Source organism: Beta vulgaris, chromosome 8, assembly GCF_026745355.1.
Source record: "Beta vulgaris subsp. vulgaris cultivar EL10 chromosome 8, EL10.2, whole genome shotgun sequence".
NCBI lineage: Eukaryota > Viridiplantae > Streptophyta > Magnoliopsida > Caryophyllales > Amaranthaceae > Beta > Beta vulgaris.
This window is the reverse complement of record NC_079209.1, coordinates 13,227,936-13,300,024: the sequence shown is the minus strand read 5'-3', so window position 1 is coordinate 13,300,024 and position 72,089 is coordinate 13,227,936. Positions and strand designations below refer to the sequence as shown.

At 35.9% G+C, this 72,089-nt stretch overlaps 1 protein-coding gene across 5 annotated transcripts; it reads right to left on the bottom strand.

Moving 5' to 3' along the window:
• Nucleotides 1-20,568: 20,568 nt before the first annotated feature.
• Nucleotides 20,569-36,341, bottom strand: LOC104883019 (receptor-like serine/threonine-protein kinase SD1-8). Of its 5 annotated transcripts, none has more exons than XM_010667458.4 (7): nucleotides 34,738-36,336; nucleotides 24,826-24,984; nucleotides 24,536-24,741; nucleotides 21,876-22,086; nucleotides 21,537-21,774; nucleotides 21,289-21,439; nucleotides 20,569-21,138 (listed from the first exon to the last, which is right to left on the bottom strand). In XM_010667458.4, the coding sequence occupies exons 1-7, from the start codon at nucleotides 36,050-36,052 to the stop codon at nucleotides 20,824-20,826; spliced, it is 2,595 nt and encodes an 864-aa protein (XP_010665760.2). In that variant the 5' UTR covers nucleotides 36,053-36,336; the 3' UTR covers nucleotides 20,569-20,823. The 5 variants fall into 5 exon arrangements, 4 of the variants coding, with proteins under 4 accessions (XP_010665760.2, XP_010665759.2, XP_057247065.1 ...); XM_010667457.4 differs by having other exon boundaries at nucleotides 24,826-24,993; nucleotides 34,738-36,334; XM_057391082.1 differs by lacking the exon at nucleotides 34,738-36,336 and adding an exon at nucleotides 25,091-25,108.
• Between the last annotated feature and the right edge of the window lie 35,748 nt (nucleotides 36,342-72,089).

The window sequence follows — 72,089 nt, the reverse complement described above, 5'->3', positions numbered from 1 at the left end:
GGAAAGGATTTTGATGTTGATTCGTTGTTGCTCACGAACAAATATGATCTTCTTGAATAAGGGCCTTCGGGCTTGATCTCGTCCAAGATTGATCTTATTTCTTTCTTCCGGTAGAGAATTTGATGTAGCTTGACTGGGAGAGAGATTACTTGACAGGTTTAGGTTGTGCTTGCTTTCTGCTTTTCTCCTTGATGGCTCTGCTATCTGATTTCTTCTCCTCCTTTGTAAGTGAATAGAAGAGCTCTATTTATAGAGTTAGGAGAACCCTAGGGTTTCCACTTATCCTGCCTCTTGGGCCTTATGGACATAACTCTATTAAGAGTCCACCTTTTATTTGATGAGCCATGACCCAATAATAGATGATTAATTAAAATAGGCCTAATATAGTGATAAGCCCAAATTAATTAAATTTGATGATCACCCATTCATAAAAGTCAGCATTTGACTTTAAGATTTTAATGGGCCAATTAAATGTGTGACGTGGCATATAATAAAATATTTATGCCTACAAATTGCCCCATCGAGACTGTATCACATGCACGATATTTGAGTATTTAAGCGTGATTGAGTCTCGAACACTTACTCCTAATTAATAGAAAATAGGCTACTTCCTTACGTTAAATTTTGATAACCAAATCTCCTACATTTTGGAACAACCCATTAATTTACTCAACCAATAAGAATAACTTGACTTTTTCTTTCTCTGTTAGCTAATCTCTAGAATCTCCTATCAGAATATCTTCATAACAAACTGAATTTTTTTTTTTTTCTTTATCTTATCCTTTCGAGGGTTCCATCATAGCCTTATATCTTCTCTATATATATATATAGTAGGTATGAAGGGATTTTATTTCATCTCAATGGAGGTATTCAGGCGAGCCACACCAGGACGTGAAGCCACGGTACGACAAAGGAGCTATACAACTCTCCGGTAATCACGAAGCCATGAAGGAGGAGAAGATAACAAAAGAGCTCAAACGAACCACGTTTGACGCCTCTAGATGGCGAAGGAAGAACCATCAAGCGTTTTGATGTTTTACCGCCGCGGAGCCATGGAGAATCCACTTATCTCTTCCTTTATTTTCTTTGTTCTCCATTTTTGTTTTTGTTTTGCGCAGGTTTGTAATCTCCTGGCATGATGACTAACCTACCTAACCCTTGAAGCCGAGCCATATGCCCATGCCTCGACACATTGACGGAGCAATTTTCGTAGTTATCCACTCCACCATTGGAGCCCAAGCCACGACGCCTTTCGCCGAAGACTGACGTGGTGGACCCGAAGCAAGGAGAAAGAAGACCTGAGCTAACGTCAGACCACTCAACCCAGATTGCCGCCATACTTGCACTGCCATAATCGGATTGCCCCCTTAATCAAGCAACTTGAAGATCACGATGCCGAGCCACGGAATTGAATCAACGTCATGCCATTGTCTTTTGATGCCATGAAGGAGTGTACGCCATGCTTGTACATTGTTGTTGTGACGTGAAACCGATGCCATACTCAAGCCTGAAGTATCCCGCTAGGAAGAAGGTGGAGTCGAAAATGACGACGCAATACTCATGCAGCACTAACATATATTGCTTATGGAGTTGTGATGATGTTCTCCTTGTTGTTGTGCCATCATTTGTTTTGCCTCTTTGAATACTCATTGGTTTGATTTACAATTCACTTCTTGGTGGAGGAGCATGTTGTTGTAGTATACTTTGATGAAGAAGATCATGTGCATGGTGAATAAGTGGTGGGTCTTAATGCTGCACTTTTCATTTTTGTTGAACCCTAGTTTTGATAATGACAAAGAAACAAAGGAACAAACTAAGTAGTGAACTAATGAATTATTTAAGTGTATGGTGTCTAAGGTATCAATGCAAGGAACTGGGAGAATACGAAGTCAATGAAGAAGTCAAGAGAGGATTTCAAAGGCTAAGTAAAGAAGTTTCTATGTTGATACTGGAGCAAGCATTGGATCAAGAATAATAGAAGCTAGGCGTTTTATTTTCTAGTTCCAATGTAAAGGAACAAAGAAAGAATGGTAAGGAACTGTGGCAGAATATTTGAGAATGAAGCGTTTGTTTTCTGTAAGGAACAAACTCAGTGGCACTTAGCAAATATGTTAAAGGAACTGAACTAATATAAGGAACTAGACTTAGGCGTGTACTTAGTATAACGATTAAAAGATAATGGAGTAAGTCATGCCTAGATTATAGGAAATTAGTTATTTCTAATTTCAAATGATAAAATCAGTTTTAAAAAGAAAATCTGTTTTGGAAAAGATTTTATTTTTCGGAAAATAAGAAAATAAATATCCGGTTGTTAGAAAGATTTTATTTCAAAGATATTATTTTCTTAAAGATTAGAAATTCAGATTTAAAGATAAAAAGAGTTTATAAAAACTGATTTTCGGATAATGCTGAAGGAACTCCTATTATTTAGGAGTAATGGCTGCATTTTATCCACGTTCATTTATAGTTCATGGGATCATGGGACATGATGTAAAACGTGTTCCTTAGGGGAAGGAACATCATGGGTAAATGGATTAAAACGTGTACTCTAACATTAATCCCAGTTCTTCATGATTAACACTAAATATAGAAGTCTAGATAAGTTCCAAAGGTGTCTGACTAAGTAATTAAGTGAGTTTAACTTATTAAGTGTCAGTGCCTTCATTCTCTCATAATAGCCATTTGTTCTTTGCCTTCTTACTCTAATTCCACTAAGCTTATTTCGATCAATTGTATTTTGGTTTTTGGGGTAAGGGAACTTTGAGTGAAGTTCTGTAAGAGAAAGGCTTTGAGTGAAGCTTGTATGTGTGAGAAAACTTCGAGTGAAGTTGAGAGGAACTGCTGTTAAGGGAACAGTGGTTCAGGAACTTGAGTTTAGGAACTCAAGGTAGGGCTCGAGTTAGAATTAGGTTGTAACAGAGTTGTTTGGCCTAATTAGTGAAAGTGTTGAGTTTAAAATCCCTAGTGGTCGAGGTTGTTTCTTCTTGTTGGGCCCAAGAAGTTTTTCCTCGTAAAAATCCCTTGTGTTCCTTTAGCTTGTTTATTCGTTTAAGTTTTAATTTCCGCAAAAAGTTACGTTTATTTCTACACCTACAATTCACCCCCCCCCCCTCTTGTAGTGTTCCTAGGGAAATAACAAATTAGAACTAATAATGATTGTAAATTACATCCTTCAAAATTAAATTTAGATAAAATTTAATAATAATCGCTAAAATAATTCTCGCATGCATCGCGTGCAAATAAAGCTAGTTCTAGTTTAATTGAATTGAAATTATAAAGCGTTTTTCCTAAAAATTTATTTACTGTGTGTTCTTATTATGCTTCATATATGTTAGAGTTTGAATTGAAATCTTCACACTGATCATCAAGGATACAACTTATTCATCATCTCTCCAATATGAGGTACTTTGTTCTTCTTCTTAAAAAATGGTTCTTTGTTCTTTGTTCTTGAATTTTGATACTAATTTTGATTCTTCAATACGAGTAACTTGTAATTTGATATAGTATAAATTTTGTTCCCTGAGACACGTTGTATATTTTTTAGGTAGATCAATAGATTATATGTAATTAAATAATTCTGTAGTTTTATGGAATATAGTTTTGTTTTAGTTGATTAAAGATAAGGATGAGGACCAATGATGACATATAATAGGAAGTATAACTTATAATAATTCTATTAAATGATATAATAGGATGGGTAAATGATAACTCATATTTATATATAGTTTTTAGATGCATTTAGGTTGCATTTTAGAGCATTTAGTTTCATATTTAGGTTCATTGTTGCATTATATTCTTAAGTTATGCTTTTGTGCTTCTATTCGATATGTTTTCTTGTTTTTGATGAATTTCAGGCATTGAGAACGTATTTGGATTATGATTAGCTAAACTTGAGGATTAGGAGCACTTGGAAAGGAGTTACAATGCATAAGGATCGTATGGATATGTCATAGTACGAGTTTAGCAAAAACGAAGCAGAAAATCATTAGAAGAAATGTGAAAAAGAGTCACGTCTACTCTTCTGATCATAACTTTTGATGTGATTCTTAGAATAGAGTAATTCCACCTGATTTGGAAACTAGACTTGAAGATCTTTCCAACGATAGGTGGCACGCCCCGAGGAGACTTCTATTTAAGGAGTTATGCCTTTCGGAAGATTGCACTGTTTCTGCTGGAATCTGCCACGTGTACGCGCGGATCACTAATCCGCCTATTAATGATTTATTTAAGACTTTCCTTATCTTGTAAATTACTTTCCAAGTCATATTAGGTTATTGAATATTTATTTAGATAGGTTTTCATTCTTTTCTCTCTCCTCCCTCTCACGTTATTTTCTTAGGGTTTAGTTTTAGTTTTCTCTCCTCTCTTTTCTCTAGTTTTTAGTGTAAACCCTAGTTTTTTATTCTTCTTCATTAATTCATGAATTCTATTAGTTTCTTTCCTTGATTTCTTTAATTATGTTTTCTTTTATAGTTTTAGATTTCATTATTTATTTCGTGATAGAGTAATTTCTTTTATTGTATGGTTAAGTTGAACCCTAGTATGATTTAATTCATGATTGTTTCTTTAAATTCTCATATTAATTGTTAATTGTTCTTGCTTAATTGATTTGTCATATTCAATACTAGATTAGGGATAACTAGTATTGTTATGATTCCATTTCTTGATCACAACGGGAGTTGGATTTTGACGGATTTGAGTATTTCAATTAAGGACATGAAGTTCTCCACGGGAGTAGGTAGAATGGATTGTTAGGAAGTTAAAGTGTCGTGTTTAATGTCTTTAATTTGCATGATTCCACGGGAGTAGGCTTGAATGCATATTAGAGAAGCCATAGATACTCGGGAGAGATTTATGGTACTTTATAGGGTGTACTTTTTCTTGTGAACATTTAATTGATTAGTTTGGGGTAGGAATTATTTTGTATTACTTCGTGCTAGTGGGGATACTTAACTGTAGAGTCTTTTATTCATATATTGATTAGTATAGTTGACTCGACCATTATTGTTATTATTCTCCTTTAGTCTTACCATTATTTAAGGGCTAATCATAGAACAACTTTCTCTCTGTGGGATCGACTCTGACTTACCCTACTACATAGTTAGGAGGATTAGTTAGGTTATTTATTTTTGTTAGGTGCGCGACACGCCTATCAAATTTTGGCGCCGTTGCCGGGGAGACGGTATTGTTTTATTTAGTTTTTTTTGGTGAGACTAAATTGTATATATATTTTTTTTTTCCCTTTTGTGAATATTTTCATTTATTTTTTTTTTAATTTGTATCATGGAGTCATGCTATTTTGATGATGGGGATAATTATTTTGCTAGGCAACATAGTAATAATTTTTGGAATTCTCATGTTTACAGTTTTGATGCATCATATCAAAATCCTCCCAATTTTTGCATGAGTTCTCCTGAATTACCTCATATGTTCTATGAACCCCATATACATGTTAGTAATTCTAGAGCAATTTTTTTTCTTTTCCTCAGTATGAGAATGACGTGTTTTGGAAGTATTATCATAGACTTGGTGATTTTATTGGTCCTAATCATGGAATTGAACTGTGGGATATGTGTCTAGTGATTTATGAGGGGTTAAATGAAGAAACTAGGATGGTGGTAGAATCTATGTGTAATGGAGGATTTCTATTCCAATCGCCTGATTATTGTTGGGATTTAATTGAGTGGTTGGCTAGGGATACTTATGAGTGGGAGATGTCTTTATCTGCTTTTTTACCCCAAACTTACATGACACCACAATTAGTAGATGGGTTTGACCTCTCTTCCCAATTTGAATGTCAATCTGCTCAGAATTCTAGCCCCAATTCATTTATTTATGATGATAATGAGGGGTGGATAATAAATGAGAGCTATTGGGATGATGAAAAGATTGAAAGAATGACTAATGTGATAGATGTTTTGCAGGAGGAAGAAGCCATGGTTGAAATTTCCTCTTTGGAGGAAAGTCAAGTTGAGCGTGAGGTGATTTATGAGTCTTTATCGGTACCACCTACTGTTTTTGAGTCTCATGTTCCATTCTCTGAGAAACTTGATATTATATCTTCTTCCCCTATATTATATCCTCCATCGTTCCTTCTTTCTCCCCTTTTGAATGACTTTCGTGATAATGTAAATAATGCACAATTCGTTTCTTTTCCTTCTTTTGAGTAATGTAAAAAGACTAACAATTTTTCTTCTTTTTGTAGTTTCAGTAATTTTTTAGTACTAATATTTTTCATTTTTCCTTTTCACTGTTATATAATATGCTCTGAGATGTTTGCAGGAACATATGATAAGCTTCTTCGAGCATTAAACTATTATGAGTGATCTACTAGTCTTCAACGGTCATGCAAGACCTTAAATTTGCGCTTCTCGGGAGGCAACCCGAGCATTAACTTATTTTCTCTCTTAATTCTTTACTTTTTATTATCATTTTTGTCTTTGTTTCGTCCTTTTTGAGTGAGTTTACTCACTTTGGTGTGTTTCTTTTTGTGTTTGTTGTAGGTGGACGGAGATTAAGAACCATCAAGAAGAAATTATCGGGAAAAAAAAAAAAACAGTACATTGCCCTGCACGCAGTTCTTGTTTCTCAGGCACCCCCGCCATCACCGTCACCTTTACCATCGAACCACACCATTCTGTCCACCACACTCACTCCTCTCTGTCATCCTCTGCTTCACTCCGTTCCAGAACCCCGCTCCATCCTTCGCTCCTTTCTCGCCATCCGCACCACCAGCGCACCCCCCACCACCGTCAAGTCGCCTACTTTGGCGCAGCATCACACCACCAACAGTCCCCCTGTTTTTCGCCCTCCTCTGTCCTCACTCTTCACGCTTACCTGCCACTGAGTTCGTCCCGCAAACCATGGCCGGAAAAACCACCCCCGCGATGTCTCCGGCGTCCCTTTCAGCCCCATACACGCACCACTTCCTCTTCTCCTCTTCACGTCTGCTACAGTGCTACTCCCTTCCTCTGTCCCCTTTTCGTGTCTGCCGCCAACCAACATCAACCACCTGCTCCGACCGCCTACCACCCTCCATACGGCCTGCCTTGCTTCTCATGGCACTACCGCACCCTCTTCTTTCTTCTTTCTTTCTTTCTTTCTTTCATCTTCTTGTTCTTCTGTATTAATCGTTTAATCTGTTTCTTTTTTTTTTCTTTTCTTTTCTTTTTCTTTTCAATTTTCTTTTATTATTACTTTTCTCCCATGCGTTTCTAATTTTTTTTTATCAATGATTGTTATAGGATTCTGTTAAGAAGGCCCCAAATTGATTCAAGTTCACCTTCGTGAAGCATTACGACATCATTTTTGAGAATATTTGAGTCTTCTCCCAATTAATTGGGTCGTAAGCATCTTTTTCACTTGTAATTGTTGTTAATGTTCATCTCAAATTTTTGCTTGGATTTTTGTTTTGATGCCATCTTGTTGCGAATCTTTTAAACACATTGATTGAATTATTAGTTTATTGGATTGTCGGAGTTTGTGTGTGGTCTTGGTGGTGTGTTGTGGCTTTTGGTGGGCAAATTTGGTGATTTGGTGATCCCGGGGTTGGTTTTCGTTCTTTCTCTAAACTGGTTTTTGCAGTGAGGACACTGCAAATTCTAGCTTGGGGGAGGAAAATTCTATCCTTTATTTGCTTTCTAGTGTAGATTTTATTGTTTTCGTAGGATGTTGCACGGTTTGTACTGCTTATTGGGAGTGGGAGTTTACGTGTAACCAAAAAAATTGTACTGCTTTCTTAGTTGCATTAGCATATTTCATCTTGTTCATGATACTTCATAGCACGATTGTTTCGCAACTGATTATTTGTGGTAAGATTGATTGATCTCTCTCTGGCTCGATTTAACAATACTATGCAGACACCTTAACCTAAGTGAGCTTTTGTGCCTATAAATTGACGTATCTGTGTCAGTTCTATTCTTTCATGTGTGATTAGTTCCTCGTTGTTGCATTGATCTTGACTTTGACTTGGTACTCCTTGTTATTTGATAGTGCATATATTTTGATATGATTGAGGCGTTTCATTTGATGATCTTAGCTCCAGAGTTATTCTTGTTTTCATATTATCCTTCCTTTACCCCGTGAGCCTTTTCTGACTTTGTTATTGTTACCTACATTACAAGCCTTGGCCTCATTTGATTCTTGTCCCAAGCCTAGCTTGGGGGAGCGAGTATTAGTTTTGGTTTGGTTTGTATTTAATTGAAATGCTCTATTTGTGGTTTAGAAGGATGGAAAAGTATGTTTAGTGAGCTTGGAAATTGAAATGAAAGTTTGAAAAAAAAAACACAAAAAAAAGTGAAAAATGAAATGAAAAAGAAGTGAAAAAGAGTTGTGAAGTTAAGTTAAATAAAAAAGGGTTATGATTGAATTTCTTGAGTGAAAAGGTTGCTGACTATATTTAGGGATTGTTGGTTGTTGCATGGAGTTGTTATGACCTTTATGGTCATGTTTTCAGTTATATGATGCTCCCCTTCTTGTTTTTCCACCACAATTCCCAAATTATTTCCATACCTTTAACCTCAGCCCCATTACAACCCTTAAAAGTCCTCTTGATCATTATGTATTTATTGTTGAGTATTAAGTGAGTCAAAAAGTCAAAGTTAAAGAGTATTTGCTTCATCTGAGTCGACTGATTTAGGTTGAGAGTCATTATTTATCCCTTAAACACATGAGAGATTTGAGTGCACATAACATAGGAGGTCTGTCAGGTTTGGTTAAATCCAGCTTGGGAAGATATGGTTTGTGGTATGATTGGAGAGTCATTGCGATACATGATATGCTATGCGGCTTTGTTCGAGATTGTTTTGATGCTTGGTTTGTGTAGTGATTATATCTCTTGTGTTTTCAATTGAGTGTTTAGCCCTGTTGTAGTCCTATATTGTAGGTTGTCTAACTTTTCCGATGTTATGTCTTATTGCTTGAGGACAAGCAATGGTTTAGCTTGGGGGAGTTTGATAAGTCATATTTATATATAGTTTTTAGATGCATTTAGGTTGCATTTTAGAGCATTTAGTTTCATATTTAGGTTCATTGTTGCATTATATTCTTAAGTTATGCTTTTGTACTTCTATTCGGTATGTTTTCTTGTTTTTGATGAATTTCAGGCATTGAGAACGTATTTGGATTATGATTAGCTAAACTTAGAGGATTAGGAGCACTTGGAAAGGAGTTACAATGCATAAGGATCGTATGGATATGTCATAGTACGAGTTTGAGCAAAAACGAAGCAGAAAATCATTAGAAGAAATGTGAAAAAGAGTCACGTCTACTCTTCTGATCATAACTTTTGATGTGATTCTTAGAATCGAGTAATTCCACCAGATTTGGAAACTAGACTTGAAGATATTTCCAACGATGGGTGGCACGCCCCGAGGAGACTTCTAGTCAAGGAGTTATGCCTTTCGGAAGATTGCACTGTTTCTGCTGGAATCTGCCACGTGTACGCGCGGATCACTAATCCGCCTATTAATGATTTATTTAAGACTTTCCTTATCTTGTAAATTACTTTCCAAGTCATATTAGGTTATTGAATATTTATTTAGATAGGTTTTCATTCTTTTTCTCTCTCCTTCCTTTTCACGTTATTTTCTTAGGTTTTAGGTTTTAGTTTTCTCTCCTCTCTTTTTCTCTAGTTTTTAGTGTAAACCCTAGTTTTTTATTCTTCTTCATTAATTCATGAATTCTATTAGTTTCTTTCCTTGATTTCTTTAATTATGTTTTCTTTTATAGTTTTAGATTTCTTTATTTATTTCATGATAGAGTAATTTCTTTTGTGTATGGTTAAGTTGAACCCTAGTATGATTTAATTCATGATTGTTTCTTTAAATTCTCATATTAATTGTTAATTTTTCTTGCTTAATTGATTGTTCATATTTCAATACTAGATTAGGGTAACTAGTATTGTTATGATTCCATTTCTTGATCACAACGGGAGTTGGATTTTGACGGATTTGAGTATTTCAATTAAGGACATGAAGTTCTCCACGGGAGTAGGTAGAATGGATTGTTAGGAAGTTAAAGTGTGTGTTTAATGTCTTTAATTTGCATGATTCCACGGGAGTAGGCTTGAATGCATATTAGAGAAGCCATAGATACTCGGGAGAGGTTTATGGTACTTTATAGGGTGTACTTTTCCTTGTGAACATTTAATTGATTAGTTTGGGGTAGGAATTATTTTGTATTATTTCGTGCTAGTGGGGATACTTAACTGTAGAGTCTTTTATTATATATTGATTAGTATAGTTGACTCGACCATTATTGTTATTATTCTCCTTTAGTCTTACCATTATTTAAGGGCTAATCATAGAACAACTTTCTCTCTGTGGCATCGACTCTGACTTACCCTACTACATAGTTAGGAGGATTAGTTAGGTTATTTATTTTTGCTAGGTGAGCGACACGCCTATCAGTAAATGATAGGAATGTGATTTTTTTTTTCATTTCTTAAACTATATGAATAAACTTAATTTTGGAGCAATTTCCATTATGAAAATTATTAGCGGTATAAATTCACCGGATGATCCTCTTTGTCGAGTATTAGAGCATTATCCTAATTTTATACCATCATTTGAGCTTCTCAATGTTCAGCCTATGGCACAAGGTAAAACTAGAGTGGGAAGTTATACAGAAATGAAAGTAATTCGTGACCATATAGCCAATTGTTTACGGAAAGCTAGACGACACAGATCAATAGTTGTTGAAAACTAATTTTATGTGTAAGCATTGAGTTTTTTAGGGGGTATAAGCATTGAATTTATTTATTAAGCTAATTAATAAAAATGTTGTAATTAAGTTCGTAACTAAATCTAATATATATGCCTAATATTGTGTTTTTTCAATTCCAACCGCTAGTTTTGCCTAAACACTTATTATTTAAACAACTACTTTAAACGCCGACATCTAACAACGACTAGTTGACAGCTAACAGCTACTACAACAGCTACTCGCTACTTCGACCGCTAATTTTGCCAAACAGGGTCGTACATATCCAAAAAAAAATCATTATTGTGTTACCATTATGAACTCGAGATCATAATGTTGATGTTGGTTGCGACTTGTGAATGAATATTTACTTCAAATAAATTGAACATGTAAGTTGTAACAAGATGTCTTTGAACATTTAAAAAAATGTAATGGATCATTATAATTACAATTACGATATTAAACTTTTCAACATTGATCAAAAGCATCATTATTAAGATTGTCAATAACTAAAAATATTAGAATATACAAGTAAATTTTTTTTTATCATAGAGTAAAAGCATCACTAAGATGGTACTAGTAAAGACTGTAATTTGAACATACAATCAAATTCTAAAAGTTAGGAACTAAATTTATCAAATATACTTGAAGAATAATGAATTGTGAACTTATTATGTAAATATTTCGGAATTAGCAATATAATTTAATTTTGAATTCATAAAGATGAATAAATTTAGAGAAGATATGTAGTTGCGAATTGATCTTTGGGGGCACTTGTCATAGATTTCTCAAGGATAATATTTAGCCGCAATAAAGGGGAACTATTAGGCCAATAGAGCGCTTATTAATCCAAGCATATTCGCGAGCTATTGTAGTATAGCTTAGTAAGTACTTCAATACAAGTCATATAATCGCATAATATGAGGACTTAGTGCGATGCGTAAACAATTGTGAATTGAACAAACACAGCCTTAAGTAATCAAGGACTGAAAAATCTCACTCATTTACTAAGATGGTGCTTGTATACATATCACATTAATAAGATACATAAATTATAGAAAAAAATGATTTAAACAGTCCCAACTATGGGCGTCCTGACAAAAACTCAGTCCCGACTTTAACCCCACCTTTACACTAGTGGTCCAAGTAGACTGGTGACTTGCTAAACCGGTAAAAAACGAATTAGCCCTTATTTTTATTTTTATTTCACTAGTGTTTTTACCTCTCTTTCGGTCTTTCTCTTTCCTCCTTACTTCCTCCCATTCCCCTGCCACCCCACCACCATACAACCACCAATGTCACTACCCTTAGCCCTCCGCTCCGCACATCCTTCTTCCAGCCCCCACCCCGCAGTCATAGAACCCCACTACTATGTCCGCCCACCCTCTAACCCCCCAACCCAAATCCCCTGCATCCTCCCTATTTCTCTCTCACCTTCATCTTTAAGGATTTTCGAGAGGTGGCTTCAAAGGTGGCGGAGGTGTTCTGGGGGTGGGGGAGATGTTTTGGGGGTGATTTCGAGGGTAGGGGAGGTGTTTCGAGGGGTGGGTGAGGTATTTTGAAGTGATTTCGGGGGTGGTGGCAGCGGGACAAGGGAGTGAGTTTTAGGGCGGAGGAGGGGTGGCTGGAGCAGGGGAGGGGTTTGGGGACATAATGGGTGGCTGGGGCAGGGGAGCTGAAGGAATGAGAGATTTCGGGGGAGGGGTGGCTGGAGCAGGGGGGTGGCAGGGGAGGGGTTTTTGGTGCAGAGAGTTTGACAGGCGGGAGGAGGGTTGGCTGTGGTGGGGGATGGGTGGTGAGGGGTGGATTGGCTGGGGAAGGGGGTGGGTAGCAGGGGCAGGAGGAGGGTTGGCGGGTAGGGGTTAGGGGTTAGGGGAGGTGGGGGTGGGGTAGTGGGTAGTGGGGTGGAAGGTGAGAGGGGTGGGTGGAAGTTGAGAAGAGGAGGGAGCAGGGAAGGAAGGATGGAGGGAGAAAGAAGATAACAAAAAAAAAAGGCACATTACCTGCTATAGCAGGTGCTGGGACTACTATTGTAAAACACCCTTAAAAGTTGGGACTGAACAATAAAAAACGATAATTGAGACTGTTTTTGTTAGGACGTCCATAGTTGCGACTGATTAAATCAATTTTTCCTAAATTATATTGAAGCTACAGCTAAAACTACACCTCAGCATAAAAACGCTTATTATTGTAATTTAGGAAGTTGGTTAATATTATCTAATAGAGAGCTAGAAAGTTGTCCAGGTATAAGATAGATGTAAGAGGGTCTTCTCCTTTACTCACTCATCAATAGAGGAGAGATGTAAGAGGGTCTTCTCCTTTACTCACTCATCAATAGAGGTCTATGTATACCTCATTACTGTAATTTTGTAAATTAGGTTTTCAATCACAAAATAATGACAACATAATTCTCTTCAGTCATCATTTCTCTCCAAGTATTACTTCATTGATTATGAAAATCATTTCATGGTATCAGAGCACGGAGATTTTCACAACTAAAATTATTTGACATTTAATAAATTCAGCTCAAAATTGATCAGTTTCTTTCATTCAGATTGTTGCTCAAAGTTCAGGGAAGTTTGAGTAAGTTTTTCTCTGAATACTAATCATTTTTGCTTGAAAATTCAGACCGTAAAATTTGATTATTTGCTTGATTCATCTTCTAGAATCAAATTGATTTCTCAATATCAAAGTTGCTTTAATCTCATGAAAATTAGGTTTGAAATCTGATATGAAATTATTCTTTTAAGTCGTTGCATTGCATGTTCATATTTCATTCTTGATTCTTTAGCTTGGTAAGTCTGAAATCGTTGTTTTCTCTGCTGAAAATTCTCACAAAAATGAGAGAAATTCCTACCACAATACATGTTCCTGTTGAAAACTCTCTACGAGATCCTAATTTAGTTTATTATATACATCATCTGAAATCCAACTCTTCCAAAGTTTTTGAATAATTTAATGGTGAGAATTTTTCTGATTGGAATAGAGGTATGATTTTAGCGCTATCAATGAAAAACCAAATTATTATTGTGGATGGAATGTTGAAGAAACCTGAGACTACTAATTCTCTATACAGTGCTTTGGATAGGCGTGATTACATGATCATTTCATACATTTTGAGATCACTATATGCGACACTTGTTAAAAGTGTGCTATACTTCTCAACAACAAGTGAGATCTGAAAAGATCTAAGAGGATAGATAATCTATGGTATCAGGACCATAACTATGCAATAGAACAACATTAAGAAAGAGCAAGGATCTTCTATTGTGGCTGATTGTTTTACTAAGATCAAGGTGATCTGGGACCAGATAAGCTCTACAAGTCCACTTCCTTATTGTACTTGTCGTGGATGTACATGTGATTTGACTAAACAATTTCAGAAGACTCAGCATGATGAAAGATTGATCCAATTTTTTATGAGACTAGATGGAAATCATGCTGCAGTGAGAACTAACATTCTCATGATGAAACCTTTATCATCCATTTCAGTTGCATACAATCTACTCATTCTAGATGAGAAACTAGAAGAGACTACTGAACCAAGTAGTCATACTATGGCTTTTGCATCTACTAAAAACAAGAGGCCTCATTATAATTCTCTGAATAAAGGAAGGAAAAATTCAGATCCTTATACTGGAAGCAACCAAAGGTCTTCATATTGTGATCATTGCAAAATTCCTGGTCACACAATGGATAGGTGTTGGAGAATCCATAGTTATCCTAAACTCAGCATCACTGGTAGACATAATCAAGTAAATTAGATTGCAAGTGTAAGTTATGGTGATGATTGTGCTGATTTTCATATGAATGAAGCTGAAGCCACTCATCTCACTAAAGAGAAGTACCAACGCTTCATAAATTTGGTGAAACAGAAAAAGGATGAAACCACGAATGTTGCTTCTGTTCATCCTACTTATGTTCCAAATACGGCATGTACTTGTCTTATTACTTGCCTAAATTCAAAGTGGACTATAGACAGTGGTGCTACTTACCACATCTGCTCTAATCTTGATTTGTTTCATTCATATCATTCATTTGATAAAGAACCCAATACAATAACTATTTTTGATGGGAAAAGTGTGGAAGTTCAACATATAAGGACTGTAAAATTAGAAAATTGTGTGATGTTGAACAAAGTTTTACATGTCCATGGCCTTCAATTCAATTTAATTTCTACACACGGATTGTTTACTGATATAATTTTCTCACATGATAAGTGTATACTTCAAGGAACTTCTCAAACTGGTTCACTTGTTCTTGGTAAGCTGGAAGATGGTTTATATGTTGTTGGCACTAGTACAACTTCTAAACAGCCTACAATCAATCTAGCAACTCAGGAAGGGGACAAACTTTGGTACCCCAGGCTTGGTCATCTACCTTTTAATAAATCACATCCTGTGAACTCTATGTTTTCTAGCGATAATTCTTGTCATGATAGCATATGTCAAGTCTGTCCTAAAGCTAAGCAAACCAGGAAACAATTTTCTGTTATGTAACACCCCAACAATTCTCTCTTTTCCAAAATACCTTTTAGTACAAAACTTAGAGAATTATCCAAGTATTATCGCCCGTATGATAATGCATCGACTTATTCTGATTTTTGCAGCGGAAATAATAATAAATAAACTTTAGAAATAAAACTTAGTTAACTAAAAAGTCAGCTCCAAAAGTCAAACCAACATAAAGTCAAAAGTCAACCTCAAAAGTAAAAGTCAACCACAATAGTAAAAGTTAACTATAAAATAATACAAGTCAACACAAGCTCTTCACTTTCCCGAACCTATGATGCGTCATCTTTAAACCTGTAAACGACGATGCTCTATTGATCCCGAGATACTGCTCACCAATTGGGTCATCACATGATCAATAAAGCATAGTCATGATCATTACATACATAGAAAGCAAGTAATCAACAAAGTTGAGTACTAGTACATAGTAAATAAATAAACCTAACATGATCCTAATAAACATTAAGCAGGAATATATAATAATATAATAACATCGTATATTACTTGTACTGAACTAAACTCCACAACTAATAAATTGATTAATTTAGATGGAATAGTCAATGGAACGAGTTGCCTAAACCAAAACCATTCTTTAAGACTCCGTACTCCCCTGACCTACAATATCGAGCAATCTTTCAAATAAAAATAGGACACGATGATCAACCCGGTCCCAAGAAAAGCCATGGGCAACCACCATGTACTCCAACTCATACTTGTCCAACACTTCAAATAAACGTGAACAAGTCTAAAGCTATTGCTATTCACGTTTCACTTTACATGATTAGTACTTTATTCACTTGTTATGACTCATAAGTATGACAAATAATATACTCATCAAGAATCATAAACTTCCATTTTTATCTTAGGATTAGATAAGGTGATCATCGATCAACTTAACAACCCAAGATTAATTCCAATATTGAATCCATATCCTTAATTTATTTGTTGAACCAAAAGTGAACAACCAACCAACCTTTCATAGGTGAATAACAAACTTATCAAATAAGGCCATCAGTCCTCATAAAGTAATTAAATAAATTCAAGGGGAACAACATGATTCAATCATAATCCAATATATACCAACATAAATATTAATCCCTCATGTGAATTAATAAAATAAAATTCCCAAATCCCATATACTTGCATCAATCTTCCATGCAAACATAATATCATCATCATAATCAAAATGCTTCACACAAAGGCATAAAACATGTGAATCCAAGTGAATATAAATCACATATGAACTAAAAATAGTTCCTTATACATGATACTACAGAATCCCTTCCTTAGGACATGATACTAATCCAATCAACACATAGGTATGTGCGTACCTTGTGTAGACAAAATGAGAGGCCACTTTCATAAGTTTAAAAGTCTCCTAAAGAGAATTCTCTGCCTAAATAACCAACATAACCACAAATAAATACTCTACAAATTTCCAGTAATATTACAAAGCCACACTAGTGGCTAAAGGTTTCACTCGAAAATATGGGCTTGAATAATGCTCAAACATTCTCACCTGTTGTAAAGATGACAACCATCACGTGCGTCTTAGCTCTTGGTAGGCGTTAGCCGTGTACTCCTAACCAAATATAATTAACCTACTCTCATGCACACTAAGCAAGTATAATGGAAGTAAGGATCGTATCCACAAGGAGTAAAGGAACTTGATCGAAAATTAGTGAATTAAGGACCTTGGTATGTGCTAGGGCCAAAGTAACCAAATTGGGGAGGATTTGGAGCAATGCAAGTAAACTAAACTACACACAGTATTAAAACACAAGAGATTACAATATAAAAAGGCCTTAGACTCGATTAACATCCACCCTAACTTAATTTGTGATCACAAAACCTTAACCCCTGACACTTCCTATGGTCACCTATCGAGAAGTCTAGACCTCTATCCTCCTAGATCGTGGCTAAACACATGATCCGCGTTGTTTGAATCGCCCTTACCAAGACTTAACTCAGATGAATCGCACTTAAGTCCAAACTAAAGTAGCATTAAGGCCGAGGAACACAATAGGATTATTGATGTTATCAAAGCAATAACATTTTAATAATAAGTAATGCTTCTTTAAGTGCAAAAGATTAATGTTCAGCATTTAATCAAACACCTAGTATGCTACATGGAGCTAGGAACACAACAATCCGATTATGCACCTAAAACTAGCATTAGATGAATCACACAACAATACTAACGTTTCTAGCAAAGATTATGCAAGCATCATGAAAGTAAATACAAGAAGCATCACAATGACTATAGAGAAAGTAGAGGATAAGAACTTCTCACAAATATATTAGAGCTTCAATAACCAAATCCAAGATAGATGTTTAAGCTAGCAAAGCCATAGAATCCATTACAAATCTACAAAAGAAGAGAAGAAGAAACCCTGGGAAGCAATGTTCTTTTTCACCCTCTCACGTAGCTAGAACAAAAACTAAAAACTAACTTAACATAATAACCCGCCAAGGGAGGAAAAGAAAATAAAGTGGGCGGCTGACACAAGGGTCGCCACCCGCGACAAAGGTCGCTACACGTGACGGTAGGAGGTCGCGACCCGTGACAAAGGTCGCTACCCGTGACGGCAGGAGGTCGCGACCCGCGAAAATGGTCCTGACCAAGAACCCAAGCTGCAGCCTAGTTGAGGAAGAGAAAGGGAGAAAATGCCAACATAAGGGCTTGGGACGCTTCTAAGCTGCTTGGACGCCATACGGAAACCCACATGCTTCGAACTCATGACTCGGGAGACTTTGACTCTAGGATGCTCGGAAGCTAGGAATAATTTGCCGCTAGGAAGATTGGATGCTAGAATGCCTTAGAGTTACGAAAGTCTTCGGAACCCAAAAATGCCTCGGAAGATGCCATAACATAAAGCTGCAATAAAAACATCAAAACTCACGGCAAGACTCGATAAACTCACTAATGTCAAACCAAACCAAAAATCCGACTCTAAGCCCAAACCGACGCACAAAACAACCTTAAATTCGCCTAAGATCGGCGAATAACTTAGACGCATCAAATTTGCAGCAATCCATCACTGGCCACTTCATCAACTAGACATCAACAATGCCTTCTTACATGGCATTTTAGATGAGAAAGTTTACATGAGGATGCGTGAAGGTGTTCACAATCTTGATAATAAAGTCTGCAAGATTAAGTCTCTTTATGGATTAAAACAAGCTAGCAGACAATGGTTTGCTAGATTGAATTCAGTGTTGATCCAATAAGGATTTATTCAAATAAAAAATGATTAATCCTTATTTCTTAACAAATCTAGTTTTGATATGTGCATTGCTGTTGTTTATGTGGATGATATGATCTCACAGGCCATAATCTGCCTTATAACTTCTCTCAAAGCACATTTGCATAGTGTGTTTAGCATCAAGGATTTGGGTGATTTTAGTTTTTTCCTTGGGATTGAAGTTTCCATATTACCTACTAGGATGATTTAAGTCAAAGAAAGTTTGCTAAAGAGATGTTAGCAGATTGTACTTTAGATCTCTCCAAATCTGCTAGAACACCTCTTCCTTTGACTATGAAGCTTCTAGAGGCAGATGATGATTTCTATCAGATCCTTGTCACTATAGATGTTTGGTGCAACAATTAAGCTTTGTGACACACACTAGACCTGACATTTTCTTTTGATGTACAAACTCTTAGTCAGTTTCTTCAAGCTCCCAACTATTCTCATTTCTAGCCTCTTTATCACCTTTTGAGATATGTTGTTGGCACCATTGCTCAAGGTATTCTTTTACAAGCTTCTCCACAGCTTACTCTTCAAGGATAATTTGATCCCGACTGGGCAGCATGCCCTAATACTAGAAGGTCAGTCACTAGGTACATCATGCTCTTAGGCAACCGTCTCATTTCCTGGAAATCCAAGAAACAATCCACGGTATCTAAGTCCTCTTCTGAGGCAAAATACAGGGAATGACTGCTACTAGGGGTGCTAATCGAGCGAGCCGATCGCGAGCCGAGGTCTGCTCGAATCAACTCGAAAATCGACCGACTCGTGCTCGACTCGACTAGAAACTCGTCGAGCACAAAATTTCCTAGCTTGACTCGTGCTCGATAAGAATTATTGATGCTCGACTCGAGCCGTTAAGCTCGACTCAGCTCGACTGATCTCTCAAACTCGTTAAGCTCAACTCAACTTGGGCTCATTATTCTCAACCTAACACAAACCCATCAAGCTCAACCCAAACTCTCAAGTGTCATCCCTTCCTTTTATAAAGAAAAGAAGCTTTGGTTTTTAGCTTTCAACCAATGTGTGTCGATCTTTTTATAAAGTAAAATAGGCTATGATTTTTTGTCTTTCCACCAATGTGGAATAAGTTTCATGCATTGTTTCTCCCTCCCCTTTCCAACTTATTTACCTTACTTTCTTTTTGTATTTTATCATTCGCATTTCAACAATTTATATAAAAAATTTTAATGAGTTGCTCGCGAGCTTATCGAGTCGATTTGGAGCTAGCCCAACTCGACTCGAACTCGAGTCATGCAAATTCGAGTCAAGCCTTGATCGAGTATTGACCGAGTTGATCACGAGCTGCTCGGCTCAACTCGATTAACACCCCTACTTGCTGCCGCTGAAACAACTTGGTTAGTCAGGCATCTCACTGAACTTGGAGTTACTGATCTCACTCCAGTCAAGCTCAACTGTGACAACCAATCATCCATTCATTTTGGGAATCCAGTTCATGAAACGTACCAAGCATATTGAACTTGACATACATTTATACTAAAGATAAAGTCTTAGAGGGTCTGGTTAAGCTTTCCTATATTCCTATTGATAATCAAGTGGCTGATCTCCTTACTAAGACCTTGCCTTCACCTCAATTGACTAAACTGTTGTCCAATCTCAGGGTGTCTTCTACATCCACCCCTAGCTTGAGGGGTTATTGAAGCTACAACTCAAACTACTCCTCAGCACAAGAATGCCACTGATGTTGCTAATATGGCTCCACCACCTTCTAACTAACTTCCTAAAATCTAGGGAGTTGGCTTATATTGTCTGTTAGAGAGCTAGAAAGTTGTCCAGGTGTAAGAGAGATGTAAGAGGGTCTTCTCCTCTACTCACTCATCATTAGGGAGGTCTATATATACCTCGTTAAATTAGTGTAATTTTGTAAATTAGTTTTTCAATCATCACAGAACAATGACAACATAATTCTCTTCTCTGGTCATTTCTCTCTAAGTTTTACTTGATTGATTCTGAAAATCATTTCAAATCACATTATCGATTTTTCAGAAGGGTGAGTGTTCAGCTTTTGTTCTTCTCTGTAAATTTCGAATATTAGTTTGGAATGATCAAGTTCACACTGCAAGCCAATAATCAAATATTGCAGCAAATAATGATGTGACATGAATGTCAAACATGCAAATATATACCTTAACAATGTACAACTAATTGTAAGAATGGAATTGGTAGACCTCATATCAAAATTGTTTCCCCCATCCTATTCTTCACACCAACCAGAAACCCAACCCTACCCCAAATTAAACACAAAGAGGCAACCAAAAATACAGCAGACAAAAAAATTGTGGTAGCTTATCTTTCTGTGAATATACAATGAACTAATTTTGCTACAACTATTTATGATCTTTTTATCGCGCATTTAGCGTTGTGACTGTGACTTGATTCACAGTGAATGATACATCATCTTGTTTACTTGAAGAAGAATCCGTTTCATTAGGGTTCCACCCCATGCAAAAACCTGGGAGCTTAGGCAGAGGTAAAGATGCAGATTCACTACCCAACATTAGCACTACGGATGCCATCGTTGGCCTATCTTCTGCCCTCTCTTGCACGCATAGGAGACCGACTTGTAGGCACCTTAACACTTCATGTATCGAAAACGACTCTCCCATGACCTTATCTAGCAACTCCGTCCCTTTACCTTCTCTCCATAGCTTCCATGACTGTCATTATAAAGTATTGTTTTCTTATGGTAAGTGATATATATTCAAACAAATCTTGTCTCAGATGAAGTTAGAATAACTTTAGATGACATGTAAATTTATAAGAGTACTCTGGAAGAAAGAAAAAAGAACCATGAGTGCATTACTTACATATCCGAGAAGGTTTAGTTCATGATCTGCATTATAGAATCCTCTGTTCTTTGTCCCACTAATTATCTCCAGCACTAGTACACCGAAGCTAAACACATCCGATTTTATGGAAAAAAGCCCATCCATAGCGTATTCAGGAGCCATGTAACCACTGCATAATGAAAATATATGCTAATTGATATAAGCTTACATAGTGGAGAAAATTATGTAATAATCTCAACACTAGAATCCTTTTTCAGGTTACTTACTATGTTCCAACTACCCTCCTAGTGTTTCCTTCAGTTTGATCTCCACCAAAAATTCTTGCCATGCCAAAGTCCGATATTTTTGGGTTCATATCTCCATCGAGCAATATGTTGCTTGCTTTCATATCTCTATGGACTATTCTGTATCTTGAATCTTGATGAAGATACAAAAGCCCCCTAGCAATCCCACAGATTATGTTGAACCGCGCTTGCCAGTTCAGCACTGTGTTTCTTTCTTTATCTGCAGATCATCAGACCATAAGAGAACTAAGAGATTGAACTGAAAGAAGATGAAGCTGCTGCAAGTAGGTTCTTTTGGTTACTAAGGATAGAGGGACTTACGAAACAAAAATGCATCAAGACTTCTATTTTTGAGGTACTCATATATGAGCATCTTCTCGTCCATCTCCACACAACAACCAAGTAATCGAACAAGGTTTCGATGCTGAAGCTTTGCAATCAATCTAAGCTCGTTCTTAAATTCATCTGCTCCTTGTCCAGATTCCTTAGAAAGTCTCTTGACTGCAACTTCTTGTCCATCTAGCAACACACCCTGAAATTTGCAATGCGGATTAGGAGTACTTAAGCTACCTTTTTCTTTTGTAGGATCATAATCCCCTGAATTTAACTGAATAATAGTAGGAAAACACAGCAAGTGAGCTAAATTTAGGCCGTCTTATTCTTCAACTTCCAATCAGCAATAATCAATTAGTATAAGTTGTAAATACAATTGGTAGATGGTGGACTCGTATCTACCATTCTAATGGTAGACACGAGCCAAAACGCAGTCGAAAAAACATAAAACGCGTGAAACTAATGTACATCAACTGTTCTCCAATGAACATGTGAAACTAATGTACATCAATTATTCTCCAATGAATATCGATCTCGACGATTCTCCTTTGTTAACATTTATATATGTTTCTTAGTTTGTTCATTGCAGATATTTCTTTGTTCATTGTGTTTTCTTTGTCTGTTTATTAGGTTGAGTGGTTGTTCGTCAGATATTTCCTCTTGTTCATCTTTTTTTTCTTGTTGTTCATTGCTCATTTAAATGTTCATTGAGTCTCGTGTGTTGTTCTTTTGTTTTTTTATTTAGTTTGTTCATTGAGAATGTTGTTTTATTTGTTCATTGTTTTGAATAGTGCGCACCATTTAGATGGTTCTACCATCTAATTTACGGTAGTAAAAAGGAGTTCAGCTCAATACAATTGAATTTTATTTAGTAATTGCCTGATATAAAAGCAATAATAAACAATTTTAAATTAGTTCAAGTAAGTAATAGTTGATTGAAAAAATCAAAAGTAGTATTTGTTTGGTTCAAGTTATGAAATGGAAAAAGAATAGTATCAAATGATGAGGAAACTTGTAAGATAATTTATTACTTTTATTGAGTGTTTGCTTTTCTTAATCGGGGAAAAGGAGAAGTTTAAAAATTATGGGAATATATTACCATCAAGTGTCAGCTGCATCTTAGTATTTGTCTGGGTGCTACAAAATATTCTCATTTGGGCCACTCTTGATTTCGGCTCACTTGAATCATTTAATGGGCCCAATATAAGAATATGGGAAAGGATCATGGTTGTATATGAGGAAAAGCCCAAAAAAGGCCCAAGGACCAGTTAAACTAAGCAGTGTAATTCAATTTAAGCAAAGCTTGTTACTCAATGCCAAGTAGCATCCACTAAAACAAAAAGAACCAATAGAGAAGTTCAAGGTATTAATTACTCTTCCTCACATGTCTATAGATCAATTTTCTTAAGTGTTATGATACAATAGAAGACGGTGGTGGATGTTCAAATGGTCCCAAGCTGATGAAGGCAATTTTGATTTCATTAATAGTGGTCTTGTAATTATTAATTGTAATCTTTCTATCAATAATTCAGTGTATGAGCCACCGGATGTTGTACACCAGCAAACATTGATTTATGAAGACAACACTGCTTGCATCACTCAAGTCACTCACACTTTGTTTGGTATTTTTTTTTTGGGTAAAGGAAGGGAAGAAAAAGGAAGATAAAGGAAAAGAAGAGAAAATAAGGTAGTTGTAGTTTCCAATGTTTGGTATAATGGGTGGATTTGAGAGGAATCACATGTTTGGTTATCATTAGTAAAGGAAAGGAAAGGAAGGAAATAAAGAAAACATAGGTAAAAGCTCTCCTCGAATTTTAGGAGGAAAGGAAAGTAAGGATTAAGACTTAAGAGCATTCATCAAGATCGTATAGGATCGTAACGGAATCAAGTAGGATCAGTAAGGATCATAAGATCCTAATTTTTTTACTTATTAAAATTATCCCAAAATCAACTAATGTTTTGATCTCTAAGCCTAAAAAATGATAACCCGACTCAATAAACACAGATTTTTTTTTTATCTAATCTCTCTCACTCTTACAAAAGCTATATTGCCTTTAAAATATCAATATTATGTGAGAAAAACTATTTAGCATAATAGCATTCATTCTTTTGTTCTTTGTCTTCCATAACACTTACTATATATTTTGGTTAATCTAAGCATCGGAAATGTGCTACTCGGAAACACCCCAAGGCCAACTTATGTCTTACGTGTACTATGGGTCTGTTCTTCCCAGCTTATTTTCAGTTCAGTTCAGTTCAATTCAATTCAGTTCCGCTCAATTCAGTTCAGCTCAGCTCAATTCAATTCAGTTCAGTTCAGTTCAGCTCTGGACAATACTTTTACTCTTACATATCACTATTCATTTTAGTTCAGTTCAGTTTAGTTCAATTCAGTTCAGTTCAATTCAATTCAATTCAATTCAGTTTAATTCAATTTAGTTCAGTTCAATTCAGTTCAGTTCAGTTCAATTCAGCTATTTTGTGCCGAAGAGAATATGCCCTATGTACAAGTGATCCATAACGACTATGTCTTATGTACACCTTACATATCGAATCTCGTTACGAAGATTGTTTTACCGCCGAAAGAATTATGATCTCAAATTAAGGTTTAATCAGATTAATGTATGGCTATAAACAATAAAATGTACCTTGTAAACGCGTCCGAAACCACCTTGTCCAAGTTTATTTGCTTCATCAAAGTTGTTGGTGGCAACGGCTAAGGTGTATAGGTCATATATGGGCAAGTCAACATCATCTAAGTTCTTAGTTTCGCCTGAGTAGTCCCTCTTGCTAGACATAAGTTGGCCGCTTAATAGTATCTCTTGGCTCCTTTCAGCTGTACCTGCCCTAGAGGCTAGAAAATATAACAAAGCATAGTATTAGACAAGTTTCATCTCTACTTTTATGTTAGTGATTTCCGGAAGTTATGATAATATACCTCTTGTGTCTGCTGTTCTTCTAATAAGCAGCATATTTTGTGCTCTTTTACGCTTCAATATGATCAAGGTAATTAAACCAACTAGAATCATCGCAGAAGCAATAGATATGCCAACACCCATTGCAATCTTCTTTATTTTATCAGAACGATTTCCAGAGCCTGTAGCTCCTGGTTAATTTGAACACAATTAGATCAACAGTAATGATATGCCAAAACTAAGGAAGTTTAACAAAGATAAACGTAAATGGGAGGCAGAGGCTAGGACCTTCAAACACTACAATTCTTGATGTTAAGGAGTATCTATTCAACTTATCTGACTTCCAGATTGATATGAGCTTATCAACTTATTTGTTGAACTTGTTAATAAAATTTAACTTATCTGAATTTATCATTTGATTTCAAAATAAATTGAATAAAACAATACCTCAGTGAAATAGGAACATCTAGGCTCTGTTTGGTAGGGTGTAAAACATCTTCAGTGTAAAATGATTTTCATGGAAACCAATTTACAATGTAAAACACAGTTCTAAAATTAGTTTTCCGTTGTTTGGTTCCATGTAAAAAAAAATGATGAAATGAAAGGGAAAGTAAGAAGGTAGTGAGAGGAATGTACAAGAGAAATAAGAAAAACAGTTTTCCCTTCATTTTGAAGGGAAAATGGTTTTCCATCATTGTGAGAGTTATTTTACCCCAAGGAAAAATGATTTTACACTCTTTTGTCAATCTTTTGTCAACCAAACAATATAAAACTGAAAATAAAAGAAAACATTTTCCCAGGCTAATGTTTTATGCCCTACCAAACAGACCCCTAATTCCACTTTATAATACAGTAAATTATAAGTGAAACAACATTGAATATAATATAAATTCCCTTATACCTCTTATAGTTTCCTTTCATGGATTATTACAAAACCGATTTATCTATGAAATGAACCATATATTTCTTTTTAAAAGTAAAGCGGATCACAAATCAAAAGGTGTATAACACAACTTGTTTTAAGAATTTATATATGGTTGTCCAAACATCTATCATGCATAGTAGTGTAACTGTTTGGTCACCAATTATTAAGTGGTCCTATATAATAAACTTATAGAGCTACTAAAAGCTCATTGGCTGGTTTAGATCACTGCCTATTTAGATTCCTAGATTTCGAACCTTTGACAAAAGGTTTAAGAATATAAAACACAAGCATGCATTTTAATTCGTAACATGAATGAGATAATGTTGGGTGGGCAAGTAGCCAAACATGTATCTTATAAATGGATAACTACTCTTCCAACTTGGAATCACAATTGTGATGCAAATAAGTTCAAATTTACATCTCGAAAGCAAAAACTCACATAAAACTGCTTTTATCAAAAGAAATGTGTATAAATTAATGAAATTTTACATTAGATGCTTTCTATATTATATGCCTCATTTTAACTTTTACATGGTTCGGTATCTAATATTGAAAAAAATGATGGTAATCAATTTGTTTTCAAAACATACTTTCACATATTAAAAAGAATACACTACAAGAGAAAACGTTCTCTAAAATTGTTCTTGGGCATCATAAAAAAGGAAAATTTAATCATGGGATGGAATATATATATATTTTCCATCTTGTGAAAAGTTTCTCAATCTTGATAAAAAATGATGAAAAGGATCAATAAAACTGACTCTTCATGATACTTAATACCCTAATCTACGAAACAAAAGCCCATAAACATTGATGTACCCAAAATCAATTTGACCATATTTTAATTTGAAGTAAAGTTGTCCTACAAGAACCAAAATTTATATACTTCCTCCGTTATGTTTCAAATGAAACATTTGCTTTTTTACGCAACTCAATGCGTTTCCTTATTTTCTACGTTATACCCTTGTGTTTCTTCAATTTCTACGTTTTACCCCAACTTTTTATAAATTCTACACGGTACCCTCAAGCTTACCTTTTTTAATGCACGATGCCCAAACTGCTGATTATATGTCATTAATTTCATTTATTTTTTTAAATTTATTGAAACTAATTTGACTTATACATAATTTAACCCTTAGAAGGTTATTCACTAATTAGATTCGTTCCACTGGAATATAAAAAATAGACGAAATTAATGATGTATAATCAGCGGTAGGGGCATTGTCCGTTGAAAAAGGTAAGTTTAAGGGTACTGCGTGGAATTTTGAAAAGCTTGGGGTACAACGTAGAAATTGAAAAAATACAAGGGTATAACATAGAAAAACCCATATCTTTAATTATGCACACATAAAAATAGAAAAAAGTTAGATCACTTGACTGTGTTTTTCTTTATATAATGGCAACAAGTTGGAGTCAAAATTGATCAATGAATAGTGTAATTTCACTCAATGTTTCATTTAAAACAGAACGGATGAAGTATATAGATTGTAGATAGACTAAAATGTGACTCTGTCAAACTCAAAATGAAATCAAATACTTCGTCCGAATCTTTTTATTCGCTATAATTTGACTTTCACGCTCGTCAATGCATTACTTTGACTATTAATATCTTAATTATGTATTAGAGAAAGGTATAAAAATTTGATTTTATGAAAATATACATTGAGATGAATCCAACAACATATTATATTATAACATTTGATTTTATCTAATGGTAAATAATGAATGATAGATACCTATGGATGAATAGTGGAATATTTAAAGTAACAGCCAACAGGTAAAAAGAAGAGAGGAGTATCTTTCATCAAATATGATTTGAGCTGAATTTGATGTTGATGATATATTATTAGCCACCTATAGTATTTTCAAAATACCATGCATCTAAAAATTATTCTAAGAGTTGGGACAAACATAATAAAATAAAAAAACTAAGGTGGACAATTTGTCCACGGCTCGCGAGAGCCATGCCAAGTTTATTGGAAAATGACAGTTGAACAACTTGTAGTTAGTGATGTTCCTCCTACATTCCACCTAGCTAGTTGGATAAATAAAGCAGGAATTAGTAATACTCTTAACACTCTTTTGTTTCAAGAGCCTAATTAGTTATCCACCCATGCCTTACTTTTGCTTTTTTTTTTTTTTTTTTTTTGTTCAGAGGTTTGTTTGTTTTGGTACCGTGTTAATGTTAATTTGCCTTTTGATGGAAAAGGACTAAAAAATTATTAAATGGTACTTCCTTTATCTCATGATATAAGTCTTGTTTCTTTATAAGGTATCCTAAAATATAAATTCTATTTTTATTTTAATTCAATCAATAATTATGTCCAAAATGTCCTCATAAAAATAATTTAGTTTCAAATTGTCCTCATATTTTCAGCTCTAAATGCATCATTATTAATGGAAAATTGGAATCTTTTACCCCAATTGAACTTGAACTTCTCTACACATTAAACCGTGGAACATTAAATGTTCAATTTTTATTTTTTATTTAAAAAACCCAATGTAAGTAGTATTTCCCAATAAAAATAAATCTATTTATCCAAATAAAACAAGATTACACTTACCTTAATTTCCGTATAAAAACAAAATTAGGACTTATATTATAGGACGGAGGAAGTAATTATTATAATGGCAAGCCACTTAACTAGCTCAACCTAGCCCCTCAAAAAAAATTTTAATAACTAGCTAAACCAAGCCCAGATTGGCCCTATGTTAATGAGATTTAAGGTTTGTTTGGCAAGCTATAAGGTGGCATAAATGAATATGTGCTAAAATTTTAAGCTAACTTAAATGATTAGACTTGTTTAGAATATAACTGAAATACAATTTCAATCCTTAAAACTAACTGAAATTGAAACGCTACTTAAAGTAGCGTCTAAATTTCAGCTACTGAAATTCTATACTTTACATGTATATATTTTTAGTTTATTTTCAAGCCAACACACATAATTCCGAGAGCCATAAACATTGCTGATGCAAGCTGCAAGGGTATGTAATTGGCGCCACCAACCACACCTTCGAGGCTTTGACAGTCACTTCCAACTAGTGATTAGAGAAGGAGCCAACAGGTTTAAAAGATATTCCAATTTCCAACTAGGGATGAAGATTTTCATGCATTAAAGTGATATTTTTTTACAAGTATTGTACGTATTTTAAAAGTTTGGTTCGTAACCGTATTGCTAGTCAAATATGGAGTAAAAAATGATATATTATTATATTTTATAAGTATTGTATTTATTTTTTTATTACAACGATTTCTACTCATAATATGATAGTATAAATCAAATATTTAAGTTTGATCTTGGGTTGAATTCGGATGTTCAATTACAAAATTTAACACCGATCATATAAAGATTGGTCTATTTGTTATTATGAAAGATAAATCAATTATGATGTCTTTTGTTTATGTGATTGGTCTATTTGTTATTATGAAAGATAAATCAATTATGATGTCTTTTGTTTATATGATTTTGATACATATAGTGGAACTTGTAGTTAAGAATCGGACTTATTAGAATATATTTAAACTTGTAGTTGTGAATCAAATCTATTGAAAAATGATTAGTGGTTGTTTGATATACAATAAATATTTAGACAATCGAAATTTTCATGATTTTTTTTTAAATTGGGTAGTTGTTTGGTTGACTGAAAATAGAAAAAATGGGGACAATGAAAATTTCTAGGAAATTGAAATTCCCATAAAACGTGGGAATTTATTCACCTAGTCCCCCCTTAGTCATTCAAAATTCCCACATCAATTCATGAAAATTAAAAATTTCTTGATATCAACCAAACACAGTAGTCAATTTCATAAGAATTACAAAAGGAAAATAACTTACTACGAAATGGAACTTACTATGGGAATTAAATTCCCATGTATAACAAACGACCACTCAAAATGTATTTAAAATAAGCTAAATAGATCACAACTTTATTAGGGGGTGTTTGGTTGGGGTATTTTTAATGGAATGACATCCATTCCATTGTTTGGTTGGGCATATTTAGGGTAGAATCTCATACCTAAGGGTATCTATCTCCACCCCATCCCCCTAGAATCCCAATCTCCCCTTCCCCCCTAAGTTTCTAACTCCATTCCCCTCAAGTTTCAAACCCTAATTTGTGTGGAAGGGAGAGAGGTTAAACCCTAGACAAGAGAAGCCCACTACGGCTGCTGCCCACTTCGCCGGCGACTCCTCGCCGCCGTCTCACCGCCACTGAGCTATGGTGCACTCCTCTTTCTCTCTTACTCTCTCTCTCTCTCTCTCTCGAGTGAAAAGGGGTACTGAAGGTCACTGAATTTCTTGTTGCACCGTTTACCTCAAGAAGATATAAATTGGGAGATTCATTTCGTGTAGTTCAGGAAGAATGTTAGACAAATTGGGACTTGAAAGTTTTTGGTGCAATTTCAGAGTTGTTGGGATACATACATCTAACTCAAATTTATTAATGTAGATTTTTTTGATAGAAAAAAACACAAAGTAACAGGTTTCTAAATTTATGTTTATTTTTTTTTAATTTCTGTCTTCTTTTTTTAACATAAATTTATGTCTTCTAGAGCTTTTGTGTATTGAATTTGAGCATAATTTAGAAATTTTGGACACTATACTTGGATGTAGAATCCATTTCAAAATTGAACCAAACAGCAGAAATGGACATTGAATCCATTATAGGATTGAACCAAACAGTTTGAAACTGGTATGGGATTTTGGATCCATACCATTCCATTCCAGTTCAGTGAACCAAACAAGTCCTTATAGAATTATGATTTTTTTTGGTGAAATACATACTTATATTACTAAGCATATTGAGTTATTTTGAGACTTAATCATCTATGTCAAGCAGGGGTGAGCAAGGATCGGGTATTTATCTGATGACCGAAATCGCCAGGATATGATATCTTTATCCGACCCGAAGTTCTCAGATATCCGAATATCTGAAAATTTTCGACTCGATATTCAATATCTTGTTCTTGTTATTTCTAATAGAAAAAACTTTACTTTTAATTAGCTTTTTTTCAAGAAGGTTTAAAAGTGGTAGGAAACCTGATAAATTTACCCATTGTTTTAGATATGGATTGGATATCTGATATCCATTATCTGTTCATATTCTGGATATTGGATATCCGAAAACCCAAAAATCGATCAATATCCAAATTGTTATTCGATATCCAAATTTTCAGATTAAACACTGTATCCAAAATATATTTTTCGAATCAAAATATCCAAAAAATCGGATGATCAGATATTCAGATAGTTTTTGTGAGCACTAGAGTTTAAATTATCAAATATGGAGGCCTTCCAAATAGATATTCAAGTTATTCATAGATAACTTCATGCACCTAAACATAATGTTTAGTACTCCCTCTGTCCCATATTATAGTGCCTGATTCTATTTTTTCACGTTTATTAAGGTAAATAGAATCTAAGAGAAATGTAAAGAGTGTTTGTGTATTGAAAATAAATGTTATGGGGAAAAGCTGATTTTAGGAGAGAGAATGACTATAAGTGGTGAAAGAGAATTAAATGCATGACTCATTCAACCTTTGAATTGAATAAACAAAGCAAAAAACTATTTCCAAGAAGCAAATAAATAATGGTGGCACAATTTTTCTAGGAAAATCATGGAAATGTGTGGAATAAAAAATGGAAACAAGAATTATATTTTGGAACACCTTAAAAGGAAAGAAGCACAATAATATAGGACGGAGGGAGTAGTAAGTTATCCATAGACATCAATGAAATCTCGACTTTGACGGTTTGTTAATCAAATATTTTGCACGTTAGACACTTTGAAATAGTGAAAAGATAAGGGAGTTCATCACTCTGGTTTAGGCTATGTTTAGTTCACCTGAACTTATCTGATCTGATCTGAACTTATTTTTTCTGATCTGATCTGATCTGAATTTATTTTTTCTGAACTGATCTGATTACAAGATCTTATCTTTTAGATTTCTCTCAATATATAAGAAAAAATATAGTCATGTGGGGTCTTGTTTGATTCGTCTCAATGAATACTTTATTAATATTCAATTATTATAATTTTTACTAATATGTAATGAAAGATATTTAATAGTAAAAATGAGTTTAAAAACTGACAGATCTGATCTGATCTGATCTGAACTTATTTTTTCTGATCTGATCTGATCTGATCTGATCTGAAATAAGCAAAAATAAGGTGAACTGAACATAACCTTAATAAGATTTTAAGTACTTAAACATAGGTACATGTGCAAAGCAAAAGAGTAAAATTTGACCTAACCACTCCGAAAGTCCTAATGAGTAATGACTAATGAGGTCAGAAAGATCGGCTTGTTGGTGTTAATACGCATCACACATGACACAACTCCATTGAAATTTGACAATTTGTGACCATAGTCTATATAAGGGACCCCAAACAACGTATTAGTCTAACAAAAGTATAATTATGAACCGGTAGCTTTTTGATTTTCTAGGGTACTGTACTACTGTTCATCAACTCTAGAATCAATAATGTCTATTTTCATCCACTTATTAAGCCACCTTTTCATGTACTTTTCTCTTTGTTACTGTTTTCTATATTAAACTTACTTTTACTAAGTGGGGGTTTTGGTCGGCTTTTGTTGGATCATGGTTTCAAACTTTATACACTATGCAATCGAAAAATTCGAAATTATTAGGATTTCGTCCAATGAAGTCCCTCTTTTCATCCTACTCATGTAAACTAAAATCATAGTATTTCCCAAATTAGGTGGCTTCAATTCAAAATTTTCGATTCCCAATTACTAGTATCAAGTTCATACCTGTGCACATCATATGCCTAATAGACCATCCTCAAAATTCAATGCAATTCACAATTTCTTCGAACCTATAATTTAATAGAGGAAAACAATTTTATCCTATATTTTAAAATTCTTTGTTAATTTTTTTGTGAAAGACATACCAAACTTTGACATTTTTCCCTATTAATTTAAAGACAAAAAAATCGCAAGATCTGATATAAGATAAAGTTAAATTGTTTATCAAAATATTGGATCAATTTTTTATTTTAAAGGTTACTCATTTTTTTATAGAGAGATAATATATACAGTTTTATATATAGTAAATTATTTGCCTCATCTATTTTTTTATTATACTATGTGCATCCAATACTCAAATGTAACTTGAATGTATACACTATACAGCACTTGATGTAGAAAAATATGACATGCTATATGTTCACCAAATAAAGAATAAAATGTTTTGGGTGTTATGTGCTAGCGTACCCTAATTTCAAGGTCAATGCTACATGATAATGATTAGATCATGTGATCTTTAATATCATAAAAATATCTTTACAAAATAAGAAACACAATTAAATCTACCACCAGGCTAACTAGAGGATCTCATTATCTCATGTGATCTTTTCTACTATTGAAATGGTTTGTTACTAAGAGAGGATGATTGCTTGAATGTTAGTCCTTTTCATCCAAAACAATCCAAGTTGTACCTTGTTATACACCTTTATGGATATTACATAATTTTATAAGAGAATAAATTATATTAGTTTGGAAATATCATTTTTTATCATGTAATTTGATAAGTTGGTATCATTTTTGTTAGAAATTAACATTTCGAACATATTATATGATCACATTAACACCTAATTGATTTTTTATTAGTGGTTCTTTGTTAGCTAAAAATCTCATATATACATAATGAGTTAATGGCAGACTTCAATACAGATGACATACAATACACAAATAATAACATGAAACTAATGTGATTTTGTCATTTATTTCATGCTATTTTAGTTTTTAATACAAAAGAATCCGTAGTTTTGAGTATTCACCACAAGTAATAGTGTAACTATTACGCCCAAGAATTTTCTAAAACTAATCAATAGTGGCTCGTCCACTCTAATTTTGACAAGGTTTCTGTAGAATTTTTCAGCCTTATTTCTGGGTAATATTTCACGCATAGAATATAAATTACTGGGTCTAAATATATGAGGCTATTTTGCCATTCGAACTTCTCGTCTTCACCTAATTTTTCATGTCTCTCAAGCACAAGATACACTTTTTTTTCTATAGCCAGACCCCCCTTATCATCTCAACGTTTTAGACTTTTGATTAGCTAATTACTCAATTTCTTACATTTTACTCTTTCCCTTTTAGATTTTCTCACGTTTTATTAACATTTTTTTTTTTTGATACGTTTTATTAACACATTTGTTATATATACTTCGTATACCGTTTTCCTCTCCTTGATGTAAATTGACTCATTATCTTCCATCAAATCTACTATGCTGCGTTTCCTCAAAAAACAATATACCTAGTATTTCCCATCACATCTACATTATTATCATTTATTATTCTCAATCTAAAATCTTTTATTGTCACTAATTATTCGCTCTATATCCACAAGACGACAACAAGAATGTAATCCTTACTACCAAAGTCTCTTGAAACGAAGCGGAGGTTTCATTGACTCTGACCCATGGCTTTCAAAGTAACCCATGATCACCTCTTTTAATGGACTAGATGAAATGAAGTAATACAAGAAGTATCTAATTGCTAAAATTGTCAATGAAACCTAGCATTGGTCTTAAAATCAAATTTTATTTAGCATGAAACTAATAAAACTTGACCAACAAAACTACCTAAATCACATATAGAGGTGGTTTTTGGCCCATGCAATCACGCTCATGGAATAGGGCCTCCAAAATATAAGGGCCCGAAAATATATCAATTTTTAATTGTTTGAAAATTAGACAAAAGAAACATTTGGATCACTAGTATAAATGCAAGGGAAGGAACAATGAGAACATGAAATTAATCAAAGTTTTGTTGTTTAAGTTTTTGAATATAGTCGTTACTAACCAGCTGTAAATACGAATCTTATCTTCCATCTTTTTTGAACTACAAATGAAAGACTTTATTAAGGAAATTATATAGGGCCCCATTATTTTTTCCCATATCCACCCCGCCCCTTATTATTCACATAAAATTTCACACAAGCAAACTACACAAATTAGAGAGATGATATGCACATACCTAAATCCGAAGCGGCCAACCGAATGTACAAATCTTGTCCACCTTGAACATAATCTCTCATATCCGTTAAATTATCAGTCCAAATAACACACCCATTTCCAACCCCTCGAATCACTTCCGAATTAGCAAAAGCAGTGCAACTACAATTCCTCTTACACATATCTCTACATTGATCAAGATTCAACCCATCATTCACAAAAGCAGTCCTACTTTCAGGCAACTTCATATTCACCAACTTCAAGAAACCATCATTCCCACAATCTAGCTCGGTCTTCCTAGCGCACCCACTTGACCCATCTCGCAAATCCCAAGCTTGTTGGTCCTTGGGTTCGAACCCTTGTGGACATTGACAATCAAAGAACCCACTAGTGTTGCACACCCCGTAGGACCCACATACCCTATATGAGTCACAATCATCAACTCTAGCGTACCAATAACGAACCCATTGGTTAGTTGTTGGGACCCAAGTCCATCTTTTTAGGAACCCATCAAAACTTACCGTTAACCTTGATTTTACCTCCCCACCCGGGGGTAACTCAAATGTGTAGTAAACTTCATCTTCACCGCGGTAAAAAGTAAAGTTAAACCCGTTATTAGTGGTTGCCATTTCGGGTACCCCACTAAACCGTTGTCCGACCCATGGCCCGCTTCGATAAATTATTTGCTCCCCATTTCTCATGTAAATCTCCGGGTCACCATGGTAATCAATGTTAAATGTATAATTACCCGAACCCGGATCGTCCGGATCCTTCCACGACGTTAAAAACCGATCCAAACCCGTTTTGAGATTCCACCCGAGTTTTTGACCCGGAATGAGAGTATCAGTTGGATGGTCAAAGCTTTGCCAAATGTAATTATCTGGGTTATGATCCTCTGCTTCTCTGATCACCAAATTCCCTGAATCAAGCAACTGTAGAACTGGATTCTGAGCCGTTGATTTGTCTGAATGCCATACGACGTGGGACCCATCATTGAGAATGACGAGATTTGATTGGTTGCCAATCATTAGGGTGCAGGAATTACTCCATGAGGGCGCATCTCTGTTAGCAACCCAAACAATGATGCCTTCTGAAGGTATATCTTTGTACCAAATTCCAACATAATATTTTCTGGGATTTCCTTTTGAGAAAAAACCCAGTTCAAATTTATTAGCAGAAGAAATTAATGTTTGGTTAATGGAGAGAGATTGTGATGAGATTAGAGTGTCTGGTGATGCTGCAAAAACAGGGGGAAAACAGAGGAGAGAGATTGGGAAGATGATGAACGTGGTAATAATAATAATAAGGTTAGATGAGGAGAAAATGGTGAATCTCATTTTTGTTTTAGGGTTTTATTTTGTGGGGGGTTAGTTTAATGGTTTTGGGAAGTGGTTCATTGTTTGAAGAGAAGTTGGATTTTGTCTGCTTTTTTGAAAGAGGGAAGAGGAAAAGAACATACCAGAGTGGCCAACGACCTGACTGTCATATGCTCTGTTTTCTTTTTCCTGCTTTTTTAATTAGTCTCCCTTTTGTTCTTCTCTGTTTATACTTTTTCGATTTTGATATCAGAGAAATAAATTTTTCTCTTGAAAGTTGTTCGAGAAAAGTATTTCACTTAGAGGAAGTATACTCTACTCATATTCTTATGATTTGTGTCATTCGTAATTGTATCTCTTGCTCTATGTAACTATAATAGATTCTTTGAGACACATAACTTTTTGTTCTAAATGGGTTTTTATATAAAAGTGACTTATGTAACTTTTAATTATATAGATTTGACTCATTGAAGGCAAAAATTTACTCTATGGTGTTACCCATTTTGAGTTAAAAAGTGACCATTTTTGTTAAAAGTGAATTTGGTTTAACAATAATTTATTGTGCACTTGATGTTTTATAAGAGTGATAACGAATTTGTAGTTACTTTTGTCAGTTTTATATGCACTGTAGGAGAAAAAAAGGGAAAAATCTTGTAAATCATATTTTACTTAACAAGGAGATAGAGCAATCTTTCAAAGACTTGAATCTCACATGATTAATCTCTCTTAACTTAACGGACAAGGTCGGTTGGGTGGGAGGGAAGGTAAGAAGATGGTTACGTTCAATCATGAGGATTTGTTTTTAGATGCTTGAGTTAGGGCATGTTTTTTTCGGCATTAAATAATTGAATTGAACTTAAATGAAATGAACTAAACTAAACTGAACTGAAGTGATTACAATTGAACTGAATTAAACTAAACTGAGCTGATTGCAACTGAACTGAATTAAATTATACCTAATAGTAATGATAATAAATAGATTTGGAACTGAACTGAACTAATTACAACTGAACCGAGCTGAATTAAACTGAATTAAAGTGTTGAACTGAATTGAACTAAAGAAAATAAGTTGTAAGAACAAGCTCTTAATAAGATACAAACCTCACATTTTACAATATTTTCTTATGTCAACTAAGTAATCACTTAGGGCTTGTTCTATTCGACATAAAACGACTTAATTGAACTGAACTGGTTGCATTTGAACTGAACTGAACTTATTGCAACATAATGGAACTAAACTGAACTGAATTGAACTGAAATGAATTAAATTATAACTAATAGAAATGATGGTTGGAGCTGAATTGAACTAAACTGATTACAATTGAACTCAACTTATTGCAACTAAACTAAACTGAACTAAACTAAATTAAAAATTAGTTGGGAAGAACAGGCCTTAGACTTTCAGTGTCGGTCTTTCGAATCAAGAAAATAATTGAAGTAGTATTTGGAGGTTTTGCATAAGTTTTTACAGTTGTTGTTGATACATTTACTTTTGAAGAATAAACCAACAATAAGTAATTGAGTTCGTGATTCCTTCTTGTATGGTATATTTTGTTTAGTTCATTTCAAATATTATTACGCCAACTCACGTTATAGATTTCATAATCATACTTATGGTGCATTTACTTCACTTTAATAAATTAAGTTTCAGGTCCAATAAGTTCAGTTTAGTCCAGATAAGTTAAGTTCAGATTAGTTTCAATTAGGCCGATCAGGATAATAAGTTCCAATCGCGTCTAATAAGTTCCAATTAGGTACAATAAGTTTCAATCAGGTCTAATAAGGTCCAATAATTTCCAATTAGGTGCAATAAGTTTTAATTAATCAGGTCTAATCAGGTCCAATAAGTTCCAATAAGGTCCAAATAGTCAATGATCAATAAGGGTGCTTCTTTTTACCTGAATAACCTTGAACTTATCTGAACTGAACTTTTTGGACCTGAACTGAACTTATTAGACATGATTGAATGATTCAACTTATTGGACCTGATTGAACCTGATGGGAACTTATTGGACCCGATTGAAACTTATTGACCTAATTGGAACTTATTAGACCTGATTGGATATGATTGGAACTTATTAGACCTTATTGGACCTAATTGAAACTTATTAGACCTTATTAGACAAAAAAATTGATGAGTAATAACATAAATATTAGGAAAAATTGATTCTAATAATCCAACCTTTAGGCCGTTCACTCAAATGAATCCCAGCTTTTGATTATTTTTTAATAATCCAACCTATTATCATGATCTGCTCTTATTGAACCATAAAATCGGTAACTTGTTGAAGTTGTAACATTAAATATTTTTCTTTTCTTTTTTCCTCATTTCCCTCTTTAAATCTCTCTCTTCCTCTTCATTAAAGGCAATCACACCAAAATCAATCCACCATCATCACCTCACCCATAATCTTCTCTTCACCTTCAACTTCATCTTCCTCTCCTTCACCTACCACTACCACCACTGCTCTCCTCTCTCCTTCAATCTCCACTACCTTAAACCCCATCCTTTCCACATCACCATCACTCCCCATCAACAACATTCTCTCTCCTCCTCCCCTCCCCACCACCCCTACCACCCTCTACGAACAATCCCCAAACTTGTTGCCTGCGAGCACCCCTCCGCTCTCCACCGCACCCCTTGTGAGCACCCCCACCCGGACTGCCTACTAGGTTGCAACAACCCCCTCTCCCCCCTGCGAGTTTCTGACAGCCCCCTCACCCATTGTGACCCTAAATCCCCACCCTTTGGGAACATCCTCATCCTTGAAACCAATTTTTCGGCTTCGTAGGGTAGATTTTGGTTGGGGAAAATGAAGCTAGGGTGGGGTCGAGTTTTGGTTCGTGGTGGGGAGGAAAGAGAAAGTGAGGCTGGAGAAGGTGGTTTTCTTGGTGGTGGAGTCACAAGGGGGGTGGGGTGGTGGTGTTGTTGGTTGTGGTGGTGTTATAGGTGTGGTGGTGGTGGTGGTGTGTTAGTGGTTAGATTAGTTTTAGTTAGGTTAATTAAAATAATCGATTAATTAAATTAGAACAAATTATATTAAGACACGTATTCAATTAACCCATTCGACTGGTCACCAACATGTATCAACATGTCACAGTTCAATATGAGCGGATCATGTTAAAAAGTTGGATTATTAAAAAATAATCAAAAGGTAGGATTAATTTGAGCGAATAGCCTAAAGGTTGGATTATTAGAATTAATTTTTCCTAAATATTACCATTAGTGTAAATACTACCCCTCAAAATTTATTATGAAATAATAATTATTAAAACCTTCCCTTTACAAAAATAATCATTATTAATTATCCCTTATGATAAATAATTTAACAATAAAATATACTATTTATATACTTGCCTATACACAAGTTTCACCACTAATATATCTAATAATCTTGTTTTGATTTCATAAAGCACTAGTAGAAAACCAAAAGTCGATCGATTAACATTTATTGCTAACAAGTGAGAAATTGCCACGTATGGAAAAATTTATCTCTCACTCCACTTCAAGTTTATGACTAAAGTAGTAGAACTCCGGATATTTAACTAAAATTATAAAATTGAAGTGGAGTTAGAGATAAATTTTTCCATACGTTGCAATTTCTCACTTTTAGTAATAAATGTTCACCAGCTTTTGGTTTTCTACTAGTGTTTTATGAAATGAAAATAAGACTATTAGATATATTAGTGGTGAAAGGTGTGTATAGATAAGTATATAATAGTATAATTTTTTGTTAAATTGTTAATCATAAGAGATAATTATTAATAATAATTTTTTTAAAAGGCAAATTTTAATAATTTTTATTTCATAATAAATTTTGAGGGGTAGTATTTACGTTAGGGGTAATATTTATGTTACTACTCATTAATTTTTTGTCTAACAAGGTCAAATAAGTTCCAATTAGGTCTAATAAGTTTCAATCAGGGCCAATAAGGTCTAATAAATTTCAATCAGGTCCAATAAGGTCTAATAAGTTCCAATCAAGTCAATAACTTTCAATCAGGTCTAACAAGTTCCAATCAAGTCAATAAGTTTCAATCAGGTCCAATAAGTTTCAATCAGGTCCAATAAGTTGAATCACATCTAATTAGGTCTTATAAGTTCTGTTCAGGTCCAATAAGTTCAGGATCTTTCAGGTGAAGAGAACGCACCTAGTGGCAGTTTGGCTAAGTATAGAAAATTAAGTTTGCTTTGAAATTGCAATTTTAAGGAAGTAGAATTTCCCAAAATTGTTAGTTTTCATGTGGTGGGAGATAATTGTGCCTTTTCTCGCAGAGTATTCCACTTACCTAGGAGATTATATGAGTTATTGTTGTAGCCAAAAAATTAAAGGCTCCATAAGATACACGTGGATCCAACAGGAGCGTCCACGTGTCTCCTCTCAAATATGAAGTACAGAGGAAAGAAAGGCTGAAAACTGATTTTCACTGAGAAAAGGTACCATCCCACCTTTTTGGCCTGACTAAATATCCAGACCCAAATCTCAAAAAAGGCCGCATATGGTTGGTTGACATTTGCCACCCAATCATTATTTGCCACGTGTCAGGCTTTAATTGCATAGCCAATCAGGTGTCGCTAAATTAGGGTGACCTCAAAGTACAACAATCAGACCCTAAACATTATAAATAGTCCCTTGAAATCAGGAGAAAGGGAACTTTTTGAACAGTGTGTACTCTTACTCTTTGAAAATTCTCTCTCACTTTCTCTCCCTATCTCTACCTTTTCTTATCATTCCTGATACATGATTTAAGTTTCGGAGGAGGAACCACCACCCAAACCTCCAGGGTAGGTCCCCTTTTTGCAGATTCGAAAACGAAGCTCGGGATTGGAACTATCTGACTAGGACATCATTCCACAAGTCTCCATTGAAGAACCTGTTGAGGGATAACAATGTATTTACTAGTCAAGCACTACGGAACATTTGGCGCCGCCTGTAGGGAGACGTAACAATGACTAACGGTCACTCTTCTAATATAGCAAATTGAAGTGTTGAAGTTCGAGTAAAGGATATTGTGGATGATGAAAGACCATCTCGAGGGAGGGATAGGCTTCTGACTATAGTCAATGTTCCTGGACGAAGTTGAGAACCTGTCAGTCAGGAAAATCTTTAACGTCCGGTGACTATCGCCCATCTGCAGAACGTCCTGAACGATTTTCAGACTGAGATGGTTGCAGTCGTACATGAACAAATCAAGAACAATATGTTGTTCTTCCAAGTAAATCTAGATCCAACCGCTATCATTCCAGCTCCTCCTTGGGGGGGGGGGGGGGGGAGGGGGGGGGGGGGAGGGGATTCCCAGGAGAATCGTCCAGGTAAAACTCGGGTGGTTCGTCAGGAACTTTCTAAGAGGGCGATCAGTGAAAATAAGCCAGAAGGCAGTGAGTAGTGAAGAAAGATAGAATGGAATTTGGTGGTCAGAACTCAGGATAATGTCCGTCCCAATGGACATCGGATGGAGACAAATTCTCAGGAATATTTGGAGGCAAACAAAGCTGCATCACTACAACGGTCTGCCATATGATCTATCCCATATCTGAGAGATCCTCCTTTGAGGTTACCATTATGAACATAAGGGAGAAGAAGTCTGGGCCCTTCTATTGTTAATCCAAGACAGGAAAAAATAGTATTATAGCCGATGGTGTATAGGCGTCCGGTTCTTGCAAACACCTCTTCCAATCCAATATTGAAGGAATATCGTAGAGAGCACATACCCACTGAGGGACAGCGGGAACCCTCAGGATCAACTGGCCGACTTCGTTCTCGGCCAGAATCATGGAGGTGTCACCCTTCCCAAAATAAAGGTTAAGCTCCTACAATAGAACCTTTCGACGGAATAACTAATCTAGACATCACTTGTCCGCTTATAAGCACCACATGTATGTCCAAGCAGTAGATGATGCTACCTACAGAAACAGGGACAAGCAGTAGAAAGAAAAAAAAGTCTAAATCTTCAATGGAATCCATAGCCTTCAGCAAAGATTAATACTCCATCCTCATGGAGTCAACATGAGCTCAAGGCTCCGGCTGAGATGAAGACTCCCTACAGAAACAGGGACAAGAGTAAGTATTGTCATTTTCACAAGGATTGTGGTCACGAGAGTAACGAGTGCAAGCACCTTAAGAGAGCTTTGGAGGATTTAACTCGAAAAGGAAAGATGAATTCATACTTATCCCAAGGGGGGAGAAAATTGCAAACGAAAGATGATCGTCAGTGTAACACCCCGATAATTCTCTCTTTTCCAAAAATACTTTTCAATTAGAAAACTTAGAGAATCATCAAGCATTATCGCCCGTATAATAACGATTGGCTTATTCAGAATTTTGCAGCGGAAAACATATAACTAAGCTTTAGAATTTAAATATAATAAATAACAAAGTAACTTTGAAACCAAATAACATTGTTAACTTTAACTTCAAACCAAACATAAATATAAATGTATTTACTATAAAATAATAAATCTATCAATATGCTACACAAGCTCTCCATTCTCGAAACCCCAAGATGCATCATCTGCACACCTGTAGATGTCAATGCACTAGAGAAACTGTTCACCAAGAATGGGTCATCATAAGATCAATAAGGCAAACCCATGATCAACACATACAAACAAAGCACGTAGTCAGCATAGCTGAGTACTACATAGTAATAAATAAACATTCCTAACATGATATTTATTAATTTAATGGAATAGTCATTGGATCGAGTTGTCTCATCAAAAAACCAATCTTCCCTTTGAAATACTAAATACGGGAGCGACTCCGTATTCCATAATGACCTACAATATCGAGGAACCTTTTAATAAAAATAGGAACGATGATCAATACAATTCCCCAAAAAAGCCATGGCACGACCACCATGTACCCCAACTCCTGATTGTCCAACTTTAGGCGTGCACAATATAAAGTTTATTACTATCAAAGTTTTACTTTACATGATTGACGAGTTATTACTTGTTATGACACAAAAGCAATACACATAATATAATCAAACATTGACAACTTTATTCCATTTTTTTATCTTAGGATAAAATAAGTGATCATACAACTTATAACCCAAGATTAATTCCTTCTTTAATCCAATCCTTCTTATTTGTTGAACCTAGCCAACAACCAACTTGCCTTTCAAAGGCATAAATTATCAACTTACCAAATAAGACCCACAGTCCTCATAGAGTAGTGTATAATAAAAATATAAGGTAACAAATGATTCAATCATGATCCAACTGATAAATATGTTAATTCCCCCATGTGAATTAATAAATAAAGTTCCCAACCAACATGCTTGCATCAATATTCCATAGAAACATGTTCGCACACAAGCATAAAACATGTAAAATCCAACATAATGACAATCATATATGAACTCACAGAGTTCCTATACATGATACTCCCTCCGTTTCCTAAAGATCGATCTTCCTTGTTACTGTTACTACAGATACCAATGAGAATCAATTTGTGAGGGATATGGGGTGGTAAAGTAGGAGAAAGAAAGGGGTTAAGATAAATAAACAAATAAAAAAGGTTAAAGTAGGAGAGAGAAAGGGAGTAAAATTGTATTAATAATGTAATGATGGACCATATGATAGAGACATGAGAGGGTAAAAAAGGAAAAAAAATTTCAAATTAGGAATAAAGTAAAAGAGGGAAGATCTTTTGGAAACGTACTTAAACGGAAAGAGGGAAGATCTTTAGGAAACGAAGGGAGTACTACATAACTTTTCCTTCCTAAAATCATGATTCTACATCACACAACACATAGGTATGTACGTACCTTGTGTAGATAAATTGATAGACCACTTTAACAATCTTAAAAGCCGCCTAGAGAAAATTCTTCGCCGGAAACAACCAATAGATTTATATTCAATACTCCAAATAAATTCTAGCAGCTTTGAGATACTTTAAATTCCATTTAAAAATATCTAAAAGTTGTTTTTATCATTAAAACTTAAATTACTCATATATCCTAGCATAGTATTACTATACGAGTAATGAAAATCCATAAAACTCTACTAATAACAACCTTTCTAAAATTCCAGCAACTTATAAGTTATTAAAACTCTCTTGAAATATAATTAAACATGCTTAAATTCATAAGTTAAACCAATCTCACAGTTTATAAGTTATAACATGCTACTCTGATTTTCCAATCTTTAGCACCCTAAAAATCCATGCTATGATAATTAAAAATCCAATTCAGCACGATAATCAAATCTGAATTTTTATTCTTTCAATATATAATTTATATAATAGTAGATTCATCATTAAAATAGTAAATTAAATCTTCTAATCATAATTAGTATTAAAACAAAACATAAAAACATAATCTTTAATCAAAACATGAGGAAGAAGAAAAAAAATCAAACCAATATAAGAAAAGAGAGGAAGAGGATCGTCGGCCGTGGAAGGTGGTAGCAGCACTGGACAACGACAGTTGGCGGTGGTGGTCGGCGTGAACTGGTAGTGGTGTTTCTTGTGGAGGAAGAAAATATTTCTTGAAGAAAAAGAAAGGAAAAGGAAGAAAGTGAAAGAAAGAAAAATCATGTGAAGGAGGGAGGATTAGGAGCTGGCGATTTTTCTTGTGGAGGGAAGAGAGAATATTTTTGTTTTGTGGGTAAAATATTTGGGCTTAATGATATTTTTAGGCAAGCTTTGCTTTCGGGCTTAGGAAAAGGTAATTGGATCCTAAGAGCATCACCAATGGCTTGGTTGGTCTTAGTTGGTCTTTTAATTTTTTTCTTTCTCTCTCCTTTCATCCTTCTTACACCTCACATCCCACTAAAACTCCCACCAACTCATCTTTTTTTTTTTTCTCACAATGGTTTGGTTGGTCTTACTTGGTTTTTCTATTTCTCTCTCCTAATTTTACCAAACCCACAATATTCTCTCTCTTCTTCAATGTTTATTTTTATATGAAATATGATTTAAATTAATAAAAGCTAATTAGATTACGTTAAATTAATTACGATAAATTAAATTACGTTACAAGCTAATTATTTTGTAGCACACTTGAATCGATTTGGAAATTATTTTGGGAATTTTGTGGGTGATTTGGATTAGTTTGGGAGTAATTAGGATTATTTGAATCTATAATATTGGCTTAGTATAAGTAATATTAGGTAGGAGAGAGTAATTAGAAAAAAAAAAATAAGTTGGGAAGAAGTTTGGTATAATATATGAAATTTGGACTCAATTTATAGATACAAATATTTTATAGTCGTTGGTGTAATTCTTAAAAAAAAAAATAATAAGCTGATTTTTTTTATTAACGTTATAAAAATTCAGATTGCAAAGGAGAGTGTGCAGCGCCACGTGTAGCAATGCAATACGCTGCTCAGTGGGCTTCTGACGCGTGTGAGGGCCACTAGTAGCAATTAATCTCCTTGGGCCCAGCTGCTTGCTTCAGTGCAGCGTTTCATTGAACGCTTCCTTCTCTCTTTCTTAGTGATGCGTTCCAAGTGATGCGTTTCATAAATTTATTTCACCGGTTTTATTCGCCACGTGGCATCTCCTTATTAGGCGTGTGCACGCCATCCGAGGTGTTGTTGGTCTGGAATTCTAGACCAACCAGCTCCAAGAACCAAGTGCCCCAATGGTTAGACCAATTAAAACTAGTTTTACTATTTGCTAGACCAATTAAAACTAGACCATTGTAGATACTCTAAGTAGGATAAAACAATGAATAGGATTGATGAATAAACTCCTAACATTACTCGAAGTTCCTTTTCCTAGTCCAATTAGTATTTGGGTACATCAAGCACATTTAAATACTTTTCCAAATCCAAATCGTATTTCAAATATTTTTCAAAGCATGCATTTAAAAAATATTTTAACTTAAATCATTAAAATAACTCCTTTGAATTTCGAAATAGTCAACCTTTTAAGTCAATAAATTATTTTAAACTAAATTATATTTAAATATATATATATATATATATATATATATATATATATATATATATAAAAATTTGATATAAACTTTCATTTGAGAAATACTTGCGTACTTCTTAAACAAACTTTTGCCAAAATAAGCATAAAAGTGCATAAAAATAGGTAAAAGGCGCGAAATTCTATCACATTCTATCCCCCTTAAAGAAAACGAGTTACGCCCTCGTAACTTACCTCATGGAACAAGTCTGGATATGTCTTCTTCATTTCATCTTCGGCTTCCCACACTGCCTCTTTAGACTCGTGGTTGGACCAAAGCACTTTCACGATGTGGACGTTCTTATTGTGTGTACTACGCACCTTCCTGTCACGAATCTTCACAGGTCTTTCCTCATATGTGAGGCTACTATCAATCTGGATCCTCTCAAGTTCTAGAACATGACGCTCATCAGGGATATATCACTTGAGTTGGGAAATGTGGAACACATCGTGCATCTTTTCAAACTCCATCGGCAATGCCAACCTATAGGCTACTTTCCCAATTTGCTCCAAAATTTCATATGCGCCTACATATTTGGCACTTAACTTGCCCTTTTCTCCAAATCTCATGACACCCTTAGTTGGTGATACTTGCAAAAATACTTTATCACCTATTGCAATAAGTGGCAGAGCTAATATGGGTCACGTGGGGTCACGTGACACCTCGAATTAAAAAAAATTAAGGATTTTTCATTAAAAAAAAGAAAAAAAATTAAATCAGCGAAGCAACTAGCAGTCACGCTATTAAAGATGAATGGGTGCTTCACCTGTATTCTTGTCAGTCTAATTGTATGCCACTTCTAGCCCACTTGCACATTTACTTTATTTTTATTAGTTGTAGTGGTCCCAACTCCCATTGTCATCAGTGTTTTAATTAAATTAAAAATCAAAAATTAAAACTTAAAAATCATTTAATTTTTAAAACCATCATTTCTCCTTCCTTCCTTTCCCAATACACCTATCTCACGCTACAAACATTTTTTTAATTTCCCACTGCCTAGTTCTGGCTTTACTGCTTCATGCAGCCTTCACGTCCACGAGTTCAGACGCCGCCACGCTGGAGTCCATCAACCACCGGGCCGCACGCTTGCACGCCGACGCACACCGACCAAGCGACCACTGATCGTCGCATCGCACGCTCGCAGTCCCGCACTGCTCTTCCGACCAGCCATCAGGTATTAACAGAGTTTATATTTTATTTCTTTTACATTATTTATTTCCTAATTCCTAAATTGCATACTTCCTCCATTTCATATTACTCGCTACACTTCTCAATTCAAGGACTCCTAGGCAATTTTTTGGAGAAGAGAGAGGTAGAGTAAAAAGAAAAGGGACCCATGTGAGAGGAGAGAATTAGAGAGTGTTTATTGCCCAAAAAGAAAGTATAGCAAGTAATATGAAACTTCCCACAATGGAAAGTGTAGCGATTATTATGAAACGGAGGAAGTATTTAAAATCTTATTTGGTTGATATTAATTGTAATATTTATATACATACATGTGTGAATGTTTGAATTTGTAAACTGTGATAAGTGATTGGTGCACTTTGTTAGCTTGTTGTTAAATTTATTTGTGAATGTTGAATTTGTGAAATGTGAATTTATATTAGGTAGTGTTAATTGATTTATAATTTTCTATGATGATTTAGTTTCTTTATGATGGTAATTTATTGATTGATTTTCATATAGTTATTTTTATTTATGTAAGTTTTCTTAGTTTGGGATGTATGACAATGAATATTAGACAATGTGTCTTTGCGTTGTTACATTTTCAATATTGAACATCCTTTGTCTTTTTTTTGTGACCCCTCGATTTTGAAATACTGGCTTCGCCATTGACTGCAAATTCATCTTCGCGTCGTTTTAAATTGGCATAACTATTTTGCCTATCTCGAGCAGCTTGAATTCTAGCCTGAATCATCTTGACTACTCTTAACAATCTCCTCAATAAATTTTATCCCCAATACTATATTCTTACCAGTCCAGCAAATGGGACTTCTACACTTCCTTCCATACATTGCCTCAAAAGGTGCCATCTAAATGTTCGCATGATAGCTATTGTTATAGGAAAATTTGATCAGGTCTAATTGGTCCTCCCAACTACCTTGGAAATCAAATAGCGCACGCTCTCAATATATCCTCCATGGTTTGGTTAGTCCTCTCAGTCTGACCATCAGTCGCAGGGTAAAAGGTTGTTCTCATCTTTAATGTTCTCCAAAATTTCGAGAGAAACCTCGAATCACAATCAGAAATAACATCGCTTGGAAACCCATGCAATCTCGCCACATGCTTAATGTACGTCTTTGCAAGTTGCTCTTTTTCCATGTCTCCTTAATAGGTATGAATACGGCGGACTTCGTCAATCGGTTTATAATAACCCAAATAGTATCATTATCACTCCTCGTCCTAGGCAAAACAATCACAAAATCCATAGAAATAGAATCTTACTTCCATCCAGGAACCTCAAAGGATTGAACCTTCCCCATGGGTCTCTTATGATCTATCTTCACTTTCTGACAGGTTAGGCACTTAAACACATATTCAACTACCTCACACTTCATTTTTGTCCACCAATAGATACCCTTAAGGTCTTTGTACAACTTGTCACCCCAAGGATGCACAGACATGGAGTGTTATACCCCTCATCCATAGTCTCTTAAGCTCATTACACTTTTGTGGTACACAACATCTTCCCTTAAACCGCAAAATTCCATCATCATGGATCTTAAAGTCGGCCTCCTTATCTTGCTTCATCTTCATCTTCAAAATTCCCTTCTATTGATCATCCAAGACAGAAAAAACAGTATTATAGCCGATGGTGTATAGGCTTCCAGTTCTTGCAAACAAATCTTCCGATCCATTATTGAAGGAATATCGTAGGGAGCACATACCCACTGAGGGACAGCGGGAGCCCTCAGGATCAACTGGCTGACTCCGTTCTCGGTCAGAATCATGGAGGTGCCACCCTTCCCAAATTAAAGGTTAAGCTCCTATAATAGAACCTTTCGACGGAATAACTAATCTAGACGATCACTTGTCCGCTTATAAGCACCAAATGTATGTCCAAGCAGTTTATGATGCTACCTGGTGTAAGAACTTCCATGCCACTCTATAAGGAGTGGCTAAGAAGTGATTTAACAATATCCCCTTAACTCAGTCAATAACTTTATAGAGTTTAGTTACCATTTCACTAGCCATTTTGTTGCCAATCGGCAAGAGCAAAAGACTAGCATGCACTTGGGCAAGGTCATCAAAGGACCAAAAGATCTTCAGATTATCGTCAAAAGATTCAATCTGAAAGCTATGCAAATTCAGGACCTCACTGATGGGGTGGCCTTTGACGCCTTCATCAGAGGGTTGAGGCCAGGGAGTTTTAAATTTGACCTTGCACAAAAGAAAATTACTACTCTTGCTGAAGCCTGAGAGAGGCCGAAACATTCATCCATGCCACTGAAGTTTTTGTTGAAGCAAAGCATCCGGAGTCTAAGAAAGCCGAAGAAGTAACTAAGCCAAAGAAGAACAATTCTAAAAAAGTTGAGACATGGGCTATAACTTCCATCACAACTTCGTGCCGACGAATTAGAAAGAAAAAAAAGTCTGAATCTTCAATGGAATCCATAGCCTTCAGCAAAGATCAATACTCCATCCTCATGGAGTCAACATGAGCTCAAGGCTCCGGCTGAGATGAAGACTCCCTACAGAAACAGGGACAAGAGTAAGTATTGTCATTTTCACAAGGATTGTGGTCACGAGAGTAACGAGTGCAAGCACCTTAAGAGAGCTTTGGAGGATTTAACTCGAAAAGGAAAGATGAATTCATACTTATCCCAAGGGGGATGGAAATTCCAAAGGAAAGATGATCGTCAGTGTAACACCCCGATAATTCTCTCTTTTCCAAAAATACTTTTCAATTAGAAAACTTAGAGAATCATCAAGCATTATCGCCCGTATGATAACGTATTGGCTTATTCAGAATTTTGCAGCGGAAAACATATAACTAAGCTTTAGAATTTAAATATAATAAATAACAAAATTACTTTGAAACCAAATAACATTGTTAACTTTAACTTCAAACCAAACATAAATATAATTGTATTTACTATAAAATAATAAATCAATCAATATGCTACACAAGATCTCCATTCTCGAAACCCTAAGATGCATCATCTGCACACTTGTAGATGTCAATGCACTAGAGAAACTGTTCACCAAGAATGGGTCATCATAAGATCAATAAGGCAAAGCCATGATCAACAAATACAAACAAAGCACGTAGTCATCAGAGCTGAGTACTACATAGAAATAAATAAAATGGAATTGTCATTGGATCGAGTTGTCTCATCGAAAAACCAGTCTTCCCTTTGAAATACTAAATACGGGTGCGACTCCGTATTCCATAATGACCTACGAAATCGAGGAACCTTTTAATAAAAATAGGAACGATGATCAATACAATTCCCCAAAAAAGCCATGGCACGACCACTATGTACCCCAACTCATGATTTTCCAACTTCAGGCGTGCACAATCTAAAGTTTATTACTATCCAAGTTTTACTTTACATGATTTACCAGTTATTACTTGTTATGACACACAAGCAATACACATAATATAATCAAACATTGACAACTTTATTCCATTTTTTTATCTTAGGATTAAATAAGTGATCATACAACTTATAACCCAAGATTAAATCCTTTTTTAATCCAATCCTTCTTATTTGTTGATCCTAGCCAGCAACCAACTTACCTTTCAAAGGCATCAATTGTCAACTTACTAAATAAGACCATAATCCTCATAGAGTAGTGAAAATAATAATATAAGGGAACACATGATTCAATCATGATCCAACTGATAAATATATTAATTCCCCCATGTGAATTAATAAATAAAGTTCCCAACCAACATGCTTGCATCACTATTCCATACAAACATGTTTGCACACATGCATAAAACATGTAAAATCCAACATAATGACAATCATATATGAACTCACAAAGTTCTATACATGATACTCCCTCCGTTTCCTAAAGATCTTCCTTGTTACTGTTGCTACATATACCAATGAGAATCAATTTGTAAGGGGTATGGGGTGGTAAAGTAGGAGAGAGAAAGGAGCTAAGATAAATAAACAAATAAAAAAGGTTAAAGTAGGAGAGAGAAAAGGAGTAAAATTGAATTAATAATGTAATGGTGGACCATATGATAGAGACATGAGAGGGAAAAAAATTCCAAATAAGGAATAAAGTAAAAGAGGGAAGATCTTTTGAAAACGTACTTAAATGGAAAGAGGGAAGATCTTTAGGGAACGGAGGGAATACTACATAACTTTTCCTTCCTAAAATCATGATTCTACATCACACAACACATAGGTATGTACGTACCTTATGTAGACAAATTGATACACATAGGGGTTGACCTTTCAATTATTAGAAAGGGGCCTACTCTGAGTACACAGGCTAGGAGAGCTCTTATCACTCCCATTACTTTAAGGGAGATTGATTATGCCATGTGAAGTATTGATGGAGACAAAGCTCCTGGATTAGATGGAATTGATGCAACATTTTTCAAACACATGTGACATGTCATCAAATCAGATATTTATGTTGCTATCTAGGATTCTTCCAAACAGGTAATCTCAGTTCTCAGATCAATATTGCCTCCATAACCTTGATTCCCAAAGTTGCTAATCCTACTTATGCTAGTGATTTTAGACCTATAGCCTGTTGCACTATAGTGTATAAAATCATAGCTAAGATTCTTACTCACAGAATGCAAGAAGTAATTGGGGAAGTTATTGATACTTCACAAGCTGGTTTTATTCCTAAAAGACATAACTGACAACATATTGTTAGCTACTGATCTTATTAAGGGGTATACCAGAAAAAACATTTCTCCTAGATGCACTATTAAAATAGACCTCAAAAAAGCCTATGATTCAATAGATTGGCCTTTCCTTCAAATTGTTCTATCTGAATTAGGGTTCCCTGAAGTCTTTATATCATGCATTATGGCTTATGTGACTACAGTTTCTTACTCCTTGTTGATTAATGGGAAACCTTGCAAACCTTATTTTTGCTAAGAAAGGTCTTAGGCAAGGAGATCCTATCTCTCCATTCTTATTTGCAATTGGAATGGAGTATCTCTCCAAACGCCTTGGTAATCTTCATGTGAATCCTAGCTTCAAATATCACCCTAGGTGTGCTAGATTTCAAATCACTCACATGATGTTTGCAGATGATCTTCTAATGTTCTGTAAAGCTGATGTTACATCTGTTAAGCTGCTAATGGATGCCTTTCAATCCTTCTCTAAAGCCTCTGGTTTGGAAGCTAACCTTCACAAAAGTAATCTTTACCTGGAGGGGTTACTTCTCATATTAGCAATGATATTCACTTGACTACACAGATTCCCTTTGGAGAATTTCCATTCAGATACCTTGGTGTCCCTCTCTCCACAAAAAAACTATCTTATAATACTTGCAAGCCTCTTGTAGAGAAGATTATGGCTAGAACTAAGAGTTGGAATGCAAAACTTCTCTCATATGCAGGTAGAGCTCAATTGGTTAAAACTGTGCTTTTTAGTATGCAAGTTTTTTGGTGTCAGATTTTCACTCTGCCCAAGAAAATTATTAAGGAAATTCAAGGGCTTTACAGAGGTCATCTATGGAATGGTAATAATTTATCTTCTAGAAAAGCTCTTGTTTCATGGGAACAACTTTGTTTTCCTAAATCTGGAGGAGGACTGAATTTCATTAACCTAGAATACTGGAATAAAGCTGCAATTTCCAAGCATTTCTGGGCCATTGCAATGAAACAGGACAAACTTTGGATAAAATGGGTGCATTCCTATTATATCAAACAGGCCAACATCTGGACAATGCCTATACCACAGTCTATGGCATGGGCTTTGAAGAAGATTTTGAGTACCAGAGATATATTTGAGCAGGGGAATAGACTCCAAGAGTTCATTGTGGGTGAGAAATTCTCTATCAGGAAGTGTTATAATTATTTGAATGGTGATGTAAATCCTGTAAGTTGGAAAAGGCTTATTTGTAATAACAAAGCTTCACCCAAGAGCATATTTATCACCTGGCTTGCTATTCTCAACAGGCTAGCAACTAAGGTTAGATTAGTCTCTTGGTAGATGCTCAATGATCCCAGCTGTCTTATCTGTCAACAGGAGAATGAAGATGTAACACACTTATTTTTCAAGTGTAATTATTCTGCAACAATATAGCAAAAGTGTTTGCAGATTCTGAAATGTCCTCGGCCTATAGTTTCCTTCATGAGTGAAGTTAACATTGCAGCTGAGCAATGTAGAAGAAGACACAAGAAAAGTCAAGTCTATGGCATGATCTTCACTGAAGCTATTTATCAGCTGTGGATGCAAAGGAATCGGAAGGTGTTTGAGAACAAACTGATTAGTCCAGATCAAGTTGTTGATATTATCATTTTTAATGTTGCTTGTAGATGTTTCGAGGATCTAAGAAATCTATTGTTTAAATAGCTTAGATTCTTTAACTTGTTATTTAGCACATTTGTTAGTGTTGTTAATTATGGCTGTTTTGGTGTTGCATTAGGAGAGCACATGAAGAGTCTATTTTTTCAACCCTTCCTAGAAGGTGGGTTAAAATAGATACTGATGCTTATTTCCCTAATGTTAGTAGTTTGGGTGTTTGTATTATTTTTTTTGGTCATCAATAATAATTTTGAATTTCCAAAAAAAAAGCCGCCTAGAGAAAATTCTCCGCCTGAAACAACCAATAGCATTTATAATCAATACTCCGAATAAATTCCAACAACTTTAAGATACTTTAAATTCCATTTAAAAATATCTAAAAGTTGTTTTTATCATTAAAACTTGAATTACTCATACTTCCTAGCATAGTACTACTATACTAGTCATGAAAATCCATAAAACTCTACTAATAACAACCTTTCTAAAATTCCAGCAACTTATAAGTTATTAAAACTCTCTTGAAATATAATTAAACATGCTTAAATTCATAAGTTAAACCACTCTCACAGTTTATAACATGCTACTATAATTTTCCAATCTTTAACACCCTAAAAATCCATGCTTTGATAATTAAAAATCCAATTCAACATGATAATCAAATTTGAATTTTTATTCTTTCAATATATAATTTATATAATAATAGAGTCATCATTAAAATAGTAAATTAAAGCTTCTAATTATAATTAGTATTAAAACAAAACATAAAAACATAATCTTTAATCAAAACATGAGGAAGAAGAAAAGAAATCAAACCAATACAAGAAAAGAGAGGAAGAGGATCGCCGACCGTGGAAGGTGGTAGCAGCACTGGACAACATTAGTTGGCAATGGTGGTTGGCGTGGACTGATGCTGGTGTTTCTTGTAGAGGAAGATAATATTTCTTTAAGAAGAAGAAAGGAAAAGGAAGAAAGTGAAAGAAAGAGAAATCACGAGAAGGAGGGAGGATTAGGAGCTGGCGGTTTTTCTTGTGGAGGGAAGAGAGAATATTTTTGTTTTGTGGGTAAAATATTTGCACTAGTAGAAAAATGTCGATTTGCGTCGGACTTGGGACCCTTATTTGCGTTGGACTTGAGTGCGACGGCACAGGTCTCGACGCAAATGGCCTATACTTGATCTGCGTCGTATGTGAAAACGACGCAGATCATTTAGCTATTTGCGTCGCACATTGTATACGGTGCGACGCAAATCAGCCATTTGCATCGCACGATCAACTATTTGCGACGCAATTCAATCCTTTTTTATTTTTTAAAAAAGAAATCTGCGTCACATCTTTGGTAAGGTGCGACGCAAATTAGCAATTTTTTATTAAAAAAAAATAATCTGCGTCACATTCCTAGCTAGGTGCTACGCAAATTGGGAAATTTGTATTAAAAAAAAAATCAAACCCAAAAGCAAATAATTTCAATCGCCCAACAATAACAGTATTGCAAGTAGAACGATTAATTTCCCACAATGACTTAAAATTGCAATCGAATTTTTGCATTAATATGTAAATATTAGATACAATCAAATTTTTGCATTAATATGTAAATATTAGATACAATCAAATTAGATAGAAACATATGTAAAATATATATACAATATATACAAATCAAATTAGATTGTAAATATGTAAATAAATTAAAACTGAATCTAATAAATAACATTGCAACGGCCGGATGGTGTTCGAGGGAGACAATGCAACTTCGAGAAGAACATTCCAGATCTGAAAGTTAAAAAGAAGATTCAAAATCTGAAAATAAACCATAAAAATGCCAAAAAGTAAACAAAAAATATTAGATATAAAAAATAAATATAAAAATGAAAGGATTAAAGTTAAGCAAATTTTTAGATTTGCATGAACAAAAGGATTAAAGTTAAGCGAATTTGCATTAACTAAGTTTTTATTTTCATATCTGAAAATGAAGATAAGCGAATTTTCATATTTGCATGAATGAAAGGATTAAAGTTAAGCGAAGTTGCATGAACTAAGTTTTTATTTTTCAGATCTGAAAATGAAAAACGAATTTCAGATTTGAAAACTAAATAGAAAATCAGATCTAAAAATGAAAGAAACATATCAGATTTGAAAATTGAAACAAATTCGTACCTGTCAAAGCGAGAGAGAGAACGAAATATGATGTGATATGCCGGAAAATTCGTTCGCCGGAAAACGAAAGTCGTCGGAAAATTCGTTCGTTCGCACAGAGAGAAAACGAAAGATGATGTGATATGCCCGAAATTTGTTCGCAGGAAAAACAAAATTCGTCCAATGAAGTCGCCGGGAAATTCGATCGTCGCAAAGTGAGAAAACTAAGATGATGTGAGAGTGAGAGAAAACGAAGATGATGTGAGAGTGAGAGAGGATAATTTGAGAGTGGGAGAGGAGAAGTTGAGAGTGGGAGAGGATGAAAAGTAAAGCGGCGGTGAGGGTGAGAGAATGTGAGGAGATTTCAGGTTAGAGAAAGTTAAGGGGCGCGCCTAGTTTTTAGGTTAAATGTATGTTGGAGGGCCGCGGATCTGCGTCGCATGGGCTTTGAGTCCGACGCACATTGGGCTTTTGCAACGCATAAAAGTACCATGCGACGCAGATAGTTGAATTTTTTTTTTCAAGAAGGAGACGATTTGCGTCGTATGTGTCAGGTGATCCGACGCACATTGGGCTTTTGCAACGCACTTGTGGTGCGTGCGACGCACATAGCTCGTACTGGTGCTCATCTACCCATGATGTGCATCGCACTCTTCTTTGCGTGCGATGCAAATTACCCTTTTGCGTCATTTCCGTTTCAGTGCGACGCAAATCAGGGGACGCAAATCGTCGTTTTTCTACTAGTGTTAGACTTAATGATATTTTTAGGAAAGCTTTCCTTTTGGGCTTAGGAAAAGGTAAGTAGGATAGAACTATGAATAGGATTGATGAATAAACTCCTAACATTAGTCGAAGTTCTTTTTCCTAGTCCAATTAGTATTTGGGTACATCAAGCACATTTAAATACTTTTTCAAATCCAAATAGTATTTCAAATATTTTTCAAACCATGCCTTAACAAAATATTTTACTTTAAATCATTAAAATAATTCCTTTGACTTTCGAAAGAGTCAACCTTTTAAGTTAATAAATTATTTTAAACTAAATTATATTTAAGTATATATATATATATATATATATATATATATATAATTATATATATATATATATATATATATATATATACTCCCTCTGTTTTTTTTTATCTTTCTCACTTGGAATCTTGACACTATTCATGCATAAAGAGAATCTTCTCAAATGTTCTCAATTTATAAGAAAAAACATAGTCATGTGGGGTCTTGTTTGATTTGTCTCAATTAGTACTTTATTAATATTCAATCGTTATAATTTTTACTAATATATAATGAAAGATATTTAAGTTTTAAAACGTGCATTGGAAGACGCGCACAGAAAAGTAGGAATGATAAAAAAAAAAACAGAGGGAGTACATATATATATATATATAATATATTTTACAGGAGATTACAATCTACCCCTCTTGAAAGAAGTTTCGTCCCGAAACTTGACACAAAATTCCCATATATCTAAAAATTTGATCTAAACTTTCATTTGAGAAATACTTGCGTGCTTCTTAAACACACTTTTCTATGCGAAGAATCTATTTATTTTGCACCAATATGTGCAAATTGCCAAAATAAGCATAAAAATAGGTAAAAGGCGTGAAAATTCTATCGCATTCTACCCCCCTTAAAGAAAACGAGTTACGCCCTCGTAACTCACCTCAAGGAACAAGTCTGGATATTTCTTCTTCATTTCATCTTCGGCTTCCCACGCTGCCTCTTTAGACTCGTGGTTAGACCAAAGTACTTTCACGATGTGGACGTTCTTATTGTGTGTACTACGCACCTTCCTGTCACGAATCTTCACAGGTCTTTCCTCATATGTGAGGCTACTATCAATCTCGATCCTCTCAGGTTCTAGAACATGACGCTCATCAGGGATATATCACTTGAGTTGGGAAATGTGGAACACATCGTGCATCTTCTCAAACTCCATCGGCAATGCCAATCTATATGCTACTTTCCCAATTTGCTCCAAAATTTCATATGGGCCTACATATTTGGCACTCAACTTGCCCTTTTCCCCAAATCTCATGACACCCTTAGTTGGCGAGACTTTCAAAAATTCTTTATCACCTATTGCAATTCAGTGGCGAAGCTAATATGGGTCACGTGGGGTCACGTGACCCCTCGAATTAAAAAAAAATTAAGGATTTTTCGTTAAAAAAAAGAAAAAAAATTAAATCAACGAAGCAACTAGCAGTCACGCTATAAAAGATGAATAGGTGCTTGACCTGTATTCTTGTCAGTCTAATTGTCTGCCACTTTTGGCCCACTTGCACATTTACTTTAATTTTCTTAATTGCAGTGGTCCCAGCTACCAGCTGTCATCAGTGTTTTAATTAAATTAAAAATTAAAAATCATTTAATTTTCAAAACCATCATTTCTCCTTCCTTCTTTTCCCAATACACCTATCTCACGCTACAAATATTTTTTTAATTTCCCACTGCCCAGTTCAGGCTTTGCTGCTTCACGCAACCTTCACGTCCACGAGTTCAGACGCCGCCATGCTGGAGTCCGTCGACCACCGAGCCGCACGTCTACACGCCGACGCACACCGACCAGGCGACCACAGATCACTGCGCCGCACGCTCGCGGTCCCGCACTGCTCTTCCGACCAGCCATTAGGTACTAACATAGTTTAAATTTTAATTCTTTGACATTATTTATTTGCTAATTCCTTAATTGTATACTTCCTCCGTTACATATTACTCGCTACACTTCTCAATTTAAGGACTCCTAGGCAATTTTTGGAGAAGAGAGAGGTAGAGAGTAAGAAGAAAAGGGACCCATGTGAGAGGAGAGAGATATAGAGAGTTTATTGCCCAAAAAGAAAGTGTAGCAAGTAATGTGAAACTTCTCATAATGGAAAGTGTAACGAGTATTATGAAACGGAGGAAGTATTTCAAATCTTATTTGGTTGATATTAATTGTAATATTTGCATACATACATGTGTGAATGTTTGAATTTGTAAACTGTGATAAGTGATTGATGCATTTTGTTAGCTTGTTAAATTTTTTTGTGAATGTTGAATTTATGAAATGTGAATTTATATATTAGGTAGTGTTAATTAATTTATAATTTTCTATGATGATTTAGTTTCTTTATGATTGTAATTTATTGTTTGATTTTCATATAGTTATTTTTATTTATGTAATTTTTCTTAGTTTGGAATGTATGACAATGAATATTAGTGTCTTTGCATTGTTAAATTTTCAATATCGAACATCTTTTGTCTTTTTTTGTTGACCTCTCGATTTGAAATCCTGGCTCCGCCATTGACTGCAAATTCATCTTCGCGTCGCTTTAAATCGGCATAACTATTTTGTCTATCTTGATTGAATTCTAGCCTGAATCGTCTTGACTACTCTTAACAGTCTCCTGAATAAATTTTGTCCCCAATACTACATTCTTACTAAAATCATTCCAGCAAATGGGACTTGTACACTTCCTTCCATACATTGCCTCAAAAGGTGCCATCTAAATGTTCGCATGATAGCTATTGTTATAGGAAAATTTGATCAGGTCTAATTGGTCCTCCCAATTACTTTGTTAATCAAATAGCGCACGCTCTCAACATATCCTCCATGGTTTGGTTAGTCCTCTCAGTCTGACAATCAGTCGCAGGGTAAAAGGTTGTACTCATCTTTAATGTTGTCCTAAGATTTAATTGGACCTTTTTCAAAATTTCGAGAGAAACCTCGAATCACGATCAGAATTAATATCTCTTGGAAACCCATGCAACCTCACTACATGCTTAATGCACGTCTTTGCAAGTTGCTCTTTTTCCATGTCTCCTTAATAGGTATGAATACGGTGGACTTCGTCAATCGGTTTATAATAACCTAAATAGTATCATTGTCACTCCTCGTCCTAGGAAAAACAGTCACAAAATCCATAGAAATAGAATCTCGCTTCCATCTAGGAACCTCTAAGGATTGAACCTTCCCCATGGGTCTCTTATGATCTATCTTCACTTTCTGACATGTTAGGCACTTAAACACATATTCAGCTACCTAACTCTTCATTTTTGCCCACCAATAGATACCTTTAAGGTCTTTGTACAACTTGTCATCCCCAGGGTGCACAGACATGGAGTGTTATACGTCTCATCCATAAGACGTCTCGTAAGCTCATTACACTTTTGTGGTACACAACATCTTCCCCTAAACCTCAAAATTCCATCATCATGGATCTTAAAGTCGGCCTCCTTACCTTGCTTCATCTTCTCCTTAATCTTATCTAGGTGCTCATTCCCAACTTAACCCTATTTGATCTCGTCGAAAACTGACAACCCTAAAGACAAAGCGCTCAGTCTTTCCTCATTTTCCCCAGAATTCAGAATTTCTAGGCTCATACTTTGCATATCTCGACACAACTCCTCGGGGACTATCAAGGCACTCACACTATGGCTCGACTTTCAACTCAAGGCATCGACAACTACATTTGCTTTCCCCCATGATACTGGATGTCTAGGTCATAATCCTTAATCAATTCCAACCATCTCCTCTGCCTCATATTAAGGTCTTTTTGGGTGAAAATGTAATTCAAGTTCTTATGGTCGGTAAATATTTTACAGGTTTCCCCATAGAGGTAATGTCTCTAAATTTTTAATGCAAAAACTATGGCGGCTAACTCTAGATCGTAGGTAGGGTAATTAGCCTTATAAGGTTTCAACTGACACAACGCATATGCAATTACCTTCCTATTCTGTTGTAACACATATCCCAAACCATCCTTCGAAGCATCACTATATATACCTCAAATCCCTTATTCTCATCAGGCTGTGTCAAAACTGGTGTGGAGGTTAAACGTTCCTTCAAAATCTGAAAGGCTTCTTCACACTTTTCACTCCACTCAATTTTTGACTCATTTTTCATCAAATTAGTCATGGGTCTCGCTATCTTCGAGAAATCTCTCACAGATCTCCTATAATAGCCAGCTAGACCTAGGAAACTTCTAAGATCTGACACATTCTTTGGAGTTGGTCACTCACTCACAGCTTGAAACTTAACAGGATCTACAAAGACTCCTTTCTTAGACACACAGTGACCCAAAAACGCTACTGATCTCCAAATGGAACTCAGTACACTTAGAGAACTTGGCATATAATTGATTCTTCCTAAGCGTCTCCAATATAATCCTCAAGTACTCATCATGCTCTACTTTATTCCTTGCATATATCAAAATATCATCAATGAAAACCACCACGAACTTATCTAAAAACTCATGGAAAATCCTATTCATCAAATCCATAAATATAGCAAGAGCATTAGTTAACCCAAACGACATTACAGTGAACTCATAATGACCATAACGCGTCCTAAATGCAGTCTTAGCTACATCCTTATCAACTACCCTCAACTGGTGATACCCCGAATGCAAATCAATCTTCGGGAACACACTCGCTCCATTTAATTGGTCGAATAGGTCATCTATTCTAGGCAAAGGATACTTGTTCTTAATGGTTACATTGTTCTGTTCCCTATAGTCAATACACAACCACATACTCCCATTCTTTTTCTTCATAAACAATATAGGAGCTCCCCAAGGTGATGCACTAGGCCTAATATAACCCTTCTCCAGTAACTCCTGCAATTTCATTTTCAACTCACTCATCTTAGGTGGCGCCATTTTATAGGGTGCTTTTGATATAGGTGCGGTTCCAGGAACTAAGTCTACGATGAACTCAACAGCTCTCGCAGGTGGTATACCCGAAATCTTGCTTGGGAATACATCCATAAACTCGTTCACAATCGGGACATCCTCAATATTCACCCCAACTTCCTTGCTCACATCTTGCACACTACGGAAAAATAATTCACACCCCTTCTTCATCAACTTCCTTACATCGCAAAGATAACCCCAAAGCTCGTAGGCTTCCCAAAACGTCTATAGGAGGTCAATTTTCCCAAACGGTGTCTTAACACTACCTTCTGAACTTTACAGTCTATTTTGGCCTTGTAGAGACTTAACCAATTCATCCCAAGAATAACATCCAGGTCTCCCAAATTGAATTCTATTAAATCCAATGGAAATACACAGTCTTCTATCTCCAGAGGCAAATTTTAAATAATTTAGTATAACTTACGATCACTCCAGTAGGTAAACTAATAGGCAAATTAATTACGTCGAAATCTACTAATCCCAATTGAATTTCCTCAGTTAAACCTTGCTCAAATCACCGACCCTTTAACTCCTTAGTAGCTACTACCTGAGGTGCAAACCTCGACAATGCTTTGAACTTGCCATAGTATTCGGAGAAGGTCATACTACCCATCTTAAGGTTGATAAACTCCTAGGCCTTCAGCTTTCTCATAATTGCACAGTAAAAGAAAGTTCTTTTAAAGAAACAATAAAGGATTCTCAATTAAACTCTTCTACAACACTAAGTCTATTTCCATTTCTTTGACCAGAAGTCAGCCTCATCTTTAAGATAGAATAAAACTTGACCTTCTTTCATACCCTCAGGGCATTTCACAGTCCCAAAAATCTTTTCAAACTCCCTAACCCAACTCTCTAAGAACGTAGGGTTAGCCACCCTTAAGGTACGACGGTTTAATCTTAGCTAGTCTCTCAACATGTCCCCAGCAGAATCGGGACGCTTAGCTCTTTCGTGAGTCAAATTCTCTACAATAGACGAATAACAGAAGCTAAGGCATCATTGTTAGCCATTATACTGCGCGACCTAAATAATTATAATGTAACTCTACTTTATGTTTCAGTATAACTTATATGCCAATCTAAGAAGGCAACATTTGATTTGATCAAACAAGATCGCATCAACAAACAATTTCTCAAACAGTTCCAAGTACAACACAAATTTTCTTTAGCAACCACATAATCATCCATGAGAAAATATTCACATCCAAATACACACGTGGAAAACAACAAATAAGAATTCAATCACACAATAAAAATTTAAACAATAAAGAGATTCCCAACACGTGTCCTGAATAAATTCTAATCATTTAAGAGTATTATTAAATAATTGTTTTAAATACAACATTATATTTTCCTAAAAAAAAGGTACTATAAAATAAATCTAATCATTGTTGGCCAACTATCCAACATCATTATATTTTTTTTTCTCTTTTGCATAAATACATAAATAGTGATCTAAGGTGCAACATTATCATTCTTGTCCTTAGATTCCTTGTACCGTTCAGGCGTGAAGATTTCATCTTCCCAACACCTTCATCATCACTTATTATAATAGGATTATGATACCTTGCTACTCTATTAACTTGTCTGGCAGACATGGTTAGAAATCTACAACAAATAAACATATTTCAATAGATATATTTCATACTCTCCCTAAACGCAATTCTCAACAATAAACAATAAGGAGCTATCACCAACAACACAAGCACAAGAATATAAACAGTTAATAGGGAAGAAACTATAAACAGTTATCAGGGAAGAAAAATATAAATAGTTAGCAGGGAAGAAAAATTATAATCATGCTAAACTAAATATCCAATGCAGGCATATAATATTTCTATCCTAAATCTCCTTCCTATACTTTCCATTCTCACAACAAAATAAACATCAAAGTATTAAAATAACGAATAATAATTTTTGTAATTTTCGACTAAAAATAATTTTTTAAAAAAAGTCGAACTCAATAAAACTTAAATCCTAAATTCAAATTTCTACCATATAAAAAAAATTTCGAACTTATAGAAATTTCGGACCTTAGTTTCGGAATAATTCGGACACACATAAATAATTTTTTTTTTCGGACCATAATAAAAAAAAGATTCGAACCTTACTTTTTTTTTGATACAATTTTTCGAATTCTAATTTAAAATAATAGCGTGTTTCAAAAATTAATTTAAACACAATATATAAGTAGGGGCTCAATTCTAAGAAATTCATTTAAATAACTAGCTTGCTAGGCGCCAAATTTTTTTGAAAAATAACCTAAAGTTTCCGGATACCACTTTGTAACACCCCGATAATTCTCTTTTTTCCAAAAATACAGTTCAATTAGAAAATTTAGAGAATCATCAAAGCGTTATCGCCCGTGTGATAACGTATTGACTTATTCAGAATTTTGCACCGGAAAAAATATAACTAAACTTTAGAATTGAAATATGATAAATAACAAAGTAACTTTAAAACCAAACAACATTATTAGCTTTAACTTTAAACCAAACTTAAATATAGATCTATTTACTATAAAATAATAAATATATCAATATGCTACACAAAGCTCTCCATTCTCGAAACCCTAAGATGCATCATCTACAAACTTGTAGATGTCAATGCACTAGAGGAACTGCTCACCAAGAATGGGTCATCACAAGATCAATAAGGTAAAGCCATGATGAACACATACAAACAAAACATGTAGTAAGCAAAGTTGAGTACTACATAGTAATAAACAAACATTCCTAACATGATACTAATAAATAAAAAAATAATTCAATTGACTTTCAAAACAGTCAACCTTTTAAATCAATAAATTATTTTAAACTGAATTATATTTAAATATAATTTTATATATACTAAAATATATTTATAAACTCCATAAATTTACAGGGGATTAGAGTCAGAGTAGGAAGAAGAAAAGTGAGAGTACTGATGAGGATGTTGTCCTTGTAATATCATGAGGATTTACTACGGGTGGACCAAACAACAGAGGGCACAAAAACTGATGAGGGAACTCGACCAAGTTTTCCTAACTGATCAGGCAAAGGTCGATCCGTTCCCTAGAATGGTAGTGAACAAGATCAAGGAAAGTTGAAAACTCCTCATGATGATCCTTTAGTCGTAGAGATGAAAATAGCAAATCTGAGAGTGAGAAGAATTCTGATTGACACTAAAAGTTCTACGGACATCATAAGCGCTGAGTGTTTGTACAGACTAAGGTTTGATGACAATCACTTAGTTCCAGTCCACCATTGAATCATTGGGTTTGGTGGGGGAGTTATTCACCGCATGGGAACAGTTTCTCTGCCGGTTTGAGTTGGAGAGAAGGAGGCCTCTCGGACACTCTTTATTAAGTTCCTGGTCGTGCACGATTTGGCTGCTTACAATGTCATATTCGGACGACCAGCGCTGAATCATATTAAGGCAGTTGTAGTCACACATCTCAGGTTCATGAAGTTTGAATGTGATGGTGGGATAATTGGTTCCTTGTATGGAGACCAGCAGGCGGCCAGAGAATGCTACCTAGCAACTTTTAAACCATCATCCTGGAAAGCCGAGAAGCAAGATTAAGCGAAAGGCACCGGTGAGGGGAAAACGGCCAAGATTGTGAAGAACCAAGTGGACTCTCTTAGGACAGTAATTGAAAGTCCTCAGATGCAGGTTGCTCCCTCAAGTAAACTGTTCAGCCACCTACCAAACAAGAAGAGAAAGTAGATGCCCGTCAAAGATGAACCACCCTTGTCAGAAGAGGTGATAACCATCATGGGCGCGACACTTGAGTGTCCAGACTAAAAGTGGATTCAAGTTTGAAGTTGGTTCGTCAGATTAAGAGGCATTTTGGGCAGGCTAGAAATCAGGCGGTCGACCAGGAAGTGCAGAAGTTGTTGAGATCTAAGTTTATTAGGGAGACTTATTATCCAGAACGGATAGCCAACGTAGTCATGGTACCAAAGCGCTATGGCACATGGAGGATGTGTATAAAATACAGTGACCTCAACAAGGCCTGTCCCAAGGACATTTTCCCTCTACTTAACTTGGATCAGCTAGTAGATTCCACGGTTGGCCATGCATTATTAAGCTTAATGGATGTATACTATGTATTTCATCAAGTCCCATGTGACCGGAGGATTAGGACAAGACGTCCTTTATTACAGAGAAAGGGTTGTGTGGCTGGCCGAGGATACCTTTTGGCCTCCGGAATGCACCAAACACCTTTCAAAGACTGATTAACATGGTCTTTCAGTCAATCACAGTTGTGGAATAATATGGAAGCATACATTGATGATATGATAGTAAAGAGTCAGCAGGAGCTAGGTCATATTGATGATTTGAGGGAAACATTTGAAACTCTAAGAAAGTATAAGTTGAAGTTGAATCCCAAAAAATGTGTTTTTGTTGTCTTAGCAGGGAAGTTCTTAGGTTTCTTGGTAGATCAGAGGAAAATAGAAGTCAACCTTGAAAAAATCTAGGCTATTTTGAGTGGATAGCAGAACTTGAACAAGCACTTCAGCCGGTGAAGGATCACTTTCGCTAGTTACCCAAGTTGGTCAGTCTAGCCGAGGGGGAAAAAGTGTTTGTATATTTGGTCGTGTTGCCTCAAGCCGCGAGTGTTGTTTTACTGGTTGAAAAGGAGTTTGTGCAAATCCTTGTATACTTTGTTAGTCACGTGCTCAAAGTCGCGGAGTGTAGATATACGCTGGTTGAGATGTTTGGATTGGTACTTGTCATGGCTAGTAGAAAATTAAGGTCTTATTTTTTGGCCCATAAGATACTAGTCTATACTGACCAACCTCTAAAACAAGTCTTGCAAAAAATAGAAGCTTCTGGACGAATTTTGAAGTGGGTAGTTGAGCTAAATATGTTCGACATATCTTTTGAGCCCAGAAAAGCCATCAAGGGACAAGCTTTGGCAGATTTTATAATTGAGCTTACCCGGCCAACTATATAGCCAATATATGATCCAACAGAAGGAAGGAAGCATTGGACGCTCATGGTAGATGGGTCATCTACCGTCAATGGATGTGGGGTAGGAATCATTTGTCTATCTCCAGAGGGAGACAAGTTTGATATGCACTAAGGTTCCATTCCAAGCGTCCAATAATGAAGCTGATTATGAAGCGCTTCTGGTTGGGATCAAAATGTGTAAAGCGGCTGGGGCATTAGAGATTGAAGCCAAATCAGACTCCCTCTTAGTCATCAGCCAAGTTAATGGAGGTTTTTAATGTAAGAAAGCATCAATGAGCAAATATATGCATCTGATTAAGGATGAGATTGAGCCCTTAAAACGATTTGTTCTTGACCAAGTTCCAAGGTCATAAAATCATCAAGCAAATGCTCTCTCAAAGTTGGCCAGTTGGGCTGACTGTGATGCACCAAGAACAATGTTTTGGGAGGTTAAACCAAAGAAGAGTATTGAGCAAGAGCAAGTGATGTTTCTCAGCCAAGGGGCAGTTTGGATGGAGCCCATTATAGAATTCAAGAAAACATGTCAGCTACCTTCAGACCCTATAGAGGCTAAGTATGTGAAGGTACGAGACAGGTGGTTCGAGTTATGGGGATGAGACCCTCTACAAGAAGGTGTTCAATCGTCCTCTTCTCAAGTTTATCATTAGGGAAGACGAACTAGCAGTACTAAAAGAACTCCATGAAGGAGCTGGTGCATCCCACATAGGGGAGGAGCATTGGGGAAAAAGCTTAAGGACTGGATATTACTGGTCTACCTTAAAGGAAGACACTCTTGATTTCGCAAAGAAGTGTGACAATTGTTAGAAACATGGAAATGTCCACCATAAGCCGTCCAATTTCTTAACTCCTATCTTGTTCCACTTCCTTTTACCAAATGGGGCATGGATATCCTGGCACCCTTCCCTGTGGTCTCTGGTCAGAAGAAGTTTGTGATTGTTGCTATGAACTACTTCACTAAATGGGTTGAGGCCCAAGCAATGCGGGGTATAACAACAAATGATAGATGTCAAGGGCTTTATTTGGAAGAACATTATTACCCGGTTTGGCAATGTTGCAGTCCATCGTCTTTGACAATGGACCACAGTTTGTAACGCCAAAGTTGAAGGACTATGGATTGAAAAGAGAAATCAAAGCTCACTTTGCGGCAGTAACCCACCCATAGGTCAACAAAATCCTATCAAACGACATCAAAAGAAAGTTGGACAATGGCAAAGGACTATGGATTGAAGAACTACAGTTGGTGTTATAGTCCATTAGAACTACGGCCAAGAACTTTACAGGAGAGACACCCTTCATGCTTGTCTATGGCACTAAAGTTGTCTTACCCATTGAGATTGAGGAACCCACCTCGAGAGTCATGTTGTACACAGAAGCCGCCAATTGGGCTGCCTTGCGCACGACCTTGGACCAAGTACCAGAGGTCAGGGGCATTGCACTGCTAAGGATGTAGTTGTACAAGCTTCGAATGGCTCGGGAATTTAACAAAAGAGTCACTAGACAACCGCTTAAAGTAGGGGACTTGGATATGAGGAAGATGGAAGTTGTTGGAATAGCAAAAGAGTTAGGTAAGCTGACACCAAATTGGGAAGGGACCTATATAATCGTCCAGGAAGTACGAAGCGGCACTTGTCGTCTCCAAGATATGGGGGGACGTCCAATCCAACGAACCCAGAACTCAGACACCCTGAAGAAATATCACGTTTGATAAAGACAATTGACATGAATGTTATATAGTTTATAATCTAACACAAGTGCCACGGCACACAGAGGAAAGATAGATATGTATACATGTACCTTGGTGCGTAGCCAAACAAAATTCATATAATACAATTCTACTTTCTCCCTATATTGCTTCTTTACTCTTACTTAAAGTTATTTACTTTACTTAAAGTTATTTACTTAGAGGCATTTTACCACCAGCCAGCTTAGTGGTCTAAAAAGTAACAATACCTTTGTAAGAAAGTAAAGAAAAGTTAAAACGTCCATAATATAAAGAAAAGATAGACATTAAAACAGGGAACAACCATTCCTCTGACGAACATTACTTCCTCAAGGAGACCAGCAAACATGTAAAAAATCTACGAGATAAGTTACATATCTGGGTAAATACAAAAATGATAATCTCTAGTTAGAGAAACTTCAGTCTCCTACAACAAGCCGACCAGAAATAAGCAAGCCTTAGTAGAGGAATCTTACTTTCGCTTGCAAGGTCAGTCAGGTAATAACAACCTTATTAAATGAAAAAGTTATTACAAGTTATATACTACTCTTTAAGGGAAGCCAACCGAGTGCATGCTCAACCCATGACTCGAAGGCTCTTACCCTCATTTAATAATCCCACAATGAATCAATGTTTTTTGGTCGTTCTCCTTCTTGGACCAAGTTGACATAAGATCCACTTCGTCCCGGGGGGGGGGGGGGATCCAGAACATAAAGAGATTCATCATCCGAGAACAAGATGAGAGTTGCATCTGAGCTTATATCGTCCAACATTTACTGGTCGTTGAGTCATTCTGGATGGGTTGTTGTTGACTCAAATAGTGCATGGACGGAAGCTCGTCCATAGTTTAGAACGAGCAACTTTGACACTTGGTAATATTTAAGTGAGGATGCAATCTGTCCACCATTCAAGACACCATTCAGAGGTCGTCTAGAAAATCAGGACAAGTTATTCTTATGCTTAGATTGAACAAGGTTACAAATTGTTCGTAGTTTTGGACGAGTTATTATCAAGTTTGAGATTCATCCCTAGAGTGGCACGAGTTGGCTTGGTACTTGGCAATAAAAGAAAAAGTTAGAGAAAAGATCATTCATATATATTAATTTGTTCAAAAAGTTACAAACTAAACTAAGATCTAGAACTAAGTTACAAAATGGCCATTGGCCTAGTTACAAGTTACAACAACAGCTAAGCCTAAGACTAGTTACACTATTTAGCTGGAGGAGTATCTTGATCGTCCAAGGGAGTCCCCTCTTCACCCTCGGCCTCTTCATCACCGTTTGAAGTGTCCTAGAAGACGCGGGGTTCTTCACCTGCCACCATTGCCCTATAAAGGCTCTTTTGGAAATCCATACGACGATCATAATATAGTGAGGAATGTCGTCCGGTTCGGCCAGCATCTCGAAAGCCTTCACAGCCTAGGACTTGGAAGTGTCAATAACCTCACTCATATCCTCCTTAGTGTTATTGAAGTCTTGGATCGCCTTTTCCTTCAGGTGATGGTTTTTAGTTCTCAAGACGATGTTTTCTCTTCTCAGCTGAAGAGCATCCACCAAGGCGGTATCCCTCCCGCCCTTTAATTTGGTCCAGACTGTGTCCATGGCGAGCTTCAGTTCATCCTTTTCAGTGAAAAGGTTATTGATGCGGAGGAGGTAGTTCTTGTTTTGAGATTCCAGCTCGGCCGACCGTTTCTCCCAAGCCTCCTGGGATTGACGGTGATGAGTTTCCGCCATCTGAATATCGTGCATAGCCTTGTCCCCTGCCGTTGTATCCTGGCCGATAAGCTTCTTATTCTCCTTCCTGAGCACTTTCGCCTAGTCTTCAATTACTATGATGCGAGCAACGAGCTGAAAGGACGAAGATAAATTGAGTAAGTGGACAAGCGAGTAAAATAGGAAAAAATCCTACAAGTATAAAAGCAAGACATTTAACCTACATGCCCAGAAGATGCACCCCTCAAGCCCTTAATGTAGGACTTAGGGAAGCACTTGAAAAGCTCATGCTTGAGATTCTCACGATCGGCCGGTGTCATTTTGGCAACGGCGGCCGAGGATTTGTCATCCGACAACGTCGGAGGAGCTTCAGTGGTAGCAACAGCAGGATCTTTGCCATAATCTAAAAGAGGAGATGAGTTAGTGTCTCTAATGGGGATGAGTACTGCTAGTCTTTTGGACGGACTCATTGGACGTCCGCCAACTCGCAGTGTCTTAACTATGTTTGAGTAGTATGACTCACGAGGATAAGGAGACAGATCTGTAAGACGGTGGCATTTGGGCCACCACCCGAGCAACATGGCCACTGTAGGCCGAGCCTTCTTTATCAGCCGTGTCCGATTGTTCATTCATCTCCTCGGCCAAGGCGGGATTATCTCCCTTAAGCAAAGCCACGTCCGGCTGCTTGGCAACTATAGTAGTAATAGGTGGAGCACTGGCGTCATCCAAGCCGAATGGAATAATGCCTTTTGAATGGGCTGTCTTAGGAGGCTTCTCAACCTTCTGAGCAGACGAACGATCTGCCTTTTTCTTGGTTGTAAAGCCTTTGGATTTTTTAGGAAGGGGTTGATCCTTATTTGTTGATGGCCATTTTTTGGCGGCCGCTTGCTTTCCTGCCAATGCCTTGGACGTTCGGGCATTTTTCTGAAGCAAAAAAAAAAAAAAGTCAAAAACAAAATCGTCTCAAATGGCAGGAAGAAAAGAGAAGTAAAAATAACCTTGGACGCCCTTTGATTTCCTAAGCAATTCAGCCACAAGGAAAGATCGTGCTTAAGCAAAAAAGGAAGTCAGCCTAGGAAGAGTGATCCTAATTGTTCGTCCAGCCATATCTATTTCTTTAGACAAAGGCCATCTGAAGAAGGAAGCCGGCGAAAATATTCCGGCCTGATCTGGGTTGGATGACTCGTGCCTAAAGAAGGAATCCAACAAAAATGACCCGGCCTGTTTCGAGTTGGAAGACTCGTGCCCAAAGAATGAATCCGGCAGGAAAAGCCAACCTGTCTTGGCCGCCTTCGTTCTAAAGGAAGCCTTCGTTGAGAATGAGGATTCAACCTTGGATAAGGGACTCTCATCAAGGGAAGCAGACCTGGGTGGCCACCTTTCTTCTGTAAGAAACCTACGTCCAAAATATGGCCTCAAATCTGGACGAAGGTACTTGGCCAAGGAAAATTGGCATGTTTTGGCCGCTGTCCTAGCACAAGGAATCCTTATCCAAACGGTGAAACGGCCAGTGATGGTCGTCAAAAAAAATTAAAAAATAAAATAAAATCATTCACTAACCAAAGTATTCGATCTCTTCTCATAGCTGTTTTGTTGAGGTATTTCCAAAGGATGTTTATGAACCTGGGCATACTGATGTCTTCCTTCTAAAACCTCTTCAGGATGGATTTGGCAGTGGCTGTAAAAAAAAAAAGAAACACATACAAAACGTTAGTTACACAAAGACCTTGAAAGGGGAATTTTACTTGAGAAAATTTGCGTTATACCTTTATCTTCGGCGAACCGCAAGCCAGCAGCGACCAAAAAATTATCGTTATAAAACATCTCCTTAAAAGGTATCTAGTTGGATGGTCCCTTGAAAGACGACTTGTTTGGTTTTGAACACTCCGCTATTCTGAAGTCTTCCATCAACTCTTTGTCAGTGCTGCTTTCCAGCTCCAAGAAGGATATTGTTCATCCAGTGTTTGTAGGCGTCCGACTACAATAACAGTACCGTATACAAACAACCTCATTAGGCGCCCAAACAAATAAGAATTCGGCCTTCCATGCATGCATCTTGGACGTCTTATCCCAAGAGGTGAGGAAGCCATGACGACGATTGTAGATGCTGAACCAGGCCCCTTTTACTGTTTTTTGGGACCTTAGATACATAATGTATCTGGGTAAACGCTGGCAAACATGGAGGAAGGCCTCGCCAATCGCAGACGGCAAGAAAATTCAGAATGTTCTACCAAAAGTTGGGGGTCAACTAGTTGTGGGCGATGTTGTAATACTAATTGGCTAACAAAGGGATGAATGGGAAATATCAACCCTGTGTCTAAGGCCAGTCGATAGACGGCGAAGTGATCGGTTGGGGCACCCAGAATGGTATCGTCCTTACCTGGTAGGACGAAAGGGTAACCCGACATGGGCATACTGGAAGAAAGGTGACTAGGGTCAGTGCCAAATTTCCCTAGCCAACGATTATTGGCCA

What these genes read in the sequence shown, in the direction of transcription:
- LOC104883019 (XM_010667457.4), bottom strand. Translation starts at nt 36,052, where the DNA reads ATGAGATTCACCATTTTCTCCTCATCTAACCTTATTATTATTATTACC. An exon ending in AAGAACAGCAGACACAAGAG is followed by an intron (nt 24,742 to 24,825) that starts GTATATTATCAT and finishes TATATTTTCTAG; the next exon opens with CCTCTAGGGCAGGTACAGCT. An exon ending in TCTTGATGCATTTTTGTTTC is followed by an intron (nt 21,775 to 21,875) that starts GTAAGTCCCTCT and finishes GATGATCTGCAG; the next exon opens with ATAAAGAAAGAAACACAGTG.